Raw genomic sequence first — 60948 nt, forward strand, 5'->3', positions numbered from 1 at the left:
CCCACTCATTCAATTGAAATGAGTGGGTTTTATGAAACGTGGGGTTTTTATCTACATGCGTTGGATTATATAACAAGAACGTGAATTATAGAAAGGGAGTTTTGTGTAGCCGTGCGTATGTGGTGTATCTGTATTAAGGTACTCAAATTTAATTTTTAACTGAACTGGTTCTCAGTGTTGGTCCAACTTCGATTTTCTACTTACATTCAATCCGAAATTTTTTCAAAATCCCTGGGACATTTAACACTACTAATACTACTCACGTATAACTGAGCTAAATCAGTATCCCTTCACACTGAAAAACATAGATCCAAAAAATGTTTCATTTCAAATATTTTGGCGCCAAACTGTGAGTTTAGGCTATATAATATGGGATGGTTGAAACACCCTACAGACCTTCACCTAGTATTGATTTTCAATAAAATAAAACAAAAGTTACACAATGAAATTCTTTAAGAAACATGTATTTTCATTGGCTTTCCACATAACTAAGCCTTGGATAATGCCACAGACGACATTATGACTAAACCCGAGTCTCGTCTCGATTCTCGGGTTTTATTGCCGCTAAAGAGATTCGCCAGATACAAACGCAGTTTATTGCTATGAATTTTACAGGTCAATACTAATGCTCGTGCACTATGTTTTTAAACCGTTCTAAGGGTATAAGAGACTATTGTCTGCTACTGCGAACTTTCTCGTGACGTCACACCCTCCTAACTCTTACCTCGGTTTTGGCTTCCATATTGAAAGTCGTCAGCTTAAACCATACAATAGGGACTTGGAAATTCGAGCTTAACTCCGCCCCCAGCGCCATAATGGTATGTTTTTTAACAGAATGAAAGATATAAGCCCCTCCTCCTGATATGTTTTTACGTGCTAGTGGAAGGTAGCCTGACGTTCCGTGACGTAGTACTGCCAAGACCCTATTTTCACTACCATTATTGACGTAACGTCCCATTAGCTCCTCCCCTCTCAGTAGCTCTCAGTACCACTCTACACACGTAGATATGGAATTGAAATAATCGTAATGCTTCGTGTTACCTTACGCAACACTTCTATTTGGGAAACGTGATTTTGCATCTCAATGTATTTATCGTCTTCCATTCGGGTCACGAGAGAAATATTTGAATGCAAGTTAACGTTGCATTTCACTTAATATTTATTTGGTTAAATCCCGCTGGTGTTTTTGCGAATGTAGTGTTAGTAGGTTGGTGTATTTTTAGACTTAGGGTAAATACTAAATTTATATATATTGGAATCCCATGGGATTTTCAACCTTCCACTATGAAAATGATCGAGCAAACTACAAACATCACCTTAGCTTACAGGTGAAATTGAACCAATTGACGTCACGCGGTTGTTTTTTAATAAGGTTTTTTCTGTTTTAGAAATGTTTCAATATTAAAATAGTACTTCACCTAATTAAGGGCTGAGATATTTTTATTAATGGTAAATAGGAATTACCAGAAAGTAATTAATGAAAGGTTAATGAAAGCACTAAGTAGTAGTGTATTTCCAGTATATTGTTTACCAGTCTTTGAAATAAGTTAAATAACACACTTAATCTGGTCCAAAACCAGTTTATTAATTTCTTGGACCAGTTTTTAAACAAAAAAAAACACGAAAATGTAATATTTTCAGTTTCCCCTCACACTCGCGTATGACTGACTATAGTAACAGGAATAAATACAGCTAATAGGAATCATTGTGCTACCATATATATTCCTTGTTGATTTCTACGCTGGGTTTATGGGTGGCTTCTAATATCTGGGATTTGATCACCCGCGGTTGGTTGCTTCTAATATCTGGGATTAAATCACTTGCCGTTGGTGGCTTCTAATATATCTGGGATTTGAAACGTGCCACTGGGGGCTGCTAATATCTGGGATTTGAAACTTCCGTTGGGGGTTGCATATATCTGGGATTTTAAACCTGCCGTTGGGGGCTTCTAATATCTGGGATATAAAACCTGCCGTTGGGGGCTTCTAATATCTGGGATTTGATCACCTGCCGTTGGTAGTTTCTAATATATGGGATTTGATCACCTGCCGTTGGTGGCTTCTAATATCTGGGATTTCATCACCTGCCGTTGGTGGCTTCTAATATCTGGGATTTCATCACCTGCCGTTGGTGGCTTCTAATATCTGGGATTTGATCACCTGCCGTTAAGGGCTTTGAATATCTGGGATTTGAAACGTGCCATTGGAGATGCTAATATCTGGGATTTGAAACCTGCCGTTGGGGGCTCAAATATCTGGGATTTGAAACGTTCCGTTGGGGCTGCAAATATCTGGGAAATGAAACCTATCGTTGATGGCTTCTAATAACTGTGAATATCTGGGATTTGAAACGTGCCACTGGGGAGCTTGACTAGAGGCCCGTTATTAACTACAATCTACACGTGGTGGCACCACCGTAATTCGACTTATATTATCATTATTATTGTTTAAATGGAAGAAAGTTATAGAGAAAAATGCGAAGGTTAGGTTAAGGAGTTAAAAATTAATATTTCTAAATTTAATATAAAAAGGCTACTCTTCTTTTGTTGTTAACTATGTCTTTGAAAATTGACAGACAATTTATGGAAGATTATTAGTTAGTTAGGGTGCACTCACGGTCGGTTATAGTTAATGGAAGTTATATCTTAATAGGAGAAAGGTTATTTCCTTGTAGTTTGATTTTAAAGTTATTTAATTAACGAGTTATCAGACTTTAAGGGCAAGTAACAGAAGTGTATTGCAATAAAGTCTCTGAGGGTGGGTTTATGTTTAGCCTTATAGCACCTTAATAATCGTATTCCCCCGTAAAGAGGTAAGGCGAAAACTCCCAAACCGACTGCCATTGCGCCTGCGCTGACCGCCAACACTGCTAATAGGGTTTGACCTAGAACATTTGAACATAAAGATGAAAATTGGTATATGTGTTGTTTTTGACCCAACAAAAAATATACTAAAAGTCCCCTGCTGTAGAGCGCGAGCTTTCGCCGCCATCTTGGAAAATGGCCGCCGAGAATGCCAGCTACAATGTATTCCACTTTCTTCTTCAAAAATTATGAAAATTGGTACACATTATGATTGGAATCACATGAACATCATGGCCAAATTGTACAGCTCTGTGTTCAATAGTTTGGTCGCCATATTGGAAAATGGCCGCCGTTAATGCTAGGTACAGTATATTTCACCATTTTATTGGAAAATTATGAAAATTGATACGTATTACAATCGGAGCTGTGTGAACCTCATAGTAAAATATTGAAGCCATTAATCAGATAGTTTGGCCGCCATGTTGGAAAATGGCCGCCATCAATGTCATATTTTTACAGTGTATGGTTCAAAAATTATGAAAAATGGCAATAATTATGTTGAAGACCGTCTAAACTTCATACTTGAATATTGAAGACGTGCAACTGATAGTTTGGGCGCCATCTTCGAAAATGACTGCTGGAAATGCTAAAAATATTTCAAATATATAAATCTTTTTGAAATTCCTTTTTTGAATAGATGATTTTCTTTAACGTAATAAACAACAAAAAATGGATATCTCGAAGTCGAAATTATCGACGCCATCTTTAAAAATGGCCACATGAAAATCATTGCCCTAAATTCTGAAAGAAAGAAAAGTTATTCTAAGCTGTTATGCTCAACATGTTGATTAGAGAATATGATTTTTTATGGGGTTTATACATTCAAGTGTTGTTTAAGATTAGAATTTAGACAAATCTCTAGCATTTCATACATATTCATCGTCATCCTGAAGATTTCTCATAATAATTGCATGTCAGAACCATTGATTAGGCGCTACACCTATATGGGGGCCTTATCAGCGCCCCTCCCCATCATATTCCAAATTGAACCTGCGGAACCGCAGTCATGGCACACGGGATCGGCCAGTGGGCCCGACCAACGCCACTTGAGCAGGTGACAGAAGCTGGACACCGTCAACGTCGAGCCCAGTCATAAGGTGGTCAGTGACAGGGAAGGATTAAGGCAGCAGAAGACTCGAGGAGACGGGGGAGTTCTCTCCAAGCACAACAGTGCCATACGGCCCAAACAACTTTGTATGCGCGACCCCTAGAGGGTTGGCAATAGCAGGGGCGAGCCAAGACAACACCTGAGCGGGGGCAAAGCGGCCCAGCAAAACCTTCACGGAATGGGTCAAGGAACGGTCTGAACCAAGGGTGAACCCAAGGAACTCCCGAACCGTCACAACGAACTCGGGCCCCTCCGCCACGACAAGTCCTTTGAGTTAAAAAGGTTAAGAGAGCACTTCTTTCATTTACGTGCTGTAACTGGGTGTGGTTATGATAAGGCGTGGTTTAAAGTAATGACAGATAATCAACATCTTACAAATTTGTTTCGCTTTTTTAAAGACCATATTGCATCTAAGGAAGCCATAGCTGCTGCCGAAGAGAGACTCCTTTTCGCTTTTTTTAGGGTAATAATTGACACGTCACGCTTCAACTATGTAGATATTACACGTATAATGGAACCGTTGCCACACATACTGTCAAGTACTCATTTGATCTCGCTAAGCTTCATCCAACAACCGATGCCGGAAAACTCCATTTATTCCGAGCGTATCTTGAAGTCCAACAATAGCTCGGAAACGATTTAATCCCGAACAGTGGGGATTGGTTCGCGATCGCGAAAGTCTAAGACCCATTCACACCATTCTCCTTCCAGCATCAGATGAACTTATAACACTCATTATTTGTACCTGCAGTCTGCAGAACATCTTGTATAAAGAACTGTGAATGTAGAGGATCTGTATTAGCTTGCTGGACAATGTGTGGTCATTTTCAAGGTATTAGCCGTAATAAAAAATCTTCAGGATGAAGAAAAATATGAACGAGATGTTAAAAATGTGTCTTAAATCTAATCCTTAACGACACTAGAATGTTTATACCCATACAAAATGGTTTTTCCTAACAAAAATCCGAGTAATGTGGCTTTCCTTTTTTCCCGATTTTAAGATAGTAATATTTCAGCGACCATTTTTGAAGATGGCTCGATAATTTAGACTCAAAAATTGTTATTTTTATGGCGTTTTATACGTTCATGAAAATCATCTACTCAATAAAAAAATATCTAAAATATTTATGTATCGGTAATATATTTGCCATTTCTAGCAGTCATTTTCGAAGATGGCGCCCAAATTATCAGTAGCACGTCTTCAATATTCAGCTATGATGTTAAGACGGTCTTGAACATAATTATTACCAATTTTCATAATTTTTAAACCATATACTGTATCTACATGACATTGATGGCGGCTATTTTCCAACATGGCTGCCAAACTATCTGATAAATGGCTTTAATATTTTACTATGAGGTATGCACAGCTCTGATTTTAATATCTATCAATTTTCATAGTTTTCCAACAACATGGTGAAATATACTGTACCTAGCATTCACGGCACAGAGCTGTAAATATTTTTTATGATGCTCATGTGGTCTCAGTCATAATGTGTACCAATTTTCATAATTTTTGAAGAAGAATGTGGAATACATGGTAGCTGGCCTCCCGGCGGCCATTTTCCAAGATGGCGGTCAAAGGTCGCGCTCTACAGCAGGGGACTTTTAGTATATTTTTTGTTGGATCGAAAATAACACATGTACCAATTTTCATCTTTATGTTCAAATGTTCTAGGTCAAGCCCTTTTTTTGGCCTATCTGTCCTGGCCTATACCCCCTACAAGATTTCAAAGAGTCACACTTGAAACATCTTTCGACCATTTACCTCAAAACGACTTCTCTATTCCGATTTTATTAGATAGATTTTATTATTAACGATATCAATACTCGTCCTATATTAATTATGGATAGAGTTGCATGGTGCAGTGGAGTAATGTCTTAATTACTCGCTTTATATAAACTATGAAATGCATCCAATCTATCGACTTCACACACAATCTTCGTTACTCGTAATAAATAAACTTCGACTACAGATGTTTTGGTTAAGAGAGGTTTTTCTCAAATATTTTATTAAAATTACTTGATATTAATTATTTTTAAGGGAGTTACTTATGATACTTCTAGTTGTATCGTTTTAAGAGACGATTTTCATATTATCATTTGAACCCAGCTATTATTGACGTTTGACACCTAGACTATGCCTCTTTCGCAACTGTGTCTAAAAGACCATAAAATGGTGTAGTTCGATTGATGATGACAGTGGCAGTACTGTCTTCCACAATTCCATTTACTACGAAATAGAGAACAGTTTTTGTTCAGATTAGGAAACTGCAAACGCAATCCCTTGGGTTGTAACAACCGAGGGGCTGACCACTTCCAAAAAATATGTACAGTTGACTTCAGATTTTAAAACTTTCCTAATGATTTCTAAAGATTTGAAAATTTTCAGAAATTTTTACAATTTCCAAATATTTCGTAAGATTTCAAACAAAGTTGGAAAAATTTCATGATTTCAACAGAGACTTCAAATTTGCATTGAAGTTTTATGATATCAACCGATTTAGAAAAAATTCCAGAAATTTCAACCAAGATTTCATAAAATTTCCAGAAATGTCGAATAAGATTTCATAAAATTTCCAGAAAATTCAACCAGGATTTCAAAAAATTTACAGAAATTACGAATAAGATTTCATAAAATTTCTAGAAATTTCGAATAAGATTTCATAAAATTTCCAGAAAATTCAACGAAAATTTCCTAAAATTTCCAGAAAATTCAACCAAGCTTTCATAAAATTTCCAGAAATTTCAACCAAGATTTCATTAAATTTCAACTAAAATTCTCGATGAATTTGAGTCTGATTTCCAAAGACTTCAGGATTTCGAAATATTTCAAGATTTCGAAATCTGATTTCATGGGCGTTTGTACACTCGGTTTCGCAAGTGATCAGCCCCTCGGTAACAACAGACAGACAGACACACACAGACAGATGGATACGTCGAGAACAGAACCTGTCCATTGCATTCATCACCCGGTGAAGTAAAAGAATCTAGTCTCTATATTGTCTTCGTATGAGTTCAAAACTGTTCGACATTTGTCCAACGTAGGCTAGATATTACACCAATATGGGCTTGATATTAGTCCAATTTCGGTTACAAATTGTCTAACGTGGGCTTGCATTAGTCCAATATTGGGAGGATACTGTACATTTTTGCCCACTCGCGTAAAATATGAATACTGTTCTGACCATTTCTGGGTAATAATTGATTAATAAATAAAATGACTCTGTATCCAATTTTTGATGAGACTCCAAATTTGGCTTATAACTCGACCGTCCCTTTTTGGACACGTTACTTTATCCAAAAATAGAAGAATAACTGTGCTGTCACAGAGTCAGCCGTTTGGATCCATTTACATTAAATTTTGGACTGCCACGTTTTCACTAAGCTCTGAAAGTTCCGTTTTAACAACTAAATATAATGGTTTAGAGCTAGTTTTACGACATTTTGAACGTGAATTTCGTACAAAATTTTCCCATTAAATATATTATAATACACGAAAATAATTTATTTATAAGAAACTTGGCTTAATTAACAGTTGCGAGTTTTTAATTAAATGTAAATTGGTTATAAAAATATTGTTATCGTTCATAAAAAAATGTAGACTGACTATTTTTTATACACTAACGATTTATCTCTGTACAACCGCTGTGTTAAGAGATATATATATATAAGAGAACTATATTAAATCAAGAGATATAGTCGTTCGAGACCGGCCCGCTACGTTACTGTAACCCTTTTTTCACTTTTATTTAAAACCATTAAATTAAATCTTGGTATGAGAGAACGTTCGTTTAAACTTTAATTACATAAGTTAACAATATTCCGAAGTAGAGGGGAATTTTCTTTAATAAAGGGTTTTCAAAATAAAGAAAACGGTTGTAGAAATGCATTCTTAAGCCAGGGTTGTGACTCAATCATGCACTTAATTAATAATGAAAACATTGATTAACAAGTGATTAAATAAATCACCAGATAAGGGTATTTAAATGGGGTAAGCTGGGATAAAAGCATTTTCAGAGATGACCAATTTCCATAATTTTTTTTATTCATAGTTCCTATTAATGGCTATTAAAGGGCGTTTCCCAGTGATGCCAGGCCATTGGTAAGTCAAAAGAATGCATAGTTAAAGGCTAACAGTTCCGTTTCACTCGGTACCTGACCGCAACTTAACTCACAGAAGGCCTGACAACACTGCACTTTAATATAAGCCTAGATATTGGAAGGCATTTTAAGTAACCCCTTTAGTGAAAACCATAATTAAGATATTTAGATACGTCAGGTCAAAGGTAACCTCATCTCATATATGGGCAAGGGCCTATCTCTATACTGAAGGTTATTTACCCCTTTTTACATAGAAAAAGGCTTATTGAACCAAACCATTTAGAAACGCAGTTCAAGATTTTCCTAATTTAAAAAGTCCACGTGGTAGGCCTAGGCCTAGGTAACACCAGCAGGCTGTTGCCCTTACTCAGAACGTAAATAAAGGGGGGGTTACATAAACACATGTTTTTCTGCACAAGTAATTCTCTAGTGTTGCTTTCCTTTTACGTTCTTTTGTAAAAAGGTAAACAATTAAACTATGAATATCTCAATTTCTCAATGCAGGCAAAGTTGAACTTGGCCCGATAGCAGCAACCCTTTCTTCCATAAAAGATGAGGAGCGAGCGTCCCGATACTGATAACAATGCAATTGTCTCAAGCCCTGGTCCGGTTAAAGGAGGGGGCAGTACCTAGTACCGAAAACAACTTGATCTTCGGCCATGTTGTCACTATTTACTATTCCTGGCAAAAACCCATCTTCGTAAGTAAAGCATAGTTCTTATTGGACCATTAGAAAAAAGGGGGCGTGGCGATTGTAGACCATTTATCTATATAGCCCAATTGAAAACTATGACCTTCATCTTTCTTTTCTATATCAATTGCATAGAACAGTCATGAATTATCAACAAAGTCAAGGTAAACCCAAACCCCGTCACGGTGATTACCTTTCGATCTGGCAACGGTGTTCTGGGACCACAGGGCAAAATGACTACACCCTCGACAGTCGCCCAGGAGCCCAGAAAGCCGCGGCACCAGTCCACGGTCCCCAACCAAACGGGTACCGTGGACGTGGTCACCATCCTCGGGGAAATCCGTACCGAGGACGTGGAAGGGCCTCGTACGTCCTAGATAACAGGGTAAAGGCCACGCCGTTGGCCCCTAGTGGACCACCCGTTGGGGACGCCAACAGGATCCCGCCTGTTTCAACTGACCCGAAGCCAACGAGGGCAGTTACTGCGAGGACCATGCCAACCGTAAGCACCCCGGAACCCCCCGTAGAGGCACCGCAATGCCCGCCTAAAGCTGCTCCGGCCGCTGCATCTCCCACTGAGGAGGACCTCACTGGGACCCCAGTGGAGGAAACTCCGGGCCCGACCCCTAAGCCTAACAACTCGGCGCCAACGCCTCCACCGTCGGTGGCCTGAGTTCCTACGCCGCCATCGTTCCCGCCGACGGTGGATCCAGCTCCAATGCCTAATTGGATGGAATTGCTCGATTATGAATATGACGAGTAAGTTAAATTTCATGCTAAGTTATTATTTGAGGCTTTAAGCGATGTAAGATCATTTGAGGTTGGACTTCTTTCGAATTAGAGTTGGGGATTTGATCGACTTCTAAATTTATGTAGAAAAACATTAACTTTCCAAGTTGCTTAAAAACCACACACTCAAATTAGCTACAATTTTGAGAATATTTTTAAACATTTGCCATTGAAACGGTGATTAGGCCTATATTTAAATTTAGTAAATTGTAGCATTTATGTTCTAATCCATTTTAGTCCGGAATAACCTTGGACTACCCCTGAACCTGGAACGCTACCGATTTCTGAACCTGGATTGCCCCCGAATTTGACCCTGGACCGAGATTGGACAACTCCCGAAACATAGGAAAAAAATACTGATTCGGTTTTCATTTTAAAAAACCGATTTTAACCAAGAGTAAATTTTAACTATTTTCTATCTAAATTTGAACAATTTTCTGTCTAAATTTGAACAATTTTCTGTCTAAATTTGAACAATTTTCTGTCTAAATTTGAACAATTTTCTGTCTAAATTTGAACAATTTTCTGTCTAAATTTGAACAATTTTCTGTCTAAATTTGAACAATTTTCTGTCTAAATTTTAACAATTTTCTGTCGAAATTTTAACAATTTTCTGTCGAAATTTTAACAATTTTCCGTCGAAGTTTTAACAATTTTCCGTCGAAATTTTAACAATTTTCTGTCTAAATTTTAACAATTTTCTGTCTAAATTTTAACAAAAAACTCAGGGAAATAAATAGTTGACAAATATACAGGGAAAAACTCAGGGAAATCGGTTTTCAAAAAGTTGAAGTTTAACAATTTTCTGTCTTAGTTTTAAAATTAAAAACCTATTTTTAACTATCTTGTAAAAATCCATGTATATATGTATAAATATAAAAGTACTTTTTATAAATTAACATTTTCTATGCAACGAAATAAAAAACAGCAGTTATTGGCATTATTTAGTTCCAAATTAACAAACAGCCGATATCCTAAATTGACCGCTGGCTGATATTGTAAGTTTGCCCATGAAAATGATATCTATATCAACCTATTATTTGCTGATAAAGATATTTCCATTTTTTTAGTTGCAATTGCTATTGTAAGGCTTCAAAATAGGTTGAGTTTTATTATTGTTAGAGACGAAATTTAATAGGTTTTTCGGTACTTTTGACTAGTCATGGTAAACTCAATCAAGTATCGTTGCAGCCTCTTTCCGATAACTGATTTTAAGGGTAATTGACAATATTTGCCAGCGGTTAAAGAGTCGTAAACGGGTCGGCGGCCCATGGGGGGGGCTTGAGGTAGGCAAAACGAAAATCATCTTTCAGGAAAATACAACTGGACCAATCACAGCGCCTTTGATATTGCTGCGTGGATGATTTTAGCAAAGCAAACACAGCGGGCATGGATTAACTAACGCTAGGGATAGTTCGTTCCCCCCAAAAGATAAAGCATGTATATTCCAAACGCCCTCTAGCAGCTACTATCCCTAACAGGAAGATATAAGAAAATTGGACCAAATTTCCCGCGTTCTATGACGTCAAAATTCAAATACTGTCTAAATTGGGCGCCGCCATCTTTTCTATTTATTTTTTCCTAGAGATGGCTCTACACCTGCATCCGTTTTGGTACAATAAATTGGGGGAATGGAAAGGGGAATCAAGGAATGATTCGGAACATGTAGTTGGCAATAGCATTCTATGAGAACAATCCCTAGAGTTAGTTAATCCATGCAGCGGAGATCTCGAACTCTCAGGAGATGGGGGCTGGGGAAACGCAGGAGCAGGGTGGCTCACAACCAATCACGAGCGATTAACCGGATGTGAGGAACCGCTTTACAACCACGAAGTTGTTGTTCCTTAGATTTTTGGGAACGTACTTTTCCCAACAGTAAAACGTACTACCCCAATGGGATAATTTTTGATAAAAGGATTTTTCCCCCTTGGGGGCATTAAAATTTCCATCTCCCTCCACGAAAGGCTTCTGGCGCCATCTAGCGGCGTAATTTTCGTCACATAGACGCTAATGTTAAAAAATGCCATTTGAAAATGTACTCTCAACCATCAAAATGTACTTTTCGTACTGAAGACATTAAAATGTACTGAAAAAGTACAATTGTACTACTCAGTACATGATCATCACGAACTAACTCCTCTTTGACGCGTTTTACATCAGCTGCTGACGTCAATGATTGCGAGGAGGGTGCCTTTTTCTTTTAAAAAAAATAGTCAGCGATTCTTTTCAGTCCCTTTAATTTAGGATATCGGCTGTTTGTTAATTTGGAACTAAATAATGCCAATAAAATGATTTAAATCCTTTGGATTAATTTTGAAATGAATTAAATTCTAATATTAATTATATATGTGTGTGTGTAATTAATTTATCGTAGAAAAGCGTGTATGTTTTGGCCTTGCAAAAGCAAGTTTTCAACACTTGCCTCGGGAAGGCAACATACTCCGCACATGCTCACGATGTTAGTCTGTATATAAGATAACACGGAACTTCAAGTGTCACTATACAGTAAATACCTCCAAAATGAAGAGTTTGCATTTTTAAAATAATCTCCTCGTCACAGGGTATCCGACGTTTTAAGTCATCATGCGTGATGATTCAATTCTTAAAAAAACGAATCTCTTTATTTTGGCGGTATGTCACTGTCTAATGGCCCTGAAAAGGGCCGTTTTTTCTCCTCAACGGAAACGACGAACAAGTCTCTGTCGCAACCTCTGGCCAATGCGGTTGTAATTCCCATTACAAGGAACGACGACGTGGGGATGGGGGTTATCATCCGCCACAAATGGAGCGTCATCATCTTCCCGCTCAACATCTTCACCAAACCCGTTCATCATGCACATGTTGTGCAAAATGCAACATGCCATGACTATTTCGGAGGTAAATTCTGGCAAGTAATGCAGCGCCCTAGCTTTTAACAAGCAACGAAAGCGTTGCTTCAGGCACCCATTACATCTTTCAATGGCAGATCGAGCCTTACAAAAAGCCTCCATGAAGCGGAATTTGGGCGTACCCTCTTCCGCCCCAATGATGGGCACCATTAACCAGGGGCTTAATGGATATCCACTATCCCCTACAAGAGGGATTAAAGTATTAATATTGAAATTTGAAATCCATACCAAGAAACTTTACCGATTAGCCAAGAGTCGTTTAAAGAGCCATTGAGGTAAGACTCCTGCAAGTGGGTTGACAAATCCGTCGACCGGTAGATGTGGGAGTCATGGCACGATCCCGGAAAGTTGGTGTTTGCTGATAGAATCAGCAAGTCATAGTCGCACACCAATTGAACATTCAAGGAGTGGTAAGACTTTCGGTTTACATAAATGTATTCCGGAAAGTGTGGGTTGTTGTTCGGTGGTGGAACGATTGCAACATGGGTGCAATCGATTGCGCCTATGGTTCCGGGAAAGTTACATTCCTCCTGAAAACGCATTTGTATGGCCGTTTTTTGCACCTCAGTCTTGGGAAACTTTATGTACTTATGTACAAGTGCCCCGTTGATCGCTTTCGTTACATCTCGTATGCAACGACTCACGCTAGGCTGGCTAGCACCGAGGAAAATGTTTTGGCCCACATCTAGCTGGTACGATCCTCGTCCATAAAACCGCAATGCGATTAACACCTAAAAATAAACCATTATTCACTACTGAAAAATCATTTGTGGGTTTCAAATAGTGATTTTTTTTACCTTCAAATCTACTGGCAACGAGGTAGTTCGAACACCTTCAAGAGGCCCAGTCAACGTTCGGCAAAGGCCTAAGACCATTTCCCTTGTCAACCTAAAATTCCTCTTGAAACGTAGGTCATCAAGCTCCCACGCTTGATTACCATCTCTAAAGACACGTTGGACTCGTAAATCGCGACGCGCAGCGCGATTACGATCATCAAAACGCAAACGTTCAAGTTTGAGATGGAAAAATAGCCCAGCCATTTTACTAAATAAAACTATAGTCGAATCATATGACGAGAATGAGCTGGATTTTTATTTTGATGGATCTAACCTTTTACGGGATAACATCAAGCACTACGTTGGAGGCTTTGTTGTGAGAAAACTACGCAGATTCTTGAAGTGTGAACTATGCAAGGCTGCACTTGAAGAGACTACCAATGAGAGGAATTCTAGTTTCCATGACTACAGCTTGTATTCAAGGGGCTTGATTGTTCTTCGTGATCGTGGAGGTTTAATTTTATCGTCCAAAAGCGTAGTGAAAATTTTGCAAACCACAGAAAAATGCATTAGAACTTTGAGACACAAGGCAGTTCATCGAGAAGAATTACAATGAAAATTGAAAATTTGGTTCGAAGGTGCCTCACAGAATAACAGCTGTTTCCAACCCTGAATGAGCATTTGTTCGATCAGGAGTTTGGATGGAACCACCATCTAAACTTCCTCGTGTCAAGGCTAATTCAAATCTACATAGATATAAGGATGAAGAAAATCACCAAAAATATGAATGAACAAATGAAAAAGGAAGCAATAAGAAAGAAACATATAAAATTGATATTGTTTCAAGGCCAATAATGGGCCAATCATCCCTTACTTGCTTATTTGCAATGAGAAACAACGCAATGAATTTTATTTCAACAATTTATTATATTAAAAAGGACTAGAGTTTTTATTATTTAACTTGCGTATTTAATTTCACACGTTTAGAAAACCATCTTGACAGCTGATTGTTATTTGCTAATGATACGAATCTATCACACGTTATTCGCGATATCACAGACTCCTTACTACTTCAAGCAGATCTCTACTCTATTGAACAATGGTCTCAAATTTAATGTCGCCAAGTGTGCTGTCCTTCATTTGGGTCGCTCTAATCCAAGGTACACTTACTACCTTTACGATCAACCTCTACACCAAAGTATCCCAGAGCTAGACCTCGGAATAACGATGGAGCCAAATCTCAAATTTAATGCTCATACAAACAAAATTTGTAAAAAAAATCCACTCTATCACTGGCTTAGTAAGACGCAATTTTGCGCGACGATCTCCTAAACTCATCCGTACCCTATACAATGCTCTCATTCTACCTAACTTGGATTATGCCTCTAACATATGGGCCCCAACATCTATCGGTACTCAAACGATGCTTCTAAAAGCTCAAAATCAGTGTGCTAAGCTTACACAAGGAATGGAAAACAGTCGAGCACCTCAGCGGCTACATAACCTCAAAATAGACAATGTTGTAATTCGCCATCGTATTAATGATCTATGCCTCCTTCATGACTTTTTCAACAACAACCTAGATTAAAATGTTGAAACCTTATTTGAAATCTCATTACTCTCTACCACTCGCGGTCATTCAAACAAATTGGCAAAACCTCGTGTTAAGACTTTATTGCGCCAGAACCATTTCACACACTCGATCATCCATCACTGGAATTGCCACCCTTCGGAGATAGTTGCCATTACTAATAGAAATCTTTTTCGAAAGGACCTCATTACTCACTTTAAATGTCAAACCACATAATTAGATTTGTCAAAAAACATAATTAGATTGCTCTGCCTTATTTTTTATAAATACTAAATATCTATCTATTTCTGTAAATAATTTCATTTTTTTGTAATTTACCTGCATTGTTTAATATTTCAACTTCATGAACCTTGTTTTATGGTCGTCACAAGTCGATACTGGCTTATTGTACCAAACTGTTAATAAATAAATAAATATACGGCGTCAATAAACCCGTAAACACCATTCATAGCCCCCGTCTATAGCGTGTTTAGTTTAAACTAATAATCTAAGGTTTTTTCTACGAAGGGATGTCCACAATAAGCCTCTTGGCTTGTTTACAGGTGGGTCCCCCCTTTTACAATACATAGAGTGGTGGTGGCTAGCCTCTATGCTACAGCTAACCAACAGCGCCCTATAGAGAGCTTTCAGTTGGAGGAGGAGGAGCTGAGTGTCGTGACATCTCTCGCTTAAATTCCACGATTATGCGAGTTCAGGTATAAGCGTTGGAGAGACCTCATTTTTAACTCCAAGTTCTCATCTATCGTTAATGCCTAATGATATCGAGCCTCGCAAGGAATCAGAAGAATCAGCTGTAGTAGATCCTATAAGAGAGATGACGGAACATAATCCAAGCCAGGGCACGCGGACTAATTATGAATGCCGAAATTATAATGATGAAATTATGAAAAACCGATATAGTCAAGGCACCCAAACCGATTATTTTTGAATATGAACATGAAAATCGTACTTTAGGAAATGAAATTTCAAATCCGAAGAAACAATTAAAAGAAAAAACTTGGGGTAGCTGACAAAATTAAAGACAACGATGAAATGACAAGGTTTTATGTTGGATTGCCTACCTACACTGTCGTCTTGTGGCTATTCAGTTTTCTGGAGAAGAAAGCTGAAAAAATTATTTATTGGCGAGGTGGAAATAAAGAAGGGATCATTCCTAGCAAGAAACGAAATTTTAAGCTTTCTTTGATTGATCAATTTTTCGCGGTAATGGTGCGTCTCAAAGTTGGTTTGTTTTTTCAAGATATATTGCGGATCACTTTGATATATCAGCTTCCACCTTTTCTGATATGTTTGCTACGTGGATAAAACTCATGGACATCGAACTAGCGGCTGCGTTTCCATTTCCATCAAAGAATCTTATTGACAAGTTGGGAAAACCAAAATATTACCTCTCCGTGTCGAGAACATTATATAACCTTAAGTATCCAATGAATACGTCGACCTTTTTGCACTCATCCTTTCCCGCGCTTTGCGCTTGCGCATTTCATCCTTACGCTCAACATTATCTTCCTCCATTTTACATACAAAAATCAAATACTCACAAAAAGAAGCGGCAAAAACCTGCTGGCTCTTTACAACGACTTAATTTGACTTAACAGAGTAATGGCACCTACTTGCCTTTGACTGTATTAAGCTCTATGGGTAGTTAACATGGAGTGCCACTACTCTATATCACACTTCCAAACACAAATATTTACTGGTAGATAAATTGACAACCTAAAAGCAAAGAACAATTCTCAAGAATGGCTCCCGCAAATTTTAAAGGTCTGTTTTCAACTAGGTGGGCGTATCTGATTAGATTTAAAATATATATTTTTGAAATTTGGTTTCAGTGAAACAAACAAGGAGCATAAACACAATAGTGGAAGCTTCAGTCTTATTTAAAACATGTAAAATAAAGAGAGGTAAAAATAACATCTTTATTTAAAGTGCTTTTACACACGTTTTTTATTGCGTAAACAAAGTTGTTATTTTTACTAATTCTTCTTCATTATTAATATACGTAAGCCGCCAAAAATCAAGTACTTCTAAAAAGATATTTCTTGAAAAATAAACTATATGCTATAAAAAAAATTAAATAAAATCCTCCAAACTTTAATCCTATTAGTTTTAATTAAGGCCTAATTAAAATAATAAAGGTGTACGTCTTGAATACTGGATTTGAATTCACTTTGAATTTTATTTTAGGAAATAATACAAACATTTTAGTATTCCGTAAATATATCTTTCTCTTCGCCACCTTGCTCAGCAACAGGGGCATCTTCAGTCGCACACGCGACTCCATCTCCATCACACGTCTCGTCTTTTGCAGCACACGCGCCTCCATCTCCATCACACGTCTCATCTTTTCTCGCACACGCGCCTCCATCTCCATCACACGTCTCATCTTTTCTCGCACACGCGTCCTCTTCTACACCAGACCCTTCATCTTCCTTAGCCACTTCAAATATTTCTGAATAACTGTGAATAACAACAACTTCACACATAAACCTTCACTGATAAATAATGTACACAAAGGGTTTCGAAATATTTTATCCGTCCCGCAACAACCCAAAGCCTTCACCAGATCAATCCTACCCTTAATAATAAAGTTCACGATTTCGGACTTTAGATAACTCATTAAAAAGATGCACAATTAGCCATATACGTTTACCAAATACAAAAAGAGACTTATATAATGTCCAAACCACCAATTTTTAGAAAGATCACTACTCACGATGAGATGAATTGGGAAAGTTCACGTTCGTCGCAACTATCTATGTCTGAATCCAGGTTTACTACCGCTACAGGTGAAGCGCTCCTGTATGATATTACACTCAGTTCTATAAACGGCCATTTAAGGTTTTCTTCCCAATTTTATAACAATAGACAATTTCGGAAATTACATTCAGAGAAACCAACACACAAGAGGCCAAGCCGCCATTAGGATAATCTCCATCCCTAGCTTTCTGCGTGTAGGGAACTTGGGCTCTGTCTGGCGTTGCTTCTTTGAGAGAGGGAGAATACGCCAATGGCGGCCTGGCCCCGTTTGTTGGTTTCAGAGAATATAGTTTCCGAAATTGTTATTTTCATTAAAGCTTAAGTAACAACAGAACTATAGCTCAAAACTAAATTTGCACGACATGAACAACTACATAGCAACATGTGGTCTACATTTGATTTTCAGCTGATAATAACAAATTCTACAAACAAGTCAAGTGTCGACCGCGCCCCAAATAACATACAAGTAGTTATATATTACACCAATAAAAAAGAAACATTCTCACATTTGATTACTATAATCCTTGAAAATTCCCAATGAAGGCCCATTTTTGACCAAAATCTCCTCTGGTATACTATTAGTTTTGAAACAAAATTTTTTACTTAGCAAAGTAATAAAATAAAAATTAAATGTTATTACCTGCTACCATCCAAATAACAATAAGACTTTTTAGCTACCGAGTAGCTTCCGATGGACATTCTTACACTTAAACTTGTGTCCCGCAAACGGTAAAAGAGGTTTATCGAGTTTAAGGGATTATCGTACAAATGGACCACTTTATTATGGGAAAGGGCGTCAACCATAATTTGAGAAGGTATCCCATTCAAATATCCGTAAGCAGCTAACATCGATAATTGTTGAGGATACACTATGCTCTTCTTAAAAAATAACATGGAAATATATTGGGGCCAATCCTTGGCGAAAGCGCCCGCAAGTCTTTGCAAAACATTCCATGCATTGTACTTAACGTCAAACATAGATCTCTCGCGATTCATCTAAAAGAATGTACAAACCACAGTTTGATTATTTAGTCTATTTCTCCCTTATTTTTTCAGTAAACCTTCTCAATTAATTAATTTTACGGTATTTTTAATTTTAGTTTTCTCATTTAGATTTACTAAACGTTAACATGAATACCAAGAAGTACTCTATAATTTTTTGCTTCAAACCATCTCCTTAATATATGCTTAACATAATTTCCAATTGTAGTAATATGCACTCCAGAAAATAGTATACACTCCCTTACATTACTAGTTTCAACAGATCATTACCTTACAAATTAAAGACCCTTTAAACTACGCGACAAATTAGAGACCCTTTAAACTACGCGACAAATTAGAGACCCTTTAAACTACGCGACAAATTAAAGACCCTTTAAACTACGCGACAAATTAGAGACCCTTTAAACTACGCGACAAATTAGAGACCCTTTAAACTACGCGACAAATTAAAGACCCTTTAAACTACCCGACAAATTAAAGACCCTTTAAACTACGCGACAAATTAGAGACCCTTTAAACTACCCGACAAATTAAAGACCCTTTAAACTACGCGACAAATTAAAGACCCTTAAACTACGCGACAAATTAAAGACCCCTTAAACTACGCGACAAATGAAAGACCCCTTAAACTACGCGACAAATTAAAGACCCCTTAAACTACGCGACAAATGAAAGACCCCTTAAACTACGCGACAAATTAAAGACCCCTTAAACTACGCGACAAATTAAAGACCCCTTAAACTACGCGACAAATTAAAGACCCCTTAAACTACGCGACAATTAAAGACCCCTTAAACTACGCGACAAATTAAAGACCCCTTAAACTACGCGACAAATTAAAGACCCCTTAAACTACGCGACAAATTAAAGACCCCTTAAACTACGCGACAAATTAAAGACCCCTTAAACTACGCGACAAATTAAAGACCCCTTAAACTACGCGACAATTAAAGACCCCTTAAACTACGCGACAAATTAAAGACCCCTTAAACTACGCGACAAATTAAAGACCCCTTAAACTACGCGACAAATTAAAGACCCCTTAAACTACGCGACAAATTAAAGACCCCTTAAACTACGCGACAAATTAAAGACCCCTTAAACTACGCGACAAATTAAAGACCCCTTAAACTACGCGACAAATTAAAGACCCCTTAAACTACGCGACAAATTAAAGACCCCTTAAACTACGCGACAAATTAAAGACCCCTTAAACTACGCGACAAATTAAAGACCCCTTAAACTACGCGACAAATTAAAGACCCCTTAAACTACGCGACAAATTAAAGACCCCTTAAACTACGCGACAAATTAAAGACCCCTTAAACTACGCGACAAATTAAAGACCCCTTAAACTACGCGACAATTAAAGACCCCTTAAACTACGCGACAATTAAAGACCCCTTAAACTACGCGACAAATTAAAGACCCCTTAAACTACGCGACAAATTAAAGACCCCTTAAACTACGCGACAAATTAAAGACCCCTTAAACTACGCGACAAATTAAAGACCCCTTAAACTACGCGACAAATTAAAGACCCCTTAAACTACGCGACAAATTAAAGACCCCTTAAACTACGCGACAAATTAAAGGCCCCTTAAACTACGCGACAAATTAAAGACCCCTTAAACTACGCGACAAATTAAAGACCCCTTAAACTACGCGACAAATTAAAGACCCCTTAAACTACGCGACAAATTAAAGACCCCTTAAACTACGCGACAATTAAAGACCCCTTAAACTACGCGACAAATTAAAGACCCCTTAAACTACGCGACAAATTAAAGACCCCTTAAACTACGCGACAAATTAAAGACCCCTTAAACTACGCGACAAATTAAAGACCCCTTAAACTACGCGACAAATTAAAGACCCCTTAAACTACGCGACAAATTAAAGACCCCTTAAACTACGCGACAAATTAAAGACCCCTTAAACTACGCGACAAATTAAAGACCCCTTAAACTACGCGACAAATTAAAGACCCCTTAAACTACGCGACAAATTAAAGACCCCTTAAACTACGCGACAAATTAAAGACCCCTTAAACTACGCGACAAATTAAAGGGAATGCGAATTTACAATTTCATATCATATTTTACCACGAAAGTGGTATTATGTTAAACTTTCGAGTCTGTACTTTCAAAATATCAAGTTTCTAATATAATTGAACCAAAGTTTATATTTTTATAATCCATTGAAAAATCACGAAAACTCAGTTTCGATATATATGAACAATTTTGTCTTGTCGAGCTTGTTCGCCCGTTGTATGACATCACTAAGACGTGAGGAAAAAAAGCGCAGGGAATCCTATACGCGTCTCGAGCTTCTCGCCAGTCTAAACTCTGGCTCTGATAGCGTAGAGAATGGCACCTTCTCACGTGAAAAATATATCTGTGACGTCAGCCTACGGGAAACGTTTTAGCCTTTCATAAAAAGTGGATTTTCAATAATTTCATATGAAGCATTTTCAAATGCATGTTGCCAAATAATCAGAAATCGGAGAAATAAAAGCTTGATATTTTTGAATTCACAGAATTTAATTCTATATAAAACAGAGGTTTTACAAACGAAGCTTCTCATTCCCTTTAAACATCGGTAATGCGTAATAGAGTATTTACCAGAGTGAATTCCAATTCTAAGTCTTAGTTTGTGCATTGGTTTATGTCGAATTTTGAACTGTCCTATAGCATTCAGTAAAGAAAGAGACATCCTAGCTATCTCCCGCGCATGCTCATTTCCATTTCTGATAGGAAGACCAGACACAACCATGTAAGCATCGCCTATAGTCTCAACCTAAAATAATTTTCTTTTTTACGTAAGAAACTTCGATTTCGAAACTTCAGTTTTCATCTTCTTACTTTATAAACATCATAATTTCCAATTATAGCATCAAAGCAAGTATACAAATCGTTCAATAAATCCACAACCTTAATAACAAAATTTAGAAGAAAAAGTATTAATGTTCTTTGATTTTACATTGAGCTTTGATAGAAAAAATAATTACCTCCATTGGAGTACTGTTAGCAGATATTTCGGTGAAACCAACTATATCACTGAAGTAAATTGTTACGCATTCGAATGCTTCGGGCCGGAAATGATTTCCCGCTTTCAGCTGCTCAGCTACGTACCTATCGGTGGTAAAGCAAAATTGTTTTAGATATAAGCAGGAATGTATGGAGGGGGGTTGGAATGGCTAAAGGGGCTCCCGGTGTTCCCTTGATGGTGGAAAAATATGGCGAAGCCTTATTTTTTTCTTTTTTTTTTAAAGTGTATTTCCTCCCCCATCGTTTGCTTAGCCATCTCCTGAAGGCGGTAAATGTCTAGTCTTTTCAAACTAGGGACCTAGCGGATAGAGGGTGGAGTTAGCAGAAGAATTTTCACTTTTTTGGCAGCCAATGAAAATATTTAAGCGGGAAATAATCGTATTTCGTCAGTCTATGACGTCGCTAACATAAAATAAGCCACGCCAGATGTTTCCAAGATCATTTCACGCTTATTATGTATTGACCTTAGCCATTCCAACTCCCCTCCATTCATTCCTGATATAAGAGTAGTTCTCAAATGTGCAGTCCCGTTAGAAAAACCAGACCAATAGAGTCAATAACTATTATTTCATACAGTGTGTTTCTGGTAAGTATGTCATAAGTTAAAGGGAGTGTTCTTTGGGTCAGACTGAGTGAAAAGCGTCGATGAACATTGGGTCAAAAACATTTAGTTTCGAAGGTACGGACCCCCAAACATGGAAATCGGCCCACATAGGGAGTAAAACATACCAGCGTGCCCATCTTGTTTAGACAATTTCAATAGCCTCCAATCTAAGAACGTTAATGACCCTCCCTTTATCTAGCAGAAGTGTACTTTTAAAGGTATGCCTAAGCTGGTAATGTAAAAATGACCCTCCCTTTATCTAGCAGAAGTGTACTTTTAAAGGTATGCCTAAGCTGGTAATGTAAAAGTTGTTGAAAGTGTAAGAGCACATTCTAGTACCAAGAATTAACGTTTGGATCGCTACCATAGAGTACTCTTTTCAAAAAAACTTTGACCTCAAAAAAACCTCTTCTCTGATTGGTTGGTTTGTGTAGGTGCTGAGAGGAGGGTCGATTGCTTCTCATTTTACTAAGAACGAAGTATACTTTTTGTTTTTATCTTTGAACTTTTGAAGTGTTCATTTTTGACTTCCATTTCATTCAAGGTTTACCCTATTCCTCAATCAATAAGTTTATTGCACCTACTATTGGCGGAATGTTCTTTTCCTGGAAATAATACCTTGGCAGGACTTCATACAGCAACTCTTCACTTCTTTTCTTCTCTTCTAAGAAAGCGGCTGTTTTTTCTTCCACCAATTGTTCCAAATTATCAGCGTACTGTTCCATTCTGGACAAGAGATTATCCAGAAAGTTTTTGCTGCCCATTCCTCTGAAAAAAATATGTAAACAGTTTAGGTGTCTAATATTTGCAAATCGAAAAACATAGAAGAAAGACACGAGGGCCTCTCACACCAACTCCAAGTTATAACTTTTATTCGTTTGCTTGTACGAACATTGAAGTTATTTCATTAACTATACTTCCCGAGAAATAAAGCTGTGATAATTTTGTCAGCACTGACTGTGAATTTCTTGAGGTTTAGAGTTAGTTCTAGAGTTCTTTTTTTATTTGATTACATTAATTTCTAGATGGGCCCAAATAATGAGACAACATGAATCTCATCGCGTAGAAATTGTAACATCTGAGATATTATTAGGCCAAAACGGAAAGGTAACAAAAATCTGGTCCAGTTAAGCTGATATCTTTGGTCATTCATAACGATGAAAATTTTAAAATCAGATACTTTACGCTAAATAATTACTAAAATAACAAAGCTGAACTTAATTAACTTTGGTTTATTTGGGTTTTTATCCTAGTTTGCTTGAGACCCTCGCTTAAACCTATTTCTCCGGGCAGCCTTAAAAAATTTCATGTCGAAGTAGCTTGTTATTTTAAGCCTTTTTACTAACATGACGTAGTTTCAGTTTCATTTTTTTTTCAAACTCATGTACCAGTTTTTCTCAAAGGCTGAATAGCCGCTCTGAGGTACCCACCATTTCCGAAAATATACCAAAAATTTCTGATGGGTAGTTTAGCGAGTTTCAAAACCTGCTCTATTAAAACTTAGACTGCAAGTGTCAACGGGCCTTTGGGAAAGTACTCGATAAATGTTATCAGTATTAAAACTGGAAAAATTACTTTGTAACTTTCTTTAGCAACTGTTTAATGTTGTACAATGTTGGCCTTTCGTTCGGGTCTTCTTCCCAGCTTAAATGTAAGATTTCAATAATCTCCGAAGGGCATTCATCGGGTGAGACCTCTGGTCGGAAAGGTGGTGAAGTACCAACTCTTAACTGCTCAAAGATATCTATTAGCGTAAAAAAAATAAAATAGCGAAAGTTGAAGCTTGAACAAAAGTTAATTTTATCGGAATTTGATTACTTTCAGCTTCCATTGGAACCCTAGTTGGTCTATAAGAGCATTTAAATGGCCCGCATCGAGTTATAATCTCTTGCAATATGATGGATAAACTGTAGACGTCTCCTTTAGGTGATCCTCTCAGTTCTGGTCGAAACTCTCGAAGGTGTTCCGGCGCAGTCCAAAACAGAGACTCTAAGTATAGTAACGTATACTTTTTATTGAAACGTGCGGTTGATAGTGATTATTTTTGAAACATTATTTCATTCCAAAATAATTTGCAGTTCTTTATAAAAACCATATTTGGAGACCAATAGTTTTGTACGTATTCGAATAAGCCACGCCAATAATCTTCTTCTAAACCTTATAATTCTGTTCCATAAGTTTGTCACTGGTTACTGAGAGCTTGTCATGAAGTGACGTAGGTGAATTGTCATAGATTCTCGTAAAGCGACGCCTGGTGAGGTGATGTCAAAGGCTTAGTAGAGACTAAATAGAAAGATGGACTGCGAAACCGAGTGTAGTCAATTCTCGCTTGTCGTTCTCGTACCAGCTCTCAGTAAGTCTCTAGTATTACGAAGTATATGAAGTGTCATACTTATGGAACATATCTTATAAACCTATGCTTCTATAGATTTTTCAATTGGAAGCAATGAATGAATCAAATGGACTTCCAATGCTAAATGTTTTTCTCTAGACCTTCAAATTTGAATATTTCATAATTATACGAAGTATTTACTTGGATTAAATGAATCATCCGGCAAAACCTGATCCATTAGTGACCGGATGCCAAAATATGTAAGCTTTACGACAAACCGTCCATCAATGACGCAGTTAGTTGACTTCAATCGGCCGTGAAATCCAAGAGGGCTTTCGTGTAAAACACACATTCCCTGGATTAAATGTGGTATTGAAAGAAGTATTGATTATATTGTAATTCAAAAGTTTTACCAAGTCTACTACCTTCATGATTTTTAAGTAGTCCACACTTTTTATGGTTTTTTAACTAGTCTACAAGTTTATTGGGTTTTATAAAGGTCTTAACGGTTTATAGGGTTTTAAAAAGTTTTTTTAGTCTGAAAATAGTCTATAAATTTTATGAATTCATGATCAAAAGGTTGTACCTCAATAATGTCACCGATTACGGAAAAACGAAATGGCCAATCCATTTTAATTTCATCATTTAGGAGAAGATCCTGAAATGAATGAACAATGAATGGTTAATTTCACCAAAGTAATTGGTGTGGCATAGTGCGAGCTGTAAAAATTACCACTAATTTATAAGTGTGACACTTGGTACTTTGAAAGCCTAGCATGGATCTTAGAAAACGGGAAAACACCAGCCGATAATCTGTGACGTTTCATCTACGTCACTCCATGAATAGCTCCCAGTAAACTTATGATATTATATCTAAGGCATATTTGAAATGATGATGATTCGGACATACAAGACCTACCTGTAAGCACCCTCTTGGACTGTATTCATTGAGGACAGCCACATTTGGTAAGTCAATGCACAAGCCGATAAATCGTATGAGATTTCCGTGAGTAAGATCTCTAAGCTGAAAATAAGGCAGATTTTGAAAATATAACCAGTATTAGGAAAACGTTCTGGTTTACCTGTTTCATTTCCAGCAGGACGGTGCGAGAGACGGTTACTCTTCTTGTGTTCAAAGATTTCACAGCCACTCTCATTCCCTGAAAATTTTCTACATTAATAAATAACAATAGAAAATGATAAAATTGGCACACCAAATGTTCATTGCTAAGCTATGATATTTATAGATAAGGGAGGTGCTTCAAACATTGGCATCAAGCTTGGCGGATTTACTGAAGTACCCGCCCCCATTGCAAAGTATCACCGTTAGACAAAGGGAGATGATGAGATAAATATCCCCTTGTCAACTATAATTTCCTGATTCATAGAAACATAAACATGCCGATCGCCGCGTACATCTTAACCCTGAAGATGATAATGGAGTAGAAGACAATATTGCTTACTGCGAACTCGGACCAGATATTGCATATACCTTTGCTCCGAATTGCCAACTGCAAACGCGGTGACAGACACACAGACAGATACGTCCAGTGTAATACCTCTTCGTGACGTCATCGTCACTCGTGCATGTTTTTAGAGATAATTTAAATGATTACCTTATAAACGGCTGCTCTCGTTCCAGGAGTAACAGGCTCAACTGTGGTACTTGAAGCAGATTCATTATCTTGCTTCTAAAATGTAAGAAACACATTACAAATCATGCTGAATATTAATGAGACACTTCGATATGGAAAAGGTTCCTCCTACTTTCTAATAAATTTGAGTCGAAAGTAAAGTAAAATAATTTTAATATCTTACGTTAGTTAAGTCTTCGTCGGTACTGGGCAAGCTTATCACCGATTTTGGTAGTTTTTCATGGAATGTTATGTCCTGCCATCGCACTTTCCACCAAAGGCTGGCCAGCTCTGATTCTAACTTTAGCCGTCTGATTAGTCACAATCAAAGATGATTACGGAAAAAAGTGAAAAATGTCTCACTTTGCATGAATAACATAGTACACGTAGGCCTGAATGCATTAAAATAAAGTAATTAAATTGAAAGATTAACACCAGTTTAAACAAGGATGAAGTTACAATTACGTGATTTTAATATCACTTCATGTGCTCAGTAGCGTCGCTAGGGTTTGAAATTTGGGGGGAGGGGCTAAATTTGGGCAAACTAGTTATTATAAGAACTTAACAAAAAATTGCATTATGGGGTCATTGTAAAATGTGTAGACCTTTAAAACTATCCGTAAATTTGTGTCAACTTGAAATTATTCGTATTTTAAAGATATATAACCTTTTATTGATAAAGACTACGGAACCGATGATGAATTATTTTCACTCGTTTTAATATTATTTTTAGTTTTGGTTAGCTTTAGTCCACACTAATGGGATTCCCTTCGAAAGAACAGGAAACATACTTATATTAACCTTTGTTTTTCTCTTCAAAATTGTCCTGTTTTATATTGAAATTCATCTCCGCAGAGATGAAACTTAACGAATCTATCATTATAATTTTTTATATATTGCTACAGAATTATAGGTTACTAACATCAATTTTTTGGTAGGGTTTACGGATTATTTTGGGGGGGCTAAGTTTGGAATTTGGGGGGGGGGCTATAGCCCCCCCCCCCAAAAAAAAGGCCTAGCGACGCCACTGCATGTGCTTAAGAGTAACTCCCAAAAATGTAGCCTTATAGCGTTAAACATTTGACAGAAAAATATTTCCTAAGTATACAGGGTGGAACAGATCAGATAAACCCAGTTTCTGACCACAGTGTCGCTGCACTATTTGTGAAATCATATTCGTCATTCTTATTTCTAGCTTCAGACACGGTTTCATAGATCTGGCATTTACCGTCGGCAGTTCAGCAACATTTAACTCAAAATCAGTGTTAGACTTACTTGTTTCACCCATTATTTTATTGATTCACCTTTAAAGGGATACACTAGCTAGAATTTTTTCTATTTTTTAAAGAAAAGAGTGTATAAAAAATTAATATATCAAATGTAACAGTGTTTCTATCTACTACACTAAAAAGATAAGTACAATTAAGTTTCCGTAATGGCGCGCAATGGACACTACACGCTAGACTTTCCCTCGAAGCACTGGGAGTACCCCTATTGGACGAATCCATCAGGTGGTAGAAGGTGTCCAATAGGAGTACTTCCCTGTGCTTTGTGGGAAAGCGAAACACGTAGTGTCCATTAGGCGCCATTACGGAAACCAAATGTCTCGCATGTTCTTTAATATTGTAGATCGAAACATGGTTACAATTGATATATTATTTATATTATACGCTCTTTCGATAAAAATTAAAATATTTTAGCCCAGCGTATCCCTTTAACTGTTCAAAAATTTATTCAAATTATACCTGTATACTATGACTCCCACATCGAAGCCTGATGAAATGATAATGAATCCAATTACAATTATGACTAAGAATACTGGAATGGCTTCTGCAAAATTTGAAATACATGTATATAATTTATTAATTTTGTAAATCAAAGCTAGAAGATATATTCATAAAAGATAAGTACCTTTAACTAAGCAATCATCTTCGTTCCCAGTAAAACCACAAGGTGGAATGTCTGGAGGTGGATATGCTCGATTTCCAGGCCAAACAATAACGCTACAATTTACTGTGCTTAACAGTTGACGCGCTCCACTGTAAACCAGTACGGGCTAATATGGTAGAAGACATAATTTCATCGTTATCTTGTGATTTTGCAATTATATATTATTCCTCCATACTAATAAGAAGACTGCATAATATGTATACCTTCATTGAATTGCTCGGCAAGTCAAAATCATTCAATGTGTAGTCAGCTTCTCTGTCACCGTTTTCATTAATGTAGATTGGTCCTGTTAAACCTAATGATTACATTAAGTGAGAAATTGGCTATCATATCATATTATCATGAAACTTTTCCTGATACATAAATGTACCTATATAATTGCGGGAAATAATAGAGATGACATACCCTATCTCCTCTACCCTGTTAATACCTGTAAGTCATGTGACTTTGTGACGTTTAGAATCTTTCCAGCAGAATACCAAGATTATAAAAATAAATTATAAAAAAATATTCCTGTGTGACCTCTATGGTTTCACTAATAACCCCTTAGAAACTTAGCCTCCTTAGAAAACTTAGCCTCACTCTAACAATTATATTTGAAAGACTTGCCGCCATTAAACGTGGTGTTGAGTAACTTCTCAATAATCGCTGATCCGTTGTACGGATTTCCATTTTCCGAAAGCGTCTCATTGAGAGCCCAAGCGTAGAGTAATAGGCAATCGTGAAAACCAGCCACGATCACATTCACCTATGGATACGTTTAGGTAAATTCAGTCAACTTTATTGATGAGTAGTTGTTGAATAAATGAAGGGATAGTAGCTTTGTTTTAACTACATATAGTTTTGGTACACTTAAATAATTGAAAATGTGATTCAAATGAAAATCATAAATAGAAATAAATCTGCAATTGGACTGGGCGATAATTGTGTCGCCTTCCGGTGGATACGATCTGTAGTCCACGACTGGCATTCAAACAATCTTGGACTTATAATAAAATGATAACATTCTATTGTTAGTCGAAGATTTCATAGAGCGTGCCCATCGGATGCCATAAATTAAGCAATCAGACGACATCGTACGATACTTAAGATGTCGCAATATATTTTTAATCAGCAATTTTTACGATTGATATTTCTCCAAACATGGGCCATTTCAGGGACATTATAAGCTACAATACCTTTGAGATATTTTAAGTAAAGTATGATTAAGAAAAACTCACCTCTGTTTCATCAAGTGATTTATTAAATAATTCCCAAGATTTGTCAATAACATTTTTCACGAAAGTATCGTAGGCGTTTCCAATTGGAACTCTTACTGAAACTACCATCATAGCTTCGTACATTTTTCTAGCAATCTAGGAAAGAAGGATTTAAGATTTAACATTATTTCAACTAATATCTTAGCTTCGTAGAATTAAAAAACACGGTTTTCAATTAACTTGTTGGAGCAACAGCCATGCAAGTTCAACTTTACAAGTACTATGATATTTATTGGGTACAACCTTATCGAAGTAGAACGAACAATTTTCATATTCTATTGAAAACTTACATCATTGTTCGTGCAATTTGTTTTAAACCATGAGAAGTCACCAAAGAATTGTCTGCTTTTGAAGAGTTCGACACCCAAGAAAACAAAGTCTCCACCATCCATTCCCAACTCGTAAGCCTCTAACAAAAGCTCTCGTATTGCATCACCTTTTCCGACCAACAGGAAAACTGAAAAATATAATCAAAAATGTGTAAAATATTATACATTTTTCATGTTATTTTCAGTATAAATAAAAATTGCAATGGCATAATTAGCCCATAGAGTGTAACATTGAAATAGGCTTCTTATCGAACTCAAGTCAAAATATCTTAATGAAATTTACTTTCATAGGAAACTTCAAACTTATGTGCTGGTTCAGATGCTCAAATTGAATAATAGAATAAATATTTTTCTATTCGACGTTGTAGGGCTAGGTATACTACGATTTAGATTTCATTGTCTGTAATTTTCAGTTAAGTCTCAAAATAGTTATTTGTGTTACCCTTATTTTCATGATGTGGACAGGACTCTAAGTGGAACGTCTCAAGGTTCATAAAATAACGCAAAGCCTGGCTAATTATGTAATCTAATATGTACTAGTAAAAGTAGTACTAATTATCATTAATCAGATTTCAGCCTTTCTGGTCCTGTCAAGCGCAGCTAGGACTCTCAAATGAGGGGCTTTACTCTTACTACATACATAATATATTACGTAATAACCTTCATCTTATAATAATCAAATCTAGTTCATAATTTTCTTATTCGGTTAAAATTTTAATGATGTATAAATTTCATTACTGCCCTTAATTTCTGTATTGTCACATTTTTGCTACAACCCTGAATTCTTGGTAGCGTCAGAGAGAATTTATAATAGGGAGTAGAAACTGAGGAATATTATGTAGCTCAAAAATCACGTGATCAACAAAACTGGCCAGGTCTATTTCCGGTACTATATTTTGTGGCCTCTCCCTCTAGGGTGGGTCTAGAATGATGCGGGAGGGTCTAGGGAGATGGACACTACCTTTTTAGGGAAAGGGTAACATCTGACTTAAAATAACTCCTCATGGTGCCCGTCGCACTCGAAATCTCGAACCCTTATTGGGTAATTGTACAACTAACAGTGATTGAGGGCAAACTTTAAAATTAAAGGAGAGTCATGTGGCCGGAAATTTACCTGGCCAGTCTTAGCGTCGCAGCCTACTTCTTTGAGCTACATTGTATTTAGCACTGTCAAGAGCAAGAGCTTCACTCCCTATTATAAATTCTCTCTGGTAGCGTAGGATGATGAACGGCTTAGTTTGTTTGCTTAAAACATTTTGTAGATTTTTGGCAATTGACGAAAGGACCGAGGGGCCAACCAGCTGCATACTAGCTGTAACGATTACGTGATCAGTCTGAAATCCTGCTAACTCATTCGTAATTATTCTGTAGTCTTTCGTAATCCTGTCATCTTTCGTAATCCTGTAATCTTTCGTAATCCTGTAATCCTCGGTAATTACGTATAACAACAATTAATGTTATGTTATGTTATGTTAGACGAAACCATCCGTTAAAATCCACGTAAACACACGAAATAGTTACTAGACTTCAATTGTACTCAAGCGAAGTCATCAAGCCAACCGTATTCATAAATAATAATTATGTTATTAGTTGATTTCATTTGTACTCAAGCAAAATCATCCATAATCATGAGTAATAAATTAATAATTATGTAATAACTTGACTTAACCTCTACTTATAAGTTCGTTATATCTAAATAATGGCCATCTATAATATATTACTATAAAATGCCATAGTCATCGTAATCATACCCTATATTCATTTCGTACTCACCGTAATACTTTAGTTATAATTTCGTTCTCAGAATAAACATTCGTAATCAGGGTAATCAATTGAACTCATGGCAACTCTCTATTTTACTCATGACGTACTCACTATTGTGCTAATTGCGTACTCGCCTTTGTACTCATGGTGTACTCATTGTGTACTCACTATTGTACTCATTGCGTACTCACGATTTTATTCATTGCGTACTGGCTATTGTAATCGTGGCTGACTCGTTATTGTACTCATGGCGTACTCGCTATTGTACTCATGGCGTACTCGCTATTATACTCATGGCGTACTCGCTATTATTCTCATGGCGTACTCGCTATTATTCTCATGGCGTACTCGCTATTATTCTCATGGCGTACTCGCAATTATTCTCATGGCTTAGTCACTATTATACTCAATGATAATCAGTGTGCAGGCAAATTCTTACTGGTTACCCCCTCGGAAAAGTCTCTAGTGACTGTTTAGTCCACGGTAACAATATTTACGTTTCTACATCCAGCTGCCACAACTCTATGATAATTTTAGAACAAACCAAACCGTTCAAATGTATAATATACTTCTGGCCATTTGCTTTCCTTTGATAAGGAACTTGCGGAATTTCAGTCGCCTTCGCTCTCTCTGGTGAAGCTTATAAACTTGAACTTCAAAGTACTCGGACTCGGTAAAGGCTTCCTCTAAACTTTCCGCTATTCTCGCTTGAAGGAATTCGGTCAAATCCGCGATTAGAACAATATGTTTCCAATTGAAGAACTCCAAGACTTTAAGCATAAAGCCACTCATTCTGTTTAAAGAGAAGGAAATTCTGATCAGAGTTCGGAAGACGGACGTGTTCAGGTGCCTGATGTCAATTCCACCCGCCGTGCAAATAGGAAGGTTCCAGTAGGTCGCCATTCGAGCCACTGGATCAAGGGCTTTTGTACAACCTATAAACAACACGGATAGTTAGAGCACTGGGTTATAAATTTATCTCAAGCGCATGCACAAACCCATAACAGTTAATTTTTTCATGTAAGACTAAACTATAATATTATTAATCTATGTACATACATACATAGATGGAATCTTAAAGGGGCAACATATTCCATACTAATATCTGCTCAAAGGTAAGGGGAAGGGCTTAAAACTTTTTTAAACTGCTAACTCCTCATTGGTTATTCGCATATACATGGGAATCCGTCATCTACTCGTCCAGAATACGCAGAGAGAAATTGTTTGCATTCGGGTTCGGCGCGCAGAGGTCGCTAGCTACCTCAATGTGAGGTGTTTTCTAAGTTAAAATACATTATGTATGACGTCAGGGGTTACGAAACATCACCTCCTCCTATTTAATTCAAGCAGATAAGCCCAGAAAATAGTTTTGTTAAAGGTTTCAAGTAGAAGAAATTTATGTATTCTTGTTATTCATAATTTCTTGCAAATCGAGCCTAGCTATTAGTGCTAAGGAATTGGATCAGTTTCATATTGAAGTTTCAAGGTAATTAAAATGTGTACTGTTTCCAGGGCCAATAAAGGCTGATATATTTTTGGAACAATAAGCGGCAGCCGCTGACCAGGTGCGAGATTGGCGTGACAAGAAGTGCTTGATTGGATAATGTCGACGATGAAATTGATGTGTTTGTATTCTTTGGCAATAGCGTCACGGGCGTATTCCAACGCCTGTTTCATTACTTGATATGAATAGGACAAATCTTCTTGAGCCAAAAAGATCCCTTGGATGTAGGCGTTATGGACATAAGGAACCGTGTCCTTTTCTATGACATTGTTAGCTTTATTCACGGGCTCGCAATACCTCGAGGCCTCCAGAAAAACCAATCCAGTCAAATAATACGCTATTTTGGATTTTCTCTGTCACAGAGAAGAATTTTTGAGTTATGATATTGAAACCTTTTCAGCGGGCTCTATTCTTTCCCCGTAACTGCATGCTTTGTATTGATTTTCTGCTTTATTTGGAAAAGGGGTATTTTATCAGTAACCTTTTTTTCTTAAATAACCAGATATTATGTTCTAATTGGAACACCTATATCGAAAAGTTTTTTGGTAGTAAATGACACAATAGCGTTTGAAAGCCTAAAAATTTAATAATCCGTTTTTCTCAAGCTTAACAATTTACATGGGTGCTTGTAGCTTTCCTTGTTCATTGGTTTGCTTTTCAACAAGCTCATTCCGCGACCAAAAGGAATTTGGATATTTTATAGAAATGCTACCATGCACCATCATTTAAAATTCAGTTTTTATCTATTTAAAAGGATATCAGTTATATATTGTACCTGGAGGCATCCAAACGGAAAATTATGGTATTGACGTTATGTTTTCTATGGAGCCAAATGATATGAATGAACCTAACCACCTTATTTTAGAGTACACGAGGTTCTCTCACAAAACAATCGTCATTGAGTGCCTGACAGCAATGACTGCTATTTAAGTTTTATATAAATACGAAAAATTACGCTTAACAAAAGTTTTAGAAAATTGGGCCTAACGCAAGTTTGAAAACATTAGGCTTAACACAAGTTTTAAAAAAATTAAGCCTAACACAAGTTTGAAAACATTTGGCTTAACAAAATATTTTACCAAGTTATATTTTCAATCGCCAATATTTTAAATTCATGTGAATAAAAATGCTTAAAGCTTATGCTTTCTTTAGCTTGTAAAAATATATCGAGGTCTATTTCTAGCTAAAACCATACAAATCAGCTCTAAAAGCCTTGAAACATAATACACTAGAAGCTTGGTGTATGCAATTATCTCAATAGCATATCCAGAGATCAAAAATAGCACACCTTTTTACGGGTTCAAAATTTAGTTTCTAATGTTATCCTGGTATCTCAAAATTTAGTTAAAAATTCCCAAAAGTAAATACTGCTTCAAAAAACATTTATAACCTTCTTCAAAATTTCGAATATCTAACCGCTTAAATATATATGAAAGAGCCCAATCAGCTGCCAAATGTCTTTGTATAACTTTTCAAGCAAAAAGCTAAATATAGTTTTATACTATTTAATTGCCAATAATTATCCTGTCAAGGTCTGTTCTAAATTAGAAATATTAATACAAAATCCGTACTTTTTAGCAAAGTCATTCTTGGAATAATTGTGCCATATACTATTCATTATTTCTTGTTTTGAAAGAGAATGAATAAGATGCGAAAATGATATGACTACAAGTTATTTGAACACAGTCACAGACTGAGGTCAGATATTGTCTTTGCAAGCAGTTCTATTTACAATGCAGAATCAAAATTAAATCAGATCTAAGCTTTAAAATTCAAGAGTGAAAAGAAACTACAAGCAAATACTGAAATGAAAATATACAAGAAACGTTTACCTTAATTTTTTGCCGCTTTCCACTGGCAATCATCGTGGATGGAGAGGCTCGACAGAACGTCTCTAGACGAAGGCTTACGAGAAATGAAGAAAAATGTACAACTGTTACGGTTTACTTTCTGTTCTATAGAAGGATTTATTGTAATACGCATAGAGGGAGAGAGAGAGAGACACACACATTGAAAGAACTTTCTTTTTGTAAACAGAATGGCTGAATGCCTTGCTTTATTAATAGGATTTCAAGATCGACAAGCCGCAATCCGAGTGTTGATGTTTTGTAAGCCCCCGGAGTACGAAGCACTTTGCCACTAACAGAAGCATCGTTAAGTTGACAACAATGTTTTTCTTTGTCTTAATCTGCTTTGATACAATTTACTACACCGCAAGTAAAATATAAAAACCTAATAATTGATTGTTAAACATATGCTTTCTTGTATCTATACTCAAATCTTTAATCAATCATTAGGGTTACACACGCTAGAACAATTAAGTCATTTGGAATAAACAAAACGTCTTGGATTTAACCAAGACCTAAAAAGTATCGATAAGAAGAGAGTTAAGCAAGTGACTGAAGGCCCAGATATTAAAAAGTTTTTTTTAAATTAAGACTTACATGCTTAAGATGCTGTTCGGACAGTGGGACAAAGGACGATCTTTCTCGTAGAGCTTAACATGGCGGGTGGGTAAAAAAGGAGAGGGCGTCGGCCGTCGGACAGCCCCTTTAAGAAACTAATGTTCCATCACCCTATTCCATTGAATAAACTTAATTTACTGGTAGTCAATTTATTCCCGCTCAATAATTTGAAAAATTTACTTATCTCGGGTTTTCGAGCACAATTCCATTCCCCGTTTACATTTTATAACTACATTTATCATTTTTAGGAGAGTACGTGTATGGCTTTGTGTCGTTAATAGGTTGCTAACATATCCCCGTTCATGGTCTGAACGATTTATAGTGAAACCTTTTGTTTTTGTGCAAATTTCAACAATGGCGGCAAATTCAATAGGGACGTTATGATTTTTAGTCTTGGTTAAACTTAATATATGTAAGAGGGAAAGACACGGGGAAAATACTTTTCCTTCCATATCGCTCGATGGAAAGATCATAAAAAGAGTAGAGACGTCGAGGGGTCAACCCCCTGTATATCCCGATACTAAGGATTGACATCCCTCTTTTTTAAGTAGAAAGCGTCTATAGCAGCGGTATGATAGACAACGGTCACACGGTTCTATGCCAGGCCCATGGCGTCTCTATCGTTTCTATGGTTCGCAAGCAGTAGGGGTGCATACTATTCGAAATTTTTTTGATTTTCTTTGTTGTAAACTTGTAATTGTCAACTTAAGGGCGCTAAGGGTGTGAGAGTGTCAGCTGGACTCACTCAGCGCGGTCGTAGCCTGAAAATTCTGACTTGGCTAGTTTGCAATATAGCCTGCGTTCACCCAGTCGCGTGATCTAGGAGGCTGTGACTCGACTCTGCTACTTAGTCTGTATCAGGCTTGGAAATAAGGTTTATTTCTGAACTAGTCCTTCGGACCAGTGACCCCTGATGTCTTAAATATGAAACTGGTTCCGGGGTCAGTAACCCTTCCCCTATTTATTTTTCTACTGGTCCCAGGACTTGTGGCCGTTCTCTCTTCTAAAAAAATCTCTCTCGGCTTAGGGTTGTATACACAACTGGACTCATGGAGTCGGAGTCGAAATTTATGTTAAAATGAAAATAATTAAAGAGGTCCCCATATCAATTTTTAATAAAAGTTGGAATTAATAAACTAGTCATTGGGACCAGTGACCCTCACGTTTTGAATAAAAAAAGTGGTCCAAGCTATTAATAAACTGGTTTTTGACCTGTAAACCTGTCTTATTTCCTAGCCTGGTTTGTATATGTTCAGGAACAAGGTTAATGCATGTATTAACGGTTTTGAAAGGAATATGGGATTTATCAGGGATAGCCCTGGATTTATATACTTGTCGCCGCGAATCTTCCTATATAAATGTAGTATTTCTAGTAGCCGCAGAGACTTCTGGTAGCGCTCTGTATGCATTTAGTAGAATACTTTATAGAATTTGAAATTATTATTATTTACAAAATAAAATTTGGTCGAATTATTTCGTAGTTGTCCTATTTCAAGCCGACGAATGTTCTCAAAAACAATTACTATTTGGTGACGAATACCTTAAAAAGTACTATTCACACGGAATTTTGGACAGCTTAACGCGTAATTGAGTGGGCTATTGCCTTGGTGACGAGGCCAGCGAATGAAGGCATGAGAGTGGCACAAGGCGTACTTCAAGCCAGGACGATGTATACAATACAACTATGCATCCTCCTTGCTCCTATCGGGCATAGCAGAGGCTAAAGCAGACTACGACTAAATCGTTTTGTCATTGTTACGTGTAGTTATATGGTATTTTTCATGACGAAATCCCCTAAAAATGATAAATGTAGTTATAAAATGTAAACGGGGAATGGAATTGTGCTCGAAAACCTGAGATAAGTAAATTTTTCAAATTATTGAGAGGGTATAAATTGACTACCAGTAAATTAAGTTTATTCAATGGAATAGGGTGATGGAACATTAGTTTCTTAAAGGGGCTGTCCGACGCCCTCTCCTTTTTTACCCACCCGCCATGTTAAGCTCTACGAGGAGATCGTTCTTTTGTCCCACTACCCTTACTGCATCTTAAGCATGTACGTCTTAATTTAAAAACAACTTTTTAATATCTGGGCCTTCAGTCACTTGCTTAACTCTCTTGTTATCGATAGTTTTTAGGTCTTGGTTAAATCAAAGACGTTTTGATTAATATCTGTGACTTCGGTCTTAATTTTTACCTCTCCGAGTGACGTATGTCACGGAGAGGTTCTAAATTCGACGTGTCTGTCTGTCTGTCTGTCTGTCTGTCTGTCTGTCTGTCTGTCTGTCCGTTGTTATACCCACGTGACCGCGTTCGCAGTTTGCAGATCGGAGCAAACGTGTATTCAATTTCCAGACCGCATTTACAGTCCCGGAAATTGTATTCCACTTACAGGCTATAACTCCATTGTCTGTCTAACAACTGTTCATTTGTCCACCCCACATGGACACCAGTCTGAACTTTCTAGCTTCTAAACACCACCATCTTCTAGTCTTTCGCCCATTCCACATGGACACCAGTCTGTACACCTGGCTTCTAACACCACTATCTTCTGGTCTTTGTTTTTGTCCATCCCACATGGACACCAGTCTGTACACCTGGTTTCTAACACAACCATCTTCTGGTCTTTGTTTTTGTCCATCCCACATGGACACCAGTCTGTACACCTGGCTTCTAACACCACCAACATCCTTAAGGTTAAGACATACGCGGCGATCGGCTAGGGTTACGAGAAACGTCTAGCCTTCCAATGGAGGGGTCTTCCTCCAAGGTTCACGCAATTGCGATGTTCTTATCTACAGCCGCGATTCGAATCCCTTATATACTACCTATTTGAGTAAGTCGAAGCAACCGGCGTATGCTTCATTTCAAACGCCAATATTAGTCAAGTCTCTCTAGAATGTTTAATTGTTCTATATCAAAACGATGTAACGTTCAATAAGGCAAACAACTGACGAAGAAAATATTTAATATTAATTATATTTATTTTAATATTTAAGATAATCTTGTTTCTCATCTCAAAATTAATACGGAAAGAGTTAAAAAGCAGCTTATTTTTTTGTCTGTGTGTGTCCGTCCGTTGTTACACTAGTGCGTCGCGTTAGCAGTTAGCCTTGTGTTGATGTGTTAAGAAATCATACAGAACCTTAATATTCCCTTTTTACATAATATAAAGTGAATATGTGGAAGTATTTTTCGTAATTATGATGCATTTAGTAGTTTTGTAGCTTTAAAGCTCTGTTTCATTTTGATATTCCAAAGATTTTTTTTAATATTGTTATTTGAAATGGCTGTTTATATATTACTTAAGCTATACGACATCTGTATATAGAATAATCCTTGGTTTAGTGACTTCATGAAGAAACCTAAGACCTAGACTCCGGCGGGTAAAACAAGTATTATCCGCAATAGGCTTAGTGAAACAAAGTGTAAATTATTGAGGCCTGAAGTGAAGTAAACTTTTGGCTTTGATTTTCGTGTCTGAAATGAAGAGACATTAACGGTTCAGAGTGAGCCGAAAGTTAAATACACTCTTAAATAATCAGGTAAAGATTTTATAATAGAAGAAAAGATCATGGTGGCAATTAGATTAGTAAAAGGGCTAGTGGTAAACGAGTAGCTACAGACTTTTTATTCTCTTTACGGTGCGCTATGACTATTAGTGCGTCTGGGTATAATTTAGCTTTGGTGTTATTTAACGTTAACATTCGTGTTGGCAAACTAAGAATATTGTTGAGGTGAGACGAGACGATTGTGTTTACACTGAAAACCAGTTGTGAATGTAGCTACCAGAATATAGGGTAAACAGCTGAAGCGTAGACTTCATTTCCTGTTCTTTTCCCCATTGACTGATTTCCATGTGTCCAAGATTTATCCTTATTGGATGTAAAATGTCGTCTACTTTACTGTTTGCTATGTTTGGAATACTACTTCAATATTTCGTAAATTTTTACTTCAAAAAAGTGAAATAACTCCATATCTGGGTAAATAAGTTTGTAGTAGTAGACCTCTTGACTCGGAGAGGTAATATTTTGGTTTTCCCAACTTGTTATTAATTTTGTGTAGACACGTTGGTGATTTTATATTGATTATTTCAACGCTTATTTCTGCATGCCGTAGAATAGGGAGTAAACAGTTCTGACCCTGAAACGTCACACCCTTCTATCTCTTACTGGAGTTTCATCCCCCCTAACGGTTGGAATCAGTATTCTACGCGCAAAAATGCCAACCAGATAGGGGCTGCGTGACATCAGACTATCTCTTCCCCCTAGCCAGTTGTTAGCTACGTATAGGAAGTAGTTCATCATTCAATAGAAAATTGTTGAGAGATCGGATAGACAAAGAAGGACTGAAAGATCAAGATATGTTTATCTGTTAAACCTTCTGGGCGCTTTAAGTTTAAAATATTGCACTTCCGGCGAAGCCATCGTCACGTCGTCGACATAGTGCCGTGGTGTGTCTAGGCAGATAGATCCAACATAACCAACATTTGGAAGATCACATGACCAAGAACATAATTTAGTAAACCAATGAATGCATGCTGGCAGATATTGAAACCGTTTATAAATGAATCCAGAATGGCTGCAGATAGTCATTTCGAAAATATGCCGCGTTTAAGCCAGTTAGACCGTGCGAAGTTAATAGCACTCAACGATGCTGGGCGAAGTGTCCAATATATTTCGCAACATCTGAGATGCTCAAAGCCAACTGTTCGTTCGTGGTTGGCGGCGTATGCAGAAAATGGACGACTAGTTGACAAGCCAAGACCAGGAGCCGAACGTGCCACAACGAGAGACGAGGACGAGATAATTGGAGCTCTTATTGTTAACCATCCCACCACTACAATGCGTTCGATCAAATCTATCATGGAACTCCAGGCCTGTGAAAGCACCATCGCCAACAGAGTTCGTGAAGCTGGTTTCAGCAGTCGTGTCGCCGCTCAGAAACCCTATTTAAAGGAAGAACAAGAACATGTAAGAATGGTGTTCGCCCAAGACCATCTGCACTGGAACAATGAATGGGACTCGGTCATCATCAGCGACGAGTCCAGTTTCTGTTCTAGTATTACCCACAAGCGCAAGGTTTGGCGTCAAAAAGGTTGTCGGTTTGAATCTCAAAACACACAGTCCCTGAGGAACAGTGGGCGCTTTTCCGTTCCTGTATGGGGGTATATTTGCAAAGAAGGTCTGGGATCTTTAACGCGAATCAACGGCCACCTAAACTCCGAAAAATATATTGACATTCTCGAACACACGTTTTTCCCTCACGTTCTGGACAATTACTTTCCAGAGGGCCTATTTATTTTTCAGCAAGATAATTCACGAATTCACACGTCAAGAGCCACCATGGAATTCTTACAAGAATGCCATCCATACATGGAACTTTTAAGATGGCCATCCACCTCACCGGACTTGTCCCCAATAGAGAACGTGTGGGCCGAAATGAAGAAAGAGATGGCGAAGGCCAACGTTACGCCGGATGACGCAGATGACTTGTGGAACCTGATACAGGCCGCTTGGGAAATGTTGGACGAGAAGGAAAATTATACGCAAAATCTCTATTCCTCCATGCCCTCCAGAATGCAAAAGGTCATCGACGCCAATGGGAAGATGACTAAATACTGAGTGCGATAAAAATATAACGATAATTAGCGAGTATTATAACTATACCAGTTAATAATTTATCTAAATCTAGCTATATTACTTAATAAATATAATAATTACTTTCAAAATAACAATAAGCTTTCATTTTTCAAATGATATTTCAATAACATACGTGTCAAATTAAGTCAATAAATAATGTTATACTTGACCACTGTTATCGTTGTCTTGATTAATGAAGGTGAACACAGTTTGGAAAATGAGACATGGTGATTTCCTGTTTCACGGATGTAACCAACAGATGCACGGATTCCTGTAAAGGCAATTGTCGTAGATAATACACACAAACGTTTTAAGGTTATGTTGGTTATGTTGGATCTATCTGCCTAGACACACCACGGCACTATGTCGACGACGTGACGATGGCTTCGCCGGAAGTGCAATATTTTAAACTTAAAGCGCCCAGAAGGTTTAACAGATAAACATATCTTGATATTTTAGTCCTTCTTTGTCTATATGTCTACTAGCTATTCTGTCCAGGGTGGACCTCAAGTCCTCTCAAATCCCAACAACATCCAAGTCTCACATTTGGTTTACTCTGCCAACGTGCAACAACCTCATGCTTGTTCTGCCCAAACAAAATAACTTCAGCCCCGGGTCTCACCGTCATCCTCTTTAATGCACAGCATCTTTTTGGCAAACGCGATGAACTTATTTCCCTCTCCCCGACCTGGAATGCTGACTGTATTTGCAATACGGAGACCTGGGCTTCTCCCTCACAAAATGACGCCATCTTTAATCTTCCAGGTTACACACTTTTACGTCAGGATCGTGCAAATCGCGCGGGTGGCGGTATTATCGTCTATATTCGTCATACTCTTGTTCACCACTTATTACCCGTTCCAACGACCTACCCAGAATCCTTATGGATTGACTTCAAGCCAGAATCTTCTCGCACTTGGATAACGCTAGGCTGCATTTACCGCCCCCCAAACACGTCCCCGACTGAAACTTCCAAACTCTTCCAAGATCTCAAATTAATATCTGCGCAACGCTCTGAAATCATTATCACCGGGGACTTTAACCTGCCTTCAATCTGTTGGACAACCATTACCCCCACTCTCAGTGCCTCGTCAGTCCATAATGACTTTCTCGAACTACTTCACTCTTCGGCTCTGAGCCAGCATGTCAATTTCCCGACCAGATTTAGCCAAAGCAACTCTCTATCTCACAACACCCTGGACTTAATCTTAACCAAGGCTAACGTCACCCCGAATATATCTTCATTACCACCAGTTGGTGGTAGTGACCATGTCACGCTCTGCGCAGTATACCCATTGACTAGCCCACGACTATCTCCTATCAAATTTACTCGTGACTTCGACTATAGTCGGGGAGACTTTATAAAACTAAACACCCTGTTGGCAGCTACGGACTGGTCCACTCTCTCTCAGCTGCCTACCGAAGAGGCTTGGTTGCTTTTTAAGGAAAAACTCTTTGCTTGTGTCTCTCAGGCAATTCCGCTTTACGATCACTCTGTGTCGCGCCATTCCCGGTCTTGGATTACTCGTTCTACGAAACGTGCCATACGCAAAAAAGAACGACTATGGAAGAAACTGAGCCACGCCATTTCCACTAACCACAGTCACGCACAACTCCGTCTCCGACCCCTCTACAAATCTCAAGTCTGCCTAGTCAAATCTCTGTTACGCAAAGCAACTTCGCAGTCCCATGCTCGTAAACTATCCACAATCAAGACACACCCACGTGCCTTCTACCGTTTCGTACGCCGTCAAATACGTTCCCTCCCGACTCGTCTCAATATTCGGCTCAGTAATGGTGCACAAACCGACTCGGATGAATCCATGGCGAACACTTTAAATGACACTTTATCCAAAAACTTTAATACAAATCCCACTGATCTAACTGTATTACCCCAAAGTCTTATAGCTCAAATGCCTGATTTCCTACCAAACTTAGTCGATCTTAAGCGTATTCTCCGCAACCTTGATTCAAAAAGTGCTTCGGGTCCTGATGGAATTCCAAACCGCCTCCTGAAGAATTGTGCCTCCTCGCTTGCCAAACCTCTTCTAATCCTTTTTTCTCTCACCTTAACTGAAGGGACCCTCCCCTCGGACTGGCGTGTTGCCCACGTCACACCCATATACAAAGGTAAAGGTAGCAAAACCGATGCCATCAATTACAGACCCATCAGCTTAACATCTACGGTTTGCAAAGTCCTTGAAAAGTGCATCCGTACGCCTCTCTTACAGTTTATAACCCCCCATCTAAGCAAGTTCCAACATGGTTTTCTAAACAACAGATCTGTAGAGTCAAACCTCCTTTCGGCGTTTCCTACGTGGCTCTCAGCTTTTGATGAGGGACATAGGGTTGACGTCATCTATCTAGACATAGCTAAGGCCTTTGACTCGGTTCCCCACCAACGTTTGTTGGCCAAACTTTTTTTTTGGGTATAAATAATAATATCTACCAGTGGATTAAATCCTACTTACTTGCTCGCACTCAGTCAGTCCGCGTTGGTGATTCCCTAAGTATACTTTCCTACCAGTTACTAGTGGCGTCCCTCAGGGTAGCGTTCTTGGCCCTCTCCTGTTCCTTATCTTCATAAATGACCTCCCCTCTCAATTATCCTCTAAGTTGTGCCTCTTTGCGGACGATCTCAAAATCTTTCGTGTGATCCACTCTTATGACGATGTATCCAAACCCTCCAGTCCGACCTAACTCGGCTTGAGGCTTGGACCTCGCGTACTGGCCTCTCTTTCAACAGCCAAAAGTCCTTATTGCTAACCATTAACCGTATACTAAATCTGATGAAGACCTACCCTCTCCATACTACCTTAGTGGTCAACCTATCCGTCGAGTAAACGAATGTCGTGATTTAGGAGTGCAAGTCTCCCATAACCTTAAATTCCACACCCATATTGCTAGGACATGTAGTCGCGCCAATGGGCTACTCGCGACCATCAAAGCCAATTTTCCAAATCTCTCCCACCGATTTCTTACGCGTCTTTTCAACTGCTATGTTCGTCCGACCCTTGAATTTGGTTGCCAACTATGGAACCCCTCCTCTAGTGGTGATATAAAACTCCTTAACGACGTGCAGGGTCGCGCTTCAAACATCCCTAAGTCTCTACGCAACTTACCTCGCGAAAGCAGACTCGCTTCCCTCGGTTGGGCCCCCCTGTCCAGTCGGCGCACCTACATGGATCTAATAAGCCTCTTTCGTGTCCTACACTCCTCCGATCAGACCTACTTTATTTTCTCCCCTCACACGCACTATACCCGGTCACAGTCGCCAACTCTTTCTCCCGCCATCCTGCAAAGACCCACTAAAGCACTCTTTCTTCAGGAGAACTATACCCGTTTGGAACTCCCTTCCTGAAGAAGTCGTTTCCCTACGTTCGATTTCTCAATTCAAATTGGCTACCAAAAAATTCTTAGGTCTATAATTTATCTCCCCACGGATTTGGAGCTCTAAGGCTTTGTAAAGCCCTAGCTCGTCATACACAACGGAGCAAAAAAAAATGTCATTCAACCTTTAAGTTAAATGACAGCCTTGGAATGGAGGTTTGACGCCACTACTAGAGAAAATTATGGTTTCTAAACATTATTCGTAACATTCATGTTGTGTTTATTCATGTCATCATTGGCAACCCTCCACTATAGTTGGAAACATACTACTCTTAGTTGACTAGGTCAAAAAACAGGGTTTATTCGAATGTTTTAAAAAATATTACAGCAATGTTTTAATTCATTGATATCACACCCAATACTTGGACTGCTTATTAATGAACAAGTTGTCGCGAGAGAGAAAGTTTTCATTTAGGCTGACTGTACGTATTTCGCGGAACGGGTTACAGCTCATAACCGGTTTCGCGCGAGTTGCACATATCTCACGCCCGAATATTCGGTATTCGGAAAAATCAATATTCGCGGCATCACTACTTAACAGGGAAAAGCTAAGAGTAACTATAATTAATTTTAAATGAATCTAAAATGTAAGTTTCCCAATGAATGCGTGAGAGGGATTAAAAAAATGTTTAAAGACAGTCATACGTGAAGTTTGGATTTAAAAAGTGTGAGAGCTCAACATTATCGTATGAATGCGTATAATAATTTTGTTAATCTCTCAAGTGAACAATTCAATGATGAAAAAATATTTACACACATTTAATCCTAAGATTGTCAAATTGAGACTATATAATTGCCAGATAAATAGTAAGCATGTGTTTTAATATTATATTTTTTAAGGTATAAAAAAAGGGAAGGGGAGTTTGTTAAATTACTCCTAATATACTTAAAGATGCTTTTTAAAAGGGTAGTGATTTGCTATTGTAGAATCTGCAGTTTAGTTCAGAGAGTTAATGAGGTGCCTTCTATTTCGTTAGTGACATCTCCAATCCAGTTGATTTTAGGTTTTTTTCTATATTTATTACTATGGAACTCAGATGGCACTACTGCTTAACGTCATTAATTGGCAGCATTTTTTACTGGTTCCCTCGACCTTGTTTTGTTTGAAAACGTCCGTTAAACAATGTAATATACCATCATGGTATATTACCTTTAAGGCGTTTTGACGAAAATTGAAGTCCAAGGTTAATCAGTTGGTATTTTAGAGTAACGAGTGAAGTACTTGAGGTTTAATCGAGTGGTGAAGGAGGGGGGATTTGGGGTATTTCACCACCCGCGGACGCGGGGTAGTCAGTTCCTGTAGGGTAGGCATGCTGACAAGTCCCTTATTCCCTCAAAACTTTGTCGCCCAGAAGCTTGGCTTACAGGAGTGCGCCCAACTCCCAACATAGTCAAGCACATAATTTAAGTAACAATCCATTGCTGTTCTAAATTTTAAAAACGTTGAGGCAACTTTTGCCTGAAAAAGGATTTTTTGCGAATCCATAGCTGTTATGAACTTCTATTGTGTTGATGAACTTGTAGGCACGGCTTGCCAAGTCGTAACGTAATTATATAGGGAAACCAAAGAGGTGACATGTATTATTTGGCCTTGATACGGCTTGATGTTCTTTAGACACTGACTCAAGCCAATAGAAAGGTTATTTCTTTGAATGTCTCTGCTGGTCTTAATCCAAAGACGCTCTCACTCTTTGAACACGCCAGTCTAAAAAGTCTGTTATTTCGGTGGAGAAGTTGAATATATTATTTGATTTGTCTATCGAAGTCTTGTTGTTTTTGTGGTTTTTTTTATAATGATGATGATCATCATCATATTTTTGAGATGTGTAGTTTTAATCTTTTATTTTTATAATACTGGTAAAGGCTATGATGCATTATCTTTCTGTTGAAGCTTAGCAGTTGGCACGTGTTGATACGATACGCATGTAGTTGTACGATATTAGTCTTTAAATTGTATGTTTCAAACTTGAAAATATGCACTGCTTGTAGTATTTATGTCGAAATAATTTTAATCTTCATTATATTAGTTATGTAAAGGGGCGAGGGTTGAAAGAAAACTTTACAATTTACTGGCAATTATATGTTCATTTAAATATAAGATTTTGAGGGTCTATTTTTAAAATTTTGTCACGCAACTCTTAACTTTAAATTTGGAAACAGTGCTGCTAGAACATGGCAATTATTGTTTTGCGCGTGGGTTACCAAAGGAACAATGAAAAGGTTATTAATTTTTGGGGAAAAAAATATTCCAGAAGGCTTTGCAAATTTTACCCCTGTTGGATTTACGCAATGCAACCTGCCACGCAGACTACTCCAGCTGGTGAGAAACACAAAGAGACTATGCAAAACTTCCTGGAATATTAATTGGAAAAATGGTTTAGTTGTTTTAATTACAAGGGTAATGTCTTATAGTAGGATATTAGTTATAGGACAAATTAATAAGTTCATATGGCTTTTTTTAAGCCTAACTATTAAATAGTTTAAAAATCAATTTTTGTAAGTGGTATCGGATTGGGTCGGATAAGTTTTACAAAGAAAAGGTTATATTCATAGATATATTTAAACATAAAATCTTTGCTAATCTTTGAAATTGTAACAGGATAATATTAGATTAATTTAATTTATAAAATCTCGTACATGTTTTGAACGGTTTTAAATTGTTAATGTAAAAACTTTACGGGCGTCTTAATGTAAAAAAAATATAGCGCGCTTAAAAGAGAAAAAAATGGAAGATGCGAAACTGATATTTAGAAAACTCTTTGAATATATTAATTTTAATAAGTATTTATTTAAAATTTGGATAAGAGTGTCTAAATCTCAGTTCAAAAAATCTGTTCAATGTTAACTAATAGGATGAGTTTGTCTCAATAGTTTCACCAGCTTATTAAAGAATTATATTTTATCACATAGCATTACCAACAGGGGCTACGTTTTTAGCGTGTTTTTTACACAAAACACCATTGGGGCAAGACTAATACAGAGTACTAAAAACCCTTCACTAGAAAATTCTAAAATTAATGCAAGAATCATCGCCTTTTTTCGTAACAATAGCATGGCCCTACAATCCTCCCTCCTCTCCCTTTCACGGTGATTATAGTAGGCAACATCAAAATTACTCCAGAACCATCGTTAACCTTAAACTTGCTCTAGGATTAACAATCTTACCCAGTCATAAATTACTTTAAAGGGAATATGAAAGTATTAGTATATCTTTGACAGATATGATGCTCCTTTCTGGTACGAATATTGAAATTTTGGACTTTACTCGGGGTAAATTTGATATGGATTCTTCAAGCACGTTAGATTCCCTTTAATGCGTCTGGACTCTTTCCAAGAGCAGAACAGTGACGTCAGTCAAGTTACTGACGAGTCTCTCCCTTTTTCTGATCATTGTATCACTGACCTCGTACCAGCCGTTGTCTTTTCTCACAAAGTTCACATAATGTCCCTCGGCCAAAGATTCACCTTTATGAATAATCACCCCTTTAGTTTTAAAAAGCATCTTACTCATAGTGACATTTTGATTTTCAAAACTTGATATTTTGGTCGAAATCTTAATTGGTCGACCATCTTTGTAATCGCCACGGAGAAGACACAAAAATACGTACTTCCCGCTGGATATCAATACATCACGCTCTTGTATTTTTGGGTTGTTACAAAATACGCATGGCACCTCTGTTAATCTCATCCTTTTTTCTAGAGATTTCCAATCAATTTTGTCCCGGTTTTCTAGTGGAAGATTGAAAATGTTGCTTTCAACAATATTCTCCGAATTTTGTTCAACTTGACATTTGGGGCATTTGGTAACGTTTCGCGACTTTGACCAAAAAAGATCTTTCAGAGCCTTAGAGTAATCGGCTTCCATTTCTTGGCTTAGTGTCGTCAAAAGGACCATCAAAAATTCACTGGCGTCTTGTTGATCGTTTTGCGTAAAATGATTTCCGACAGCCATTCTCAGTTCCAACCCTTTACGACTGAAGCTTCCTTTAGAACTCTCGATGTCGTTTATCGTGTTATGGAGGCAACGTAAAACTGGTTTTTCAACGAATGATCCATTGTAAGATTTAACCAATTCTCTTAATTCCGGCACTAATAAGAGTAGTTGCAAAACGCTATTAGAATAGCATGTTACTTGGTCATCGTTAGCTAAACCCTTCAAGGGCCAACTATCCAAACTCTGTTGAGCTTTCCTTTTCTTCTTCGGTGTTTCTGCACATCTCTCTTCCTCGCCTTCTAAAAGGCTTTTAGATAGTGTAGGCGCACTTCTTTTCCCACCTCTACTTTCTTTCGACTCCGTTATTTCCAAAAGAGGCATATCTGGCCTATATTTTTTGCGAAGCCTGTTATATTCCATTATGGCTCGTCCATCCGCCTTAATTTTAGTCGGATCGAACTGTAATAGATGGAGTCCGGCTAAGGACGTCACTCTCAATAAAGCGACGTACGCCATGCCCGTTCCAAATAAATTTGGACCCAAATCCATAATGGCGCATTTTAAACTCATTCCTTGGCTTTTGTGTATCGTAATAGCGTACGCCTGGATGACGGGAAACTGCGAGCGCTTAACGTAAATGTTTGCCATGAGCAAAAATTTAACGCAAATTTTCTCAACTAAAAAGTCAGTGTTAGCGTCGTCGTTATTCGGTTCGCGATCTACTCTGAGAAAAATACCAATAACGTTTCCTTGTTCGTCCTTCTTAAATCCAGTTATGAAACCCATCGTACCATTTACAACGCCTTCTTCAAAACTGATATTCCTTCTGACCATTATGTGGCAGCCAACGCACAGGAATAATTTGCTCTCCAAACCACCCGTTTTGGACGGTTCGTTTTCTAGCCCTTGCAGTCTCCTGAGAATGTTTTTATTCATTTTTTTGCCGTAGTCAGCGAGTCTATCCTGGCAAGGAATGACTTCAACTTTCTCGCCGTTTTTTCGCAGCATTTCACAGTTGAATTTTTCGCACATGGCTAATTTAGGCATCAAACAAATTGGGTGAAACCCTTCACTGGACAGCTTAATTGAAAGGTCCATTGCCACCTCGATGTGTTGTCCGTCAGCAACCAATCTACTTTTTAAGGTTGCAACATCAGCTTCGGAAATATTTCCAATTCTAACTCTGCTTAAAATGTCGCTGTAACTTTGGTCGTTGGCTTGTCTAACATTTTGCGTTAGTTCATCGTATTTAAAAAACTTCCAAAGATCACTTCCTCCGATGCAATTGAATCTAAGTCTGGCTTCTTCGGAAGTGATTTTGATGATCGCGGGATTTCCTTGAACCGGAGGCAATTGGAAAAAGTCTCCCAAAACAAGGATAAATACAACTCCACCAAATGGTAGGTTCATTTCATAAAATTTGTTCAGCCTCAAGTGAACGTGAGTCAGTAACACCGACGAGACCATGGAAATTTCATCAATAATTAACAGTTTTAAATTTCCCAAAGTTTCTTTCATAATGCTCATATTGTCAGAACTTAGGGAATGGTATTCGGCAATACGCCCATGATCTACCGGCAAACTTTAGTAATCTGTGTAATGTTACGCCATTAACATTCAACGCTGCCAAACCCGTTGGCGCGGCAATTGCCACGCTAGCAGGATTTTGAAAGCGTCGCCTTACGGCGTTGGCGAGAGTGTCGATAAGAAACGATTTGCCAGTGCCACCAGGTCCCGACACAAAAAGGCACTTGTTTCCAGATTTTTCTCTCTCTTGGGAGAAGTGATCCATGATGTGATCATATATTCGCCTTTGATCCGAGTTTAGTAACGCCACATTGTCAACATCAGTCTCGAAATTGATTTCCATGGCAGCTTCCACATCAGCCATCGCGTGTTCAGTTTCGATAACAATTTCTTTCCCTTGTAGCGCATTTTCATCGTCCTCACTTTCTCCCTCCGATACTATGGTTTCAAGCTCTTTCGCCTTTTAAGAAGCCTTCCGTTTCTTTTCAACTTCTTTGGAAACCGACAGCTTCTCGTGATATTCTCTCATGTCTTTTAACACCGAAAGCGAGTTTTCGAAAGCATCGGCGTATGTTTCAAAATCGCCCAATAGCTCAGTTTCGTCACGCCACGGTTTGAAGAGGATCAGTAGAGCGTGACAATACTGTTCTTTCTCCTCCATCGGGTCGTGAATAAAGTGCTCTATTATGTACGGCTTAATTCTCTTTCTCATGAAACCCAGATTGTTTTTCAACTGGATGACATTCGCATTTTTCTCGACACCCTCGGAGCGCATTACATAATCGTAAAACTGACCAAATTCCCGCAAACTAAGATTCTCCAAGCTGTCGGGACGATTCGGATACTTGTCGTCGACGAACCCTTTTTGGCAAGTGTCCTTGCTTTCGGGGTCAGTTTCCCTCAAACGAGCGAGTTCCTTGTAACCTTTCAAAATTCTCGATCGGTTTTCTTTCAAGTTAGTGTTTATAAATTTAGTGCTGTCAGACTTGTTGTAAAGGTCTTGGCCCAGCATCATATCGAGAGCTTCATAAATTCCTATTTGCTTGCACGTCAAAGATTTCAATCTATAGGCAAATAATTTTTTGGACAAACTTTCGTTGCCTAACTCGGCAAAAGTTTGGTCCATGTCAGCCCGGTCTCCCTTTGTCACGTAAGCCGTAACATAGTTTGCCACTATTTCCGATTTGTCAGCGACAAATTGCAAATCCATGTTGGCTTTGGAAGCCAATAGTAGCGTTGGATTATAATCATTTATTAAATCTTCGTGCTGTTTTCTCGGCAAGTCGTACAACCGTTTCTGCACCTTTTTCATCTTACGGTGACGAGTAACTGATCTAACGGAATTCATAGTCGCTACGTTTGTTACGTTACGAGGGAAACCGTAACGACACACTCTCGATCCTTTTTTAGAATTTTTCACCTTCTTGTAACAACTGGAGGTGCATTTGTGAAATTGAAATTTTTTTACCAGCCGGTGCAATTCTGGACTTATTGATGCGCTTGGCATCGAACACGTGACGTGTTTCTGCACGTAATCCAAAATAGTCTCGGGCGAAGAAGTTCCAATCTTTGGAGCGTCCTTGGTCCACAAAAGCATGTGGTAGTGAGGTAAACCACGAGATTGGTATTCAACCCGCCAAAAATGATGTTCTATCATGCCAAGAACTGGATTTTGCTTACACAAGACAAAGTTGTTTAGCAGCGACCTCACTTTGTTGTGAAAGTGCAAATTTACGCTAAGCGGATCCAAATTCAACAATTCAGCCACCGTCATCGACTCTATTCCTGGAACGTCTGAATTCACTTTTCTCAAGTGATCGTGAAGTTCCAAGTCATCGTATTCGGCTGGATTAAAAGTCAAGAGCCAGGTTGGAGGACCAAATTCCCGAATCATCGCTAAAACGGATCTAAGAACTTTATACCAGTAGTCCTTAGTTCCTCGAATATGACCCAAGAAAGTAGCTAAATTACTCTCAAGTTCTTTATCGCCAGATTCAACGCGACTGAGCAAATTTTCAACCCCAATAGGCATGGGTTTTTTTACACGAAGAACGTAGTTCAAACTGCTAGAAATCGCTTTCATTTCGCATTCTTGATAAGAATGGAACAGATAGGCGTAATCTCGTCTAAAAATTGGACTCTTGTTCAAAAAACGGGATAAACGATACTCGGTTTCCGTTATTTTCCCAAATGGTCTATCATCGTGCTTGCCAAAGCGACCCTTAGGGAACAAATGAACAAAGCTCATGTATTCCAAATTTTTATCCCAAGTGCTAACTGGCTCGGCTTCGACGCGCTTCATTTGGTAAGCGCCAAGTAAATCTTTCGGTGGTTGAACGTTCACTGGATGAATAGAGTAATGATCGTACAGATCATTGGCTTCACCCTCAGATAGTTTTCGCAACAAAGCCTCGGGCTGTGTTAAAATTTTGTAGGCGTCGCCTGGTGCAAGGCTAGACTGATTTTCATCCTTCTCCTGCATGTTTGAAGCGTTTTGATCACCTTGGACGTCGTGACTACTATCCGCTGCTCCTTCTGTTGGAAGCGCAGCGGAAGCGCGTGTCAACGCCTCAGATCCATCATTAATTAACGCAAGTGGATCTGTTACGCTCAGTAATTCTTCGGGAGTCAATGAATTTTCATTTCCATCAATTTCATGCGTGCCACAAATATATTCCTCATTCATTGTCGAAATATCAATGTCTTTGTAAAAAGGGTTTATCTTTTTCAGCACACTGAATGCTTTCAACACTTTTTCGAGGCAAACAACCTGTTGCCAAACTTTTTTGTCCGCTGTGGGAACGCCATTCACCAGGATATGCAGTTCGTGATTTTTGGGCAATGTCTTGGGAATCATCTTCAAATTTTTCTCCACGGGTATTGGAAGATAAATTACTCTTCCCTTCAAAGCTTTAACCGTGCCAAACTGCATGTTGGAGTTGGTTTTGGTGCCTAACCGCACCACAGTGTGGAAGGCCTTCACAAGCTGAATTAAAACTTTCTCAAACATGTTTAAACTGGTGACATCTGGTGGAGGATTGTCAACCGCCAAGTTGTTCAGAAAACATCTGATGGGAACTTTACCCTTTCCCAAATCCGTAGCGCAGTAACGACATAGTAGCATGTCTGCTTCTCTCGTGTCGGAATTATTCATTATCCAGCCGGCTCTTAAAATCAGATAGGCCTCGTTCTCAAAAACAGCACTGTTAACCAATTTTTCTACTGCTCTTAAATCAGATTTTTTCAGTAATCTTAAACAGCAGTCGCAGGGCGTCTCGTGAAACTCGTTGGTGTTTAGCATTGCCCGAGCGAATTGATTCTCGTAAAGACTCAAGATTTCACTTTCATCGAGACTCGGCCGAGGAGCGTTAACGCTTCCTTCGGGAGCATCGTTTTGTTCCTTATTTAAATTTTTCCCACGTGTAGCAAGGGTTTTCCTTAATTCCGCCATGACATTCGTCACAGACTCGTAATCACCACTTTCAATTTCAGTTGAGATTTTAGTTAACGCGTTGAGTAACGCTTTGATGTGATAAATATTATTCAGAATATTTCTAATTCCCGAATAGTGAGGAGCCAGTTCAGCTAAAGCACGCAAATGACTTTGGCACTCTTCGCTATCAGCGCAGTAAGCAGTGTGTCCTAGGTACGGAACTATTCTCACCACTATTTCGTCCCCATCTGGTGGTATAGACACGTTTGATTTTTTGCAAAATTGTTTTCTTAATTCGCAAAGGTCCAAATCAGAGTCAAAAATTTTAGTCAAAGATTTTTCATTCGCATTGGCAACTGTGTTTACGAAAGCTAGTACTTTTGCAATGGCTCGAGTTCAACATTACAAATATCACTGCATTCCCAATATACAGTTTTGTTTTTGGTTTCAATAAACCCACCTTCATTGATCACAAAATTTGCTTTTGGATTCTTCTCTTCAGTTTCAACAATGTTGAAAAGATTCGTAACAACTCCCGATTCATTAACTTGTAAAACTAGTTCAACGTTACTAGTTGTGTTATTGTTTTTCATGTCAACGAAATTTCCCATTCCGTCAACAAACAATTCATTAGTCGAACTGGTAGCACGGTCTCTCAGAACTTTTCGTACACGACCATCAGAATCCAATTGAAAAATTTTGCCGTAATGTGACTCATCCTCATTTTTCAATATTTTACCATTATTTCCAATCAGATAATAGGTAGTTTCATGGAAATAGGCCTCTTTCTTGCTACTGTGAAGCCTTTTCCCACCCACAACTTCTGCCAAATTGCCAGGATCAATGGACCCAATTTCTTTGATTTTCTGAACAAAATCCTTAAATTCACTAACAATTCTCGTTACTTGGGCGTGGTAAGCCGAATATAATTGCCTTTTGAAATGCAATATTCTACCAGCTAGCACTTGGCATTTTAGCTTGTGAGAGACAGACTTCGTGCGTTGTTTTTTAGTCTCACCGTTGAAAGACTCTGACGCCGCCAGTCTTTCAGTTAGACGTTTGGCTAGAAACCTTTTATAGCTTTCAGCTATAATTTTCTTGTTTTTCGTTTTGAAAATTCCCGCATTGAGAAGCTTTTTCGCAAAACCAAACTTATCTTGTTTAGTGGGTTTCATATATTTTTTTTTATTTTTTGATTGGGAACTCACATTAGTAGTGCCACCACGTGGTTTAGTCCAATTTGTTTTTTTCGCAATACCAAGGCCAGATTTACGTGCAACTTGATTATTTGCGTATTTTCTCTGAAAGCACTCTTTCTTTTTCAAATAGTGCTTTTTAAGGCAAAGTTGCCTACTTTGCTTCTTTTGCAAAGCTTTACTCTCAGCTTGCAATTTTAAGTTAGCTTCTGTTCTAGATTTCCCCATTGCAAGGCGGTTTTTTTTCCGCTTAGCTTGTTCTCGAGTAACCATTTTAAATAGTCAAGAATGGCTGTCACAATAATGTATTTAATAATATATTGCAACGGGTTTTGCAAATATGTTTGTTACACCCAGCAGTTCACGAGGAATTTTTTAAGAACTCTTTGAATTGGCAAAGGTACACACAGAACCCTTTAAATTTGCAAAGGTACACAAATAAACCCTTGAATTTGCAAAGGTACACAAAGAAACCCTTGAATTTGGAAAGGTACACAAAGAAGAACCCTTTGAATTTGCAAAGGTACACAAAGAAGAACCCTTTGAATTTGCAAAGGTACACAAAGAAGAACCCTTTGAATTTGCAAAGGTACACAAAGAAGAACCCTTTGAATTTGCAAAGGTACACAAAGAAGAACCCTTTGAATTTGCAAAGGTACACAAAGAACCCTTTGCAAAACACTCAGATTTCAATGATGTAGGTAATAATGAAATGTGAGTAATAAAAAATAGGCTTATCATAAACTTTAACAAAAGGAAAATTGGAAAGAAAAAATAATTGAGCACAAACGATGTATGAAGTTGGTTTAAATAACCAACTTATTAACCCATAAAATACTTCTAAATATAATTTGAAGTAATAGATATAATTAAATACAGGTTTTTAATAGAGGAATACGAACCTTAAGCCTGGCTTCGGAAAGTTGCCGCCTAAAAGTGAACTTTCAAGAGGGCAAAGTTCGAAAGCGCGAAAAGTGAACTTTAAAGAGGCACGGCCAACTTAGATACTCGTTGGCGAGCTTGTCGAGTATCTAAGTTGGCCGTGAAAGAGGGCAAAGTTCCAAAGGGAGAGGGCAAAGAGCTAAAAATCAAGATGGCGACTGTGTGTAGACACTGGTTTAGAGTAGCTTTAATTGTTAAAGCTGTCACTTAAGCGTGTTTTATCATTTTTAGCCTGCAAAATTGTAATTATATTTATATCATGGAATTGAACGTCAGGAAAGAAAAGTTTATTCTACCTTTGGAGAAAAAATATTAGAGTATGTAGAGTTAGTAGAAGATGACAGAAAGAGATGTTCTGTGGTAAGAGACCAAGTCTTAAAGTGTAAGTAGATTCATGAAGTTGTTAAAGGGAAGAAAACTATTTGAAAATTAAAGCATTGTTCTTGAAAACAAGTGACGTAAACGGAGATCCTCGAAACTAACATGTTTGTTGAAAGTTTCTGGAAATTTCAAAACATGCTCCTGCAAATCTGTGCTTTCAAAAAATGTAAACACTGTATTGGACTGCGATTGTTCATTTGTTCCTTCTCCAAAATAATATCTCAGGACGAAGAGACATATTTAGAATTTTATCAAGCCAAAATTAAAGTTTTGAAGGAAAGAACATTTCAAATATGCAACACGAATCTGGAAATATCAAATTATGCTTCTGCAAATCTGCGCTTTCAAAAAGTGTAAACACTGTATGCTTTCATAAATGGAGCCCTTTAAGCTCTGATATCTATGAAGCCCAAAACAACAAACTTAATACAGTTTACAAAAGTGTAAAGTTCAATATTTTTAAAATGTCGAAAATGGTTAATATAACTAATAATAATTATATAGTTTGCTTAGAATTTTTCAAAACTGTTCTTAAATTTCAAGGTGATATTTAATACAATAAAAGCCTGTTGCAGGTAATACAACAAGCTTTAGCAAATGACTTTCAATAGTTTACTTAAGCTTTAACATAGCGCTCTTTAAAAAAAAAACAATTTTCTCCATGTATGACACATACTTTATGAAATGGGGGAAAAAATTGTTTTAAGTGTTCTTATTTTTAATTTCGCATGCAAAGACAAAATTAACACACAAAAGTGGGAATTTAAATGTCTTTAATTAATGCTGATTCAGTGTATATGTTTATAAAAACGAACAAATATTATGATAAAACTTAATTTGTGATATTTTTTTTCTTCCACCTTAATTGTACAATAAAAAATATAAAATTTGCAAAGATATACTAGGAACATCGTAAATCTAATCAAATGGTACTACAGAATTGATGGAAGGCAAGTATAATAAACAGTCCTTGTTTCATTTGATTGAATGAATTCTTCATTCTTCATCCATTTTGTATTTTTTCAAGTCTTCCTAAAAATTTATATCTTCTATGGTTAGATCAGTTTGAGTTTCTGCAGTTTTGTATGTATTATTGTTTGTCTGACTCGATACCTCCACCATTTCATCATTAGCTTGAACAGATGCATTTAAATAAAGTGGTACGCATTGACAAGCAACTTCAGCTCTTCCAGAATCTTCAATTCTGTCTCCAAGAATGCTTTTTTCCTTAATCACAGAATCATCTAGACTGTCTACCGTTAACACAGAATCATCTAGACTATCTTCCGTTAACACAGAAACAAAGAGATCATTTCCCAATGATGACATTGCATTTTCACTTTTTGATTCCAATTCTCTCTTCTTCTTAGAACGCTCTAAATACCGATTATGTAAATCTAGTCTAGATTTTGGAGATCTTAAGCTTTGCACACTTCTATATCCCAGGAAAAGTGATGGAACCCAATCAGGGTGCGTCTCATCTTCCAAGCTTGATGGTTTTCCTAAATAAAATGCATTGCATTAATGAAAAAATTTTAAAACTTGTACCATTTCTTTAAATTTAGTATTTCTTACCTGAAATAAAATGACGACTACATATTCTATGCCATTTCTGTATTAGATCAAAAGTTGAAAATTTTTCTTCAAGATGAACGGCGTTAACCCAAGCCTGCCTTCTTTTACGCGAAAGTTCTTCAATATAAGGCCCATATTTCTTATTTACACAAGGAAAACAGTAAAACGAAATCCCCTTATCTTTTTCCGTGCGACTCTTACATTTAAAAACCGAACAATAAACCATTTTTAACTAAAATATTAATTAAAATTGCTAAGCCTGTGGCACTCTATGAGGATTTTAAGGGGAAACTCATTTGTCGTCTGCTACGTCAGACTCACTCAGAATCTGGCAGTCCGAAACCGGAAATAAGCACAGGACAGTGGACGAATTATTGGCAGCACTGCAAAGCGTCATTTTTAAAAAAATTCATAACGGACAAAGAAGTTGAAAAAACCTCATCTGTAAGTACCATGCTAAAATTTTTAAATTTTATTAATACTCTTTTAGTTTAAAATATTTTTAAGGACTTGAATGTTTAATAATAAAAGCTAGTTTATTTAAATTGTATTGTGACCAAAATAATCAATGTTAAAATATTAAATTCGTGAATTTTTTGTTAGAAAATGACAGGTACTACTTTTAGTGGACCCGTGACTGGCGTCACGTTTAACTTATTTAATGGAGGTCGAGGTGGTCGAGGTGGTCGCGGAGGTAGAGGTGGACGGCAAGGAGAGTCAAAAAAACCTTATTGGCGCGGCAAACCAAGAACGTGTTACAAATGTAAAAAACCTGGCCATTACATCCGAGATTGCCCAGAAATGAAAGGTAACACAATATTTTTAAATTATCTGTCCTGGTATCCTTTTTGTAACACCCTGTATTTTTAAGAAGAAATTGAACAAACTAACACGAATTTTGGAACTTTGGCCACAGATGTGGCCAAATTGACCCTAAATGTGGCTTCGGTCGAAAAAGAAATGACTCTGGCTGAAAAAGTAGCGGGTCCTGCCGATACAGAAGCGGCTGCGGCCGAAAAAGAGGCGGCATCAGCCACTAATCAAATCACATTAATGGACAAGGTGGTGGATGACATTGACAAGGAGGGGGAGACAAGTGTCTAAAAATGTTTAAATTTTTCATTAAAAAAAAACTTTTAAAATGTTTTATTCCCGTGAAAAAAAAAACTTAATTATAAAATTATATTTAAAAATGTAATAAAATAAATAATATTAAAAATGTAATATAATAAAAAAATATTTAAAATGTATTAAAATAAAAAATATTTAAAATGTAATAAAATAAAAAATATTTAAAATGTAATAAAATAATAAATATTTAAAATGTAATGAAATAAAAAATTTTAAAATGTAATAAAATAAAAAAAATTTAAAATATAAAAAAAAAATAAAAATGTAATAAAATAAACAAAAATATTCAAAACGTAATGGAAATAAAGAAGAATATTCAAAATGTAATGAAATAAACAAAAATATTCAAAATGTAATAAAATAATCCAAAAAAACCCAAAAATGTATTAAAATAAACCTAAAATATATAATATCTATAATAAAAAAGAATATGTTATGAATTGGTTTTTTGTGAACTTCATTTATCTCTTAATAAAATAGTTTTAGGTTATGTAGAGCAATGGCAGTACTACGTAGGCAAACGTCATACCTGTCTATCTCTGATCTCAAATACTTGCAGCAAGTCAGGAAATTAAATGGTATGAATCCTCCACACCTGTAAACTATGTATACGGTTGCAGTTGTGTCAAAATGAGAGCAATTAAATATGTGTCTTTGATATTTAGCTGTGATAATTTCAGAAACTTAGTAAAAAGTAGTGTTATGTATTTAACCAGAATTTATTTTATTGAAATTTGTTAATAATTATTTAAAAAAATTGTAATACTATTTTATGTTTTCAATTTTACAAATAAAATTACTTCCAAAATAAAATGATTTTTTAATGATTTACAAAGCTGTGGAGCCTAAGCACGACCTTTTCTATCCATTATCCACAAATTAGTAATTAATTTGAATGAAAATAGGTGGATATCTTTTATTAATTCGGAAATAATGCACACACTTTACATTTAAATTTTAGAAGTTAATTTATTATTTACTTTATTCAGCATTAATTTCACTAAGGCATAAACTAATTACCTACGAGGAATTAACTAGTATATATGTTTAAAATTATAATTTAATCGTTTCAAAACTAATATGGTTTTAAACCGGTTTTTGTAATTTAGTTTTTAAAATTTGTGATTATTAGTGGTCAATATTGAAAATTAACCAATGGTGGAACTAATTTTTTTTAAACTCAATGAAACTGAAATATCAATGAATCATCTACTGAAAGAGGTATCAACCTATTATTTTTTTTTCAAAAGGTAAATAAGGTTTAGATGGATTGCTGCTTCAAACAAGATTTAAAATGTAGTTTGGTCTAAAAGCTATAGGGAGCTAACAACTGGCTAGGGGGAAAAGATAGTCTGACGTCACACAGCCCCTCTCTGGTTTGAATTTTTGCGCGTAGAATACTGTTTCCAACCGTTAGGGTGGATGAAACTCCAGTAAGAGATAGAAGGGTGTGACGTTTCAGGGTCAGAACTGTTAGCACCCTATTGTCTCCGTCATGAGGGGGGAAGAAGGGGAAAAGAAGTATTATATTCTTCCCATAATATTTATCAAATTATTATTAATTTAATAATTTCTTTATCAACCTACCTTAATCATTTCCTTCCTAACATAACTAATTAAAAGATTATTAATTTCTTTATCAACTTGCGTAAATCATTTCCTTCCTAACATAATAAATCAAAAGATTATTAATTTCTTTATCAACTTCCGTTAATCATTTCCTTCCTAACATAATTAATCAAAATATTATTAATTTCTTTATAAACTTGCGTTAATCATTTCCATCTATTATTATTATTATTAGTTCCAAACCATTGTTTGTTGGATGACTCACTAATAGTAGTTTTGTTCGAAACTGAGCTTCATCCATGAAATATTACATATAGAGCTATTTCAGAGGGGGTAATGGCTAAGTCACCAATGCTATTTGCCCATAGAGAAAACCCTTACAAAATGTCCGCCCTACACTCAAAGGCAGGCCCAATTTTCGTAGCAGACGAAATTTTTCCCCCTCTGAAATAGCTCTATAACCACAATTAATAAATAACTTGTTAAAAGTGTGTTTGAGTTAAATTATAAATTTGTAAACTATTAATTAAGAAAATAAGGTTTGCTGTCAATACTTTCCAGAAAATCACCGTTAATGGCAATAGTATTTATTGTATTTAATAGTTTACTAGGTAAACAAACGTGTTACGTTCGTGAGGAATATGTGTATAAATCTTCTGTAGTAGCGTTGTTTTTCATAAAGCATTACCAAATGAAACATTTTAATCATTTAAGTAGAATACAAGGTTTTAATTAATACAATGGAACCCTGATTTGAGTAAATAA

The 60948-nt window shown here is 37.2% G+C and overlaps 4 protein-coding genes and 2 long non-coding RNA genes across 6 annotated transcripts; 2 read left to right on the top strand and 4 right to left on the bottom strand.

Annotated features, from left to right (window-relative positions):
• Positions 1-23807: 23807 nt before the first annotated feature.
• Positions 23808-25336, bottom strand: LOC149677904 (atrial natriuretic peptide receptor 1-like). Its single transcript, XM_089837404.1, has 4 exons — positions 25292-25336; positions 25145-25216; positions 24760-24913; positions 23808-24215 (listed from the first exon to the last, which is right to left on the bottom strand). Exons 1-4 carry the CDS (start codon positions 25334-25336, stop codon positions 23974-23976), a joined length of 513 nt encoding a protein of 170 aa, XP_089693530.1. The 3' UTR covers positions 23808-23973.
• A 65-nt stretch (positions 25337-25401) lies between these two features.
• On the bottom strand, positions 25402-26225 carry LOC149677905 (atrial natriuretic peptide receptor 2-like). Its single transcript, XM_089837457.1, has 3 exons — positions 26175-26225; positions 25641-25718; positions 25402-25582 (listed from the first exon to the last, which is right to left on the bottom strand). Exons 2-3 carry the CDS (start codon positions 25713-25715, stop codon positions 25418-25420), a joined length of 240 nt encoding a protein of 79 aa, XP_089693583.1. The 5' UTR covers positions 25716-25718; positions 26175-26225; the 3' UTR covers positions 25402-25417.
• Positions 26226-28725: 2500 nt separating this feature from the next.
• LOC149677906 (atrial natriuretic peptide receptor 3-like) lies at positions 28726-34863 on the bottom strand. Its single transcript, XM_089837405.1, has 6 exons — positions 34831-34863; positions 33057-33351; positions 32064-32429; positions 29692-29858; positions 29363-29497; positions 28726-28890 (listed from the first exon to the last, which is right to left on the bottom strand). Exons 1-6 carry the CDS (start codon positions 34861-34863, stop codon positions 28726-28728), a joined length of 1161 nt encoding a protein of 386 aa, XP_089693531.1.
• Positions 34864-38951: 4088 nt separating this feature from the next.
• LOC149677907 (uncharacterized) lies at positions 38952-39521 on the bottom strand. The gene is made up of 3 exons (XR_016366437.1): positions 39417-39521; positions 39253-39338; positions 38952-39183 (listed from the first exon to the last, which is right to left on the bottom strand). It is a non-coding gene; the product is annotated as an uncharacterized LOC149677907 (long non-coding RNA).
• Positions 39522-54593: 15072 nt separating this feature from the next.
• On the top strand, positions 54594-56532 carry LOC149677908 (uncharacterized). Its single transcript, XR_016366438.1, has 3 exons — positions 54594-55687; positions 55759-55909; positions 55982-56532. It is a non-coding gene; the product is annotated as an uncharacterized LOC149677908 (long non-coding RNA).
• A 1557-nt stretch (positions 56533-58089) lies between these two features.
• On the top strand, positions 58090-58630 carry LOC149677909 (uncharacterized). Its single transcript, XM_089837406.1, has 2 exons — positions 58090-58291; positions 58355-58630. The coding sequence occupies exons 1-2, from the start codon at positions 58090-58092 to the stop codon at positions 58585-58587; spliced, it is 435 nt and encodes a 144-aa protein (XP_089693532.1). The 3' UTR covers positions 58588-58630.
• Positions 58631-60948: the final 2318 nt, after the last annotated feature.

The sequence above is a fragment of the Phalangium opilio genome, unplaced genomic scaffold, assembly GCF_054372755.1.
Source record: "Phalangium opilio isolate 3A_F unplaced genomic scaffold, DU_Popi_V2 ptg000043l_1, whole genome shotgun sequence".
Taxonomy (NCBI): Eukaryota; Metazoa; Arthropoda; class Arachnida; order Opiliones; family Phalangiidae; genus Phalangium; species Phalangium opilio.

Excerpts from the sequence above, each read along its gene's own strand:
- LOC149677904 (XM_089837404.1), bottom strand. The coding sequence starts at position 25,336 with ATGCTAGGCTTTCAAAGTACCAAGTGTCACACTTATAAATTAGTG. Across the intron at positions 25,217-25,291 it reads GTCACACTTATAAATTAGTG|GATCTTCTCCTAAATGATGA; the intron begins GTAATTTTTACA and ends CATTCATTTCAG. Across the intron at positions 24,914-25,144 it reads TAATCGGTGACATTATTGAG|GGAATGTGTGTTTTACACGA; the intron begins GTACAACCTTTT and ends CATTTAATCCAG.
- LOC149677905 (XM_089837457.1), bottom strand. The coding sequence starts at position 25,715 with ATGAGAGTGGCTGTGAAATCTTTGAACACAAGAAGAGTAACCGTCTCT. Across the intron at positions 25,583-25,640 it reads TCCTGCTGGAAATGAAACAG|CTTAGAGATCTTACTCACGG; the intron begins GTAAACCAGAAC and ends CCTTATTTTCAG.
- LOC149677906 (XM_089837405.1), bottom strand. The coding sequence starts at position 34,863 with ATGATTGCCAGTGGAAAGCGGCAAAAAATTAAG. Across the intron at positions 32,430-33,056 it reads TCACGCCAATCTCGCACCTG|GTTGTACAAAAGCCCTTGAT; the intron begins GTCAGCGGCTGC and ends TGTTGTTTATAG. Across the intron at positions 28,891-29,362 it reads AATCACTTGATGAAACAGAG|GTGAATGTGATCGTGGCTGG; the intron begins GTGAGTTTTTCT and ends ACGTATCCATAG.
- LOC149677909 (XM_089837406.1), top strand. The coding sequence starts at position 58,090 with ATGACAGGTACTACTTTTAGTGGACCCGTGACTGGCGTCACGTTTAAC. Across the intron at positions 58,292-58,354 it reads AGATTGCCCAGAAATGAAAG|AAGAAATTGAACAAACTAAC; the intron begins GTAACACAATAT and ends TGTATTTTTAAG.